This window comes from Nelumbo lutea, chromosome 1 (assembly GCF_056320005.1).
Source record: "Nelumbo lutea isolate HS-2025 chromosome 1, American lotus-T2T, whole genome shotgun sequence".
Lineage (NCBI taxonomy): Eukaryota > Viridiplantae > Streptophyta > Magnoliopsida > Proteales > Nelumbonaceae > Nelumbo > Nelumbo lutea.
In genome coordinates, this window is record NC_142684.1 from 136511328 (window position 1) to 136583098 (window position 71771).

At 37.6% G+C, this 71771-nt stretch overlaps 4 protein-coding genes and 2 long non-coding RNA genes across 9 annotated transcripts; 2 read left to right on the forward strand and 4 right to left on the reverse strand.

Annotated features, from left to right (window-relative positions):
* The first annotated feature begins 14651 nt into the window (after positions 1–14651).
* LOC148877803 (Tetraspanin family protein) lies at positions 14652–20506 on the forward strand. 2 transcript variants are annotated; one of them, XM_088944263.1, is made up of 6 exons: positions 14652–15443; positions 15940–16039; positions 18182–18262; positions 18367–18471; positions 19920–20096; positions 20228–20506. In XM_088944263.1, the coding sequence occupies exons 1-6, from the start codon at positions 15280–15282 to the stop codon at positions 20237–20239; spliced, it is 639 nt and encodes a 212-aa protein (XP_088800389.1). In that variant the 5' UTR covers positions 14652–15279; the 3' UTR covers positions 20240–20506. The 2 variants fall into 2 exon arrangements, with proteins under 2 accessions (XP_088800389.1, XP_088800383.1); XM_088944257.1 differs by lacking the exon at positions 20228–20506 and having other exon boundaries at positions 14746–15443; positions 19920–20223.
* A 2003-nt stretch (positions 20507–22509) lies between these two features.
* On the reverse strand, positions 22510–26040 carry LOC148877804 (sphingolipid delta(4)-desaturase DES1-like). Its single transcript, XM_088944251.1, has 2 exons — positions 25647–26040; positions 22510–23543 (listed from the first exon to the last, which is right to left on the reverse strand). Exons 1-2 carry the CDS (start codon positions 25797–25799, stop codon positions 22704–22706), a joined length of 993 nt encoding a protein of 330 aa, XP_088800377.1. The 5' UTR covers positions 25800–26040; the 3' UTR covers positions 22510–22703.
* Positions 26041–28990: 2950 nt separating this feature from the next.
* Positions 28991–31846, reverse strand: LOC148877805 (putative UDP-arabinopyranose mutase 1). The gene is made up of 5 exons (XM_088970498.1): positions 31834–31846; positions 31537–31731; positions 29949–30222; positions 29689–29857; positions 28991–29479 (listed from the first exon to the last, which is right to left on the reverse strand). The coding sequence occupies exons 1-5, from the start codon at positions 31844–31846 to the stop codon at positions 29183–29185; spliced, it is 948 nt and encodes a 315-aa protein (XP_088826624.1). The 3' UTR covers positions 28991–29182.
* A 2200-nt stretch (positions 31847–34046) lies between these two features.
* On the reverse strand, positions 34047–36696 carry LOC148877806 (uncharacterized). Its single transcript, XR_016099118.1, has 4 exons — positions 36317–36696; positions 36045–36166; positions 34530–34620; positions 34047–34431 (listed from the first exon to the last, which is right to left on the reverse strand). It is a non-coding gene; the product is annotated as an uncharacterized LOC148877806 (long non-coding RNA).
* Positions 36697–38944: 2248 nt separating this feature from the next.
* LOC148877807 (E3 ubiquitin-protein ligase AIRP2-like) lies at positions 38945–44604 on the reverse strand. 3 transcript variants are annotated; one of them, XM_088944290.1, is made up of 6 exons: positions 44204–44420; positions 41655–41763; positions 41281–41431; positions 41091–41157; positions 40763–40997; positions 38945–39465 (listed from the first exon to the last, which is right to left on the reverse strand). In XM_088944290.1, the coding sequence occupies exons 2-6, from the start codon at positions 41711–41713 to the stop codon at positions 39255–39257; spliced, it is 723 nt and encodes a 240-aa protein (XP_088800416.1). In that variant the 5' UTR covers positions 41714–41763; positions 44204–44420; the 3' UTR covers positions 38945–39254. The 3 variants fall into 3 exon arrangements, with proteins under 3 accessions (XP_088800416.1, XP_088800411.1, XP_088800404.1); XM_088944285.1 differs by lacking the exon at positions 41655–41763 and having other exon boundaries at positions 44204–44604; XM_088944278.1 differs by lacking the exon at positions 41655–41763 and having other exon boundaries at positions 41281–41437; positions 44204–44437.
* Positions 44605–47747: 3143 nt separating this feature from the next.
* On the forward strand, positions 47748–49099 carry LOC148877808 (uncharacterized). Its single transcript, XR_016105190.1, has 2 exons — positions 47748–48609; positions 48814–49099. It is a non-coding gene; the product is annotated as an uncharacterized LOC148877808 (long non-coding RNA).
* Positions 49100–71771: the final 22672 nt, after the last annotated feature.

Here is a 71771-nt window from a genome sequence, read left to right on the forward strand (position 1 = left end):
CTCGGCGCCAAGAGGGGCAAGCAGTTTGGGGTCACCGAGGTTGAACTTAGGTTTTCTATTTTGGATAGTTTTGTCTTGCGCCCGTATTCTCAGCTAGTCTGTCACACCATGTCGTTCTGCATTGGGGTTAATGTACCTGAGGGAGGTGACCAGCAGTGTGTTGTGGATGTTGAGAACCCCATCATTCGTGTTGTGCACCTGATTTTGTGACCTAGTGTGGTCACTTATCTCAGCTCGGTCGTGCTGGAGAAGCACAAGTTATGACATATCGTCCTGATCATATCCTTCGTTATTTTTGGATATGATGACATGGGTTCGTAGTTTCTAAAGTCAGGGGGTGAAGAGGTTTTATGGTAGCGTCATCACGGCCTAGCATTCCCTAGTATCACTCGTTTTCCGCTGGTCGACTTTAGGCATGTAGAAGTTCATGGTTCCCTTCTCTTGGGCCATTTATGTGCTCTTCTTGGAGGGTTGCAAACGTTCATGGTGACTAAGCCTCGCCCCCGACATGTAATGGCCACCACCAGGTTATGTGGTTGAGCAAGCTGGAGAGGCCCTTTTGGAAATTAGTGGTCCCCGGGTAGCCTAGGTGGCTGTGGAAGAGTAGGGGCCTTTGGGCATTGACTGCAAGGGCAAGTGGCCTGTTGTTGAGGAGGGTGAGAGTAGTCACCCTGTTGTATATAAGAAGCGTAGAGCGGCAAAGATCGCTCGTTCTTTTTGGCCCATGGTACCATGGCCCATCAATGATCTGGTGACCATATCTAATGTCATAGTGCCCCAAGCAGAAGAAGAAAAGGTTGTTGCTGACAAGGGTGTTTCACAGGAACTTTCTGGGGATGTTGTTCAGGATCTCCCAGATCCTTCGCCTAAAGTGGGGGAGAAGACTGTCGCGAAGTTGGTACAATCAGCAGTTCTAGTTGCTCCTACTACCATTGTCACAATTCCTGTTACCAATGGACAAGTGAAGAAAATCAATCCTTACATTCGGAGAAAGGAGTTGTAGGTTTTAGAATTTGTGAGCGTGCTTGGTTTTTTATTCAATATGTGTTTCGATTAGTATTTTCTTATCTTCCTGGACTAAATGTGCGGTTGCAGTCTTTTGTGTTGAAATAGGTGAAAGTTGGGAAAGATTGCCCTGAGTTTGTTTCCACTCAAGTGCCACCTAAGAGCATTGTTAATAAAGAGGTCTGTGTAAGTAGGTTGTATGTTCAATCCTTTGATATGTTGTTGTTTTTTTTTTTAATTTGTTCATGATGCCTTGTTCATTTTGCCACAGGGAGTGTGCGATGTCGATTTGGCTAGTGTGCTTGTGATGCCTATGATTAGGCATTTAATGGAGGATTTGAAATCTCCTCAGCCTCCTGTCGAAGGGTGAGAGTCACCCAAGGAGCAATCGCCCAACGTGGGTGATACAGTTGTTGCTCATAACGGGGATGTCGTATCTGTTGATCGTGAGCAAGAGCAAGAGCCTTTTGTTGTAGAGCTTGAGTAGCCCCCCATGGATTTGTTGGGCGAGTCTGAGCATGAGCAGGAGACCACACCTACTGATCATGGAGCATTTGATGTTCACGAAGATGTTCTAGCAGTACAACTCTCATCGTCCGAAGATGCTGTGGAGCCTCCTGACCATCCAGAGGTTGTGTTTGAGTCAGTTCAAGTGGAGGTTACTGAGTTAGTTGCATAGCCAGGGGATTTATCTCTCGCTGATGAACTTGAAATATTGCGCCAAGAGTTGAAGGATCAGTATGAGAGGGAGGAGCTTGTGCTTGTTGGCTTCTCGGTGTCTGATCCAGTCATGGTTCAAAGGGTCCATAAGCGAGAGCAGATTGTCGTATCACATACTATGGATAACACGACATCCCTAATCATTCAGAAGGGGTGGTTGCCTACTGCTGAGTTCCTGCCTGTGGTCATGAGTGCTTCTTTGAATATTGTGGTGGGTTAGATGAACTCCATCATGTCCCAGTCTATAGACAAGCTCTCATAGCCTTTGTTTGAGTAGTGGTTGATGACATGTGCATCATTTGTTGTAATTCAACATGGGCCGAATTGAGGAGAGGGTGGCTCATATGGTGCATGTCTTCTGGAAGGCAGGTCATAAAGAGTCCATCCCGCTAACTATGCAAGCCTCTAGTGACCTCCGCAATTGCCTGAAGGTTGTTCAGGCATGTATCACCAAGACCAAAGAGAAACTAAAGGCTATAATTGATGAAACTGCTCGACAATAGGTATTATTGCAGCTTCGGGAGGAGGGGCAAGAGATTATAGACATCCAAACACAATGACAAAGTTTGGAGAAAATAACTTTAATGAGGAAGGAGTGGTTCGACAAGTAGAATGTTTCTACATTTATATTGTAAAAAAAAAAAAAAAAACTGATGAAAAGAATGATATTCATAATTTCTGTGAGCATCCTTTGTTATTCGATTAATGTATTTTGGTTACTTTTCCCTTTATTTTGATTCTATGATAGTTGTTGCCCTCTTGGGCTATATGCGATGGGTTTCTACTTACATGGGAACTATTGTGGTGAATGTATTATTAGTAGGCCCATGGTAGGCTTATTAATTGGTGTTATTATCTTCTTAGGTTGTGGCCTGAGCCCCCATTGGCCTACTTTGGGCAATTATTTGTGCCTAATCGTTACTCTGGGTTTGTGCCTTGACTGTGAGGCCATAACTTATGGAGCACCAGAGTGCCTAATTGGTGTTGATAATAATCTGGTGTTGCTTGAAGCATTAGAAAGCCTTATCGTATTTAATTCTTCAAGTCATTGCAATTTCATCATTGTGATGAGGTGTTTGTGTTGATTATGATATATGATGCTATAGCAGGCTATGATTAGTTAGAGGGATGATGTTTTGTGTGTGAGTGGCGGGTTGTCATCTTGTTACCGCCTCGATTATTGTTGTTTAGTTGTTCTTGGAGTTATCTAAGCTTGTGATTAGGAATTTCTGTGTTTCCACCTGCGTTGTTGGCAACCGGTGCCAGGGTTGTTCCGGGGTATGTAAATTGCTCATTACAATTACGGGTGTGCTTGTTGTGGTTAGGCTATGTCTTCGCATTTGGAAATACCAAGTTCTATGCTATATATCATCATTCCTAGTGTAGCCATGGAGTGTGTCATCGCATATGGGGTTGCCAGAGTCCTCGGGCTGCTACAACCTTCCTAGGTTTGCTAGGCTATGTCATCGCACTTGGGAATATCAACATTTTCTTGGGATTTATAGGGTATGTTTTCACATTTGGGGTTCTGGGATATGTCATCACACTTAGACTTTCCAAGGCCTTCTTGGGTGTTGCCAGGGTATGTAATCGCACTTGGGGTTGCCAAGGCTTTCTTGGGGTTGCCAGGGTATGTAGTTGTACTTAGGGTTGCCAAGGCCTTCCAAGGGTTGCTAGGGTATGTAATCGCACTTGGAGTTGCCAAGGCCTTCTTGGGGTTGCTAGGGTATGTAATCACACTTGGGGTTGCCAAGGCCTTCCTCGGGCTGCTCAGTCCTTCTCAAGGTTGTCAGGGCATATGACATCGTTCTTGGGGTTGTCAGGGCATATGGCATCGCTCCTGGGGTAGCTAAGGCCTTCCCAGGGTTGCCAGGGCATATGACATGGTTAGTAAATCAAGATAAACCAAACAGTAATCACACAATTGCAAAGGGAACATTGTATAATTCAATTATTTGAAATCAGTCACATGTACAAGAGGAACATAATATAATTCATCAATCTCATATACAAAAGGAATATAATATAATAAGACAAAAAAATTACATGTCATTCATTATATAATTTTAACTAGTAACCATTCACTATTTCATCTTGTTCATTTGTGTTTATATCTTTTAGTATATAATACCCAGTCAGGTGAGCTTCCTGGATCACATATGGTCCAACCCAGTTAGCGGCAAACTTTCTAGTTGATTTACCTTGTCTTACATAGAGTGTTGTCTTAAGTACCTTGTCGCATTCTTTGAACTTTCAAGGCTTTACTAATGTATTGAAGTTGGAAGCCATAGTTGTTTGTATTTAATTTGCTGGTGAAGTCATTTTTCTCAGGCTTCCTCTATGCATTCTAATTTATCGCTAAGCATCTGGTTCATCTCGTCTGTCTAAAAACGCTTTTCCATTGTGTAAGCTGCTCTAGCGGACACTGTTTGTATTTCTATCGGTTGGACTACTTCCTAGCCATAAACTAGAGAGTATGGAGTTGCCCGTGTGCTTTTCCTAATTGTTTTGTGATTAGCCCAAAGTGTTTCAAGCAACTTATTGGCCCAGTCTTTTTGGTTCTCAACTACCATATTGCTTACCATCTTCAACAAGGTTTTGTTAGTTGCCTCTACCTACCCATTCCCCTATGGGTAATAGGTTGTTGATGTTCCCATCCATGCCTCATATTGTCCTGATAAGTCTCGGACTTCCTAGTTCTTGATAGATAATCCATTGTCCGTGAGTATCCTCATCGGGACTCCAAATCGATGGACTATGTGTTTCCTTAAGAAATTCACAATGTTCTCTACATAAATTCTTCTCAAAGGTATGGTCTCCACCCATTTTGTAAAGTAATCTATGGGCACAATGATGAAGCAATAACCTCTGGAGGGCGGGTGTATCTTGCCTTTCAAGTCTACCCCACCAGGTGTTGAAAGGCTAGAGTGTGATGACAGGGTGGAGGTCATTGGTTGGTCGATGTATCCGCTCACCATGTACATAGCATTTGTGGCACCTACATACATGCTTTTAAGTATCTTCTAGCATTGTTGGCTAGTAGAAACCTAAGTGCAAGATATTGTTATGCAGGGCCATTTGTCCTTGGTGTGGGGTTTGTTCAGAGCTATGGACTGCATCTAGTGCTTCTTTTTTTTCCTCACTGACTAGACAGTGCAAAGGTTTCCCTGTGTAGGATTTTTTGTACAACACTCTGTCTTGTAGGTAAAACCTTTTGGGTTTGGTTAGAAGTTTTCTTCACAAGATTGGGTTGACTGGTGTGATACTGTTCTGGATGTAATCTATATACATATCTCGCCAATCCACATCACCCACTGTGAGACATTCATTTTTATCTGCCTCTAGTATACATCTCTCACAGTCGTTTTGTATCTTGGCCAAATCTGCTTTCATCTCTGGCTAGTAGTATCCCAACCTTTGCAGCCTCTTATAAAGTGTTGTCATCACATCTCCACAATAGGTTTTGTGAGCTTCGTTCAGGAATCAGGACCATTACTGCTTCCTTGGGCCCTAGGCACCTTACCCTTACTCCATCTGCCATTTTGTAGTATAACATCCCATTCACCAGTTGGAACCTCCGAAGGATCTTGCCATCTTGCATCGCCACCGCCGGGTTACTCAATTTCTATATTATATTGTACCTCCAATCTTCTTTAACATCACCCTTTGTCTCAACCCAGTGCCCCAATCTTTCTATTGATGGCTCACACTGCATCTATATTGTTATGTTGATTGGGCTCTCACTCGGTTGTATTTTAAATCCTAAGGTGGCTAGTGCATCAACATACCTATTTTTTGGCTCTATTCTAGTGCTCATAGGTTATCTCCAGGTCTTTGGTCAACCTCTGGATCAATGTTCTATAAGGTAGAATTGTCAACTCTTCTACTGTTGTGTTGCCCTCCATTTGTCCAATCACTAATTTGGAATCCTCTATTACCTTTACCTTCTTTGCCCCGGAGTCCTTTGCTACCATTGGACCTAACACTAATGCTTCATACTCTACGATGTTGTGCGATCAGGGGAATTATAGTTTAAATGAATAGGTTGATGTTTCTCCAATAGGCAAAGTTAATGTGACTCTGGCTCCTGTGGAGGAATTTGTACTACTGTCATCAAATGTTAAGGTCCATTTTACATCTTCTACTATTGCGATAATGGAAAGTTCTCTGGGTACCTCTTTAAAGATGGGGAAATTATCATTAGTGGGGAAGGCATCTAGGATATCTACGATTACTTGGCATTTAATTGCTTTTGGTTGGGTGTACTTGATGTTGTATTCACTCAACTGCATCATCCATTTCACAAGTCTCCCAGAAAGTGGGGGTTTGTCGATGAAGTATTTAATTGGATCACTTATTGCGATTAGCTTCACCTTCTGGCCTAGGATGTAGTTTTTGAACTTTTGTGTAGCGATGACTAATGCTAGACACTGTTGTTCCATGTGTGAATAATTCTTTTCCGTTAGCTTCATAGTTCTAAATTTGAATTTAAATTTCAAATTTCAAATTTCAAAAAAAAAAGAAAAAAAAAAGAAAATTAAAAATTTTAAAATTCAATTTTGAGTTTAAATTGCAGAATTTAAATTTTAAAATCTAAATTTGAAATTAAAATTCAATTTTTCAAATTTCAAAAAAAAGGAAGAAGAAAAAGGGTGGTTAAAACAAAATATGATAAAATGAATTCAATAACTGGAGTTTGTGGAATGGGAAACTACTTCCAACCTGAGCCACAGATAGATTGGAACCATGTGTCTCAACAACTGGACAAGATTAATGGGATGGCCCAAAGACTTGATCAAGTCCTTGCATTTTGTCAACAAAGTGGCCCATACCCAACCCCGTCATCCTATCCAACATGTTCCATCTGTGCAAGTCCGGCCCATCATGTTAGCTAGTGCCCTGTGGCGGGCCCATGTCAACCAGTCATGCTAGACCAAGTACATGCGGCCAACGGATTTTTCCAATCCAATGCTAACCCATTCTTTTGCCCATATAACCCTAGGTGGGAAAATCAGCCCAACTTCACTTATAGGGCCCAAGCCCAAGAAACCACCTTGCTAGATATGCACTCTCAATGGTCTAAAGCCTAGAGTCACTAGGAGTACAATGATTACCCTGGGACTAAACCGGCTCAGTCATGTCAAACCTACACACAGTCCCAGCAGTACCACCCGTCTAACCCCATGGCCCAGCAATTTCAGAGACCATAAGTGTAGAGTCAATTCCAGCAGATGTACCCTAGGCCGGTCCAACCTTATCAGGCTTACCTACAACTTCCTCAGACCCATACAGTTGATGACCAATTCATGCAGTTTCAGCATCTGATTCTAAATTAGTAGCAGTCCATCGATAGATTAGAGAGTCAAATAGGACAACTAGCCGAAGCCAAGGTGATGAGAGAAGTAGGGCAACTACCAAATCAACCGGTTGCGAATCTTAGAAATCAGCCACCGCGTTTTCCTACATAGCAAATTCAACCACCTCCTAAGAACTATCAGTTTGAAAATACCAAAGCTATTACAACCTTAAGGAGTGGGAGGATTTTAGAGGACTCATATGAGAAAAAGAAAGTTGAAAACATTAGTGGAGAAGAAAAGGAGCAAGAAAACCATAAGTTGGGGGGGGGGGAGAAAAAGGAAAGGAAATTTTAAAAGAAGAGCCTATAGTGAACCAACCTGTAGTTCCTTTTCCAACCACACTCACAGTCGGGCTGCTGCAAAAGACGAAAGAGACTTGCAATGAGGAGATCAGGGAGTTATTCAAGCAAGTACATATTAACATCCCTATCCTTGATGCGATCCAACATGTCCTGGCCTATGCCAAGTTCTTGAAAGAGCTATGCACTCAAAAGAGGGAGCCACGATTGGCCCCACAAAAGGTGATGCTCTCGACAGATGTTAGTACAGATCTCCTAAACAAACTTCCCTAGAAAATTAAAGACCCTGGTGCTCCTCTCATAAGCTGTGTCATCTACAAAATCACTTTCAATCGAGCCCTATTGGATCTTGGGGCTAGTGTAAATCTGCTTCCTTATATTATTTATGACAGGTTCAGGATCGACGAGTTAAAACCTACCCCGATAATTCTACAACTCGCTGATCGATCAGCCAAGACTCCTCGAGTTATTATTGAGGACGCCATTGTCAGGATAGAGGATTGTTACTTCCCAGTGGATTTTATCGTCCTAGACATGACCCTAATCGAGGAACTGTAAATCAGGAGAAATGGACATTTCATTTGGGGAGTAGAAAGTCTAAAATTTATTTAGTACCACTAAGTATCCAAACCTAGGGGAAGATGAGCTCATGGTAGATATAGTGGATAATCTTTTAGATGCCTTGTCTACCCCTTGGTTAGCCCAATCTGAGCCCTGCCTATGTGAAGAAAAAAGCGAGTCTGGGAGTGTAGATGAGAGAAGTGCGTGAATGTGTCTGGCTGAAGATGTTAAACTTAGCGCTGGTTGAGAGGCAACCCAACGTAGTTTCCAATTGTCTGTAGGATTAGAGTTTTTGTTTCTTTTCTTGATTCGAGACCAACTGGCAGACTTTGAACCCCTTAGGGAAAGCCTGTTCATGGTTTCCTTTAGCCTAAGTCCTTTTTGCATCATTCTAGTCATGCCATTGGGGACAATGGCCCTTAAGTTGGGGGATGAGGAAAGAGAGAGAGAGAGAGAGAGAGAGAGAGAGAGAAAATTTGAAAAAAAAAATGAAAAACTAAGCCTTTAAAAACACAGAACTAAAAATTTTACTAAGATTTTTTTTTCATCAAAAGAGATTCCCAAATAGAAAAAGTTGAGGAAATTGATAAAAGAATATTGAATTTTGTAGAAATTGGTAGCAAGTGGTAGGAGTCAAAATTAATCTTATTTGAATATTATCGAAACCATTTAGAAATTGGAAAATACTCCCAAGTTTGCCCTTGACAGGATAAAAGAGAAAGATTGAGAAATTAGACAAAAAATTTTTCAAAATTGTTAGAGACTATGGACTACCCTGAATAGTGTTTCTACAAAAGAGAGAGAGAGAGAGAGAGAGAGAGAGAGAGAGAATAAAAGGTCAATGGACACCCTAGACTTAGTAATCGGGTCTCTTCACCTAAGTTAAGTGTCGAGATTCGAGTCAAACGGAAAAGGGAATGCCAAAGACACTCACTTAACACTTAGTAACCGGGTCTCTTCACCTAAGGCAAGTGTTGAGATTCGCGTCAAACGATGGAAGGTAGCAATAAAAATAAATGTGTATATCAAGTTCAGGGGTAGAAATCCATTGTTAGAAATGATAAGAAGAATACCCATTTGATTTTAAAAATCAATCTCACCTTATCGAGACGGTCTGCAAATGGAAGGGTATATAAGATTTTTAAGCCAAGTTTCTGTAATGTTCAAAGCAAGACAGTTTTACCCCTTAAGCCTAATACCGGTCTATACAAAGTTTGAAAATTCTAGAATTAGGATGCTTGGCTAATTTTGTCAGGGATGACCTTGCAATGGGAATAACTGCATTGCTAAGGGACTAACAATGGATAAGTTGGGGTGTGATAACTCTGTATTTTGATGCCTTAAGGGCATCATTTTAGGAGTATTTTAGGCCTTAGAATAATCAAAATGTGCCCTTTTCCCAGTTAAATTCAACACTGTGACCTCTGAGGGTTTCTGCGCAAATCTTGTAGAAAACTAGGAAAGTTTCATGGTTGAAATGCAGTTTTTGGGAAGCTGGTGTGAAGTCTAGATAAGAGAGGGGGTGTTTTTGTGAAAAACTTAACACAGGAGGGTGCCTCCTATCTGCTAAGCCCAGAATGGCGCCCCTCCTATTGTATTAGCATTCTCCCATCTCCTTAGCAAACCCTAGGGCGCCTTCTAACTCATTCTTTTCATCCTTAACAAACCCTAGCCGCCCCTAACTGCTAAATCTCCACCATTCATTCTAGGGCACTCTCCTTTTAGCTTTCTAACCCTAGGGTGCCACCTAACTTCTAATCCTCACCATTCAACCCCTAGCCACTAGATCTCAGCCTTCTATTCCATTCTCTATCTCAGCCATCCACTCTAGGGCGCCACCCACTCCTTTTAATCTCCACATTTCAATCCCAGGCGCCTAAATTTCCACCATCCAATTTTTGGCACCCAAATCTCAACCCTACATAATATTGGGTGCCCTTCCCTTCTCTTCTTAGCCTTAGGATCACCTTAGAACCATCCTAACCCTTCATTCTAAACCCTAGGGCACTCATATTTTTGCTAAAACCCAGCTCCCACCCCCCTCTTTCTCTCTAATCCCAGTTTTAATCACATTTCTCTATAAAAAGGACCCAAGGGCTCTTGAGAAGGGGTTTGATTCTGCCCCCAGTTAAGATGGAAGGTTGATCTTGAGAAGTTCAAGGGTAGAGGAAGAGGCGAACGCCCTGGCAAGAGGAGGGGTTCCTGCTTGCAATTCGCCAAAGCCACTACTGCCACTTTTGGATTCGGATCCCAACCAATTTCTTTAGCTTTAATTTTAATTTATGTTCTTTCATTTCCAGTTTTGCTTTTTTCCTTTCTATAATTTACTTTTATCTAGATTAATTTTCATTTTCTTTTCTGCAGATCTAGAATTCGGCCACGTAAGATGGAAGGCCTAGCTCGAGAAGTTCGAGAGTCAAAGGAGAGATCCGAAGACTACTACCTCTGATCGAATTATAGACTTTTTAATTAGTTTCTTTTATTTATTTATTTCTGTTATTTCTTTATTTTTCTGCACTTTTCACTTTTAGCAGTGTTCGAATTTTACTTTTAATGAATTCCAATTTAATTAATTAAAGTTTTGTGTTTTTGCAACTTCCCTTTGTGTTCTTTTATTCGAATTAAAGTTTGTAACGATTTGTCCCTCGTTTCCCTGTGGATACGACCTATTCTCACCATTTACTATGTTTATAATTGTTATGAGAGATGGAGAAATTTATAAATATTAAAACTGGTGTTCCGAAGTGGTTAACAACATGCTTCTGGACACACCACTCGGTGAGCTCTGTGTAATAGATTGCTTCGTGGAGATGGGTCTCCGTTCTGTCGAAGGGGACACGAGTGGATGGGATTCTGACAATGCAACCTCTATGCTTGGCCTTTATGCATTGGTGATATGTGGATGAGACCAGTGCCAAGTTGTGTATCAACAATCACCCCAACAAGGCATGATATGCTATTTTACCATAAATCACTTGGAATTCCTAGTTGATGTAGAATGGTCCAATAGCCACCGACTGCTCAATTGACCCCTCTATGATGAATGCATTACCATTAAAGTCAATAAGTTCCATGGGCAGCCCTTTAACGGTTTCCTTCTATATGTTCATCAGCTTCAAGGTGTGGAGGAAGATCAGGTTTACAGAGCTTCCTTGATCGATCAACGAGCACCGCATCTCATATCCCCCTATTTTGGCCATGATGTACAAGGGCCGGTTGTGGTTGGGGTCTGTGGCTAGCATATCGTTTGGGGTGAAATCCACATGGGACTTGTCCATGCGCTGAGGCTCGAGCATCCTCCTGAACACCTCTGCTAGCGCCTTGATGGTAAGTCACCGTATTGTAGCGCTAGCTCCTTGCTTAATGAGGAACTGTTGTAGATCTAGACTTTGCTCGAACCGCTAGATCAACATGACGGTCGCTTCTTGATGTTCCTACTACATTGATATTGCCTCCTTAGGGATGTTGTGGGGAGGGGGTTGGTTTCTATTTGGTTTGACTTCCTTTAGACAAAATCATCCAGTTCCACTTTCTGCACGAACAACCATCGAAGGGTAAAACAGTCCATCAGATCGTGGTTTGGTGACTGGTGGTAATAGCACCACCTCCCCTATGCCTTTCTTTCTTTGGGTCAACTCCGAGTGGTGGTGGTGGCAAGCTGATTACATGCTCCTCCACCAACTTGTTCATTATCATGATCACTTCACTTTTTCTACAGGTGAAAGGGGGGACGGGTGGAGGTAGTGGGCCATTTCGTCGATTCTACTTGTTGCCATGATAATAAGGTCCCTGGTTAGGCCCCCTAGTGCTCTGAAGCCTTCAGTCGATGGTGTACGCTTCGTTTCTTGTATACGGTGATGCTACTAGGACTGAATGAGGTGTGGTATTTATGACAATGCATGTTGTTCTTTCTACACACTTCCACAGCTGACTAAAGGTCTCAACATCAATATTTTTTATGCCTATTCTGTAGGCTGTGTGCACTCCTTGCATGCATTTCTCAATGAAGCTCTTCTATGTCATGTGATCATCGAAGACTGAATGAGTTAATTTCTAGAACCTCGTGACATAAGCCAAGAGGTCCTCCCTGGCACGCTACTCTATGTTGCATAGGTCTGCCATCATCAAACTCCGCTCCAAGGTGAATCATTTGGAAAGGAACTTTTTCGCCAACTTTGCCCACGAGTTTATACTCCCCGCGGTCAGATTGACGAACCACATGTATGCCAGTCCGGTCAAAGACTTGGAGAACTCTCTCAATCTCCGTCCAAGGCAAATGATCCCACAGCATCTTCAATTTTGTTAACATGTTCTTGCGGGCTTCCCTTTTGCCCGTCGTACTGAGGCCACTACTACGGTGGAACGTAGCCAGAGGGGTATGGTTTGTATAAGATGCGGTTAGAATAGGGTTTTTGGAGTACAAGTGCGGGTTGGGCTTTGTTGTGGCTTTCTTCCATTAATCCCTGGACATATTCTTTCAATTTGATGCAGCTATGGGTGCCTCTGTCACCATGTTGTCTTGTGGGACTACATGGGGTTGTTTGATGGCGGAGAAATGAGTTTTTTGTGTCGGGTCTTGCGTAGGCACGGGGTTGGTTCTAGGAGGATGCTCGTTTATACTGGGGTTCAACTTCACAGGGTGGTTAACAGGAACAAATGCAAAAGGGCCAACAGGGGTAAATGGGGAATGCTCGGTTGCCGATGTCCTTTGGAGAAGCATTTGTAGGGTGTTTCTCATCTCAACCTGCATCTGCTCCAGCTGGTCGAAACAATCCTCAAAGTCATATACTTTATTGGATAAGATTTCAATGTCAGCCTGTTCGGCGAACTCCTAATCAATCTAGTCTCCGACTTCTGGGTTGATGTTTCCGTGTTCATTGGATTGCTCTTTCGGAATAGGGAAAAAATAGAAAGATTGATCCTACGGACGACCATCCTTTGTGATCAAGGGATAACCAGAGATTCTAATGTGAGTGGTGTGGTAAGGCTACGTGCGGTGGTCTCTTTGAAGGACGAAGGAAGGCTGGAAGCAAAGGGTAGGCTAAGGCTTCTATTGATAGAGAGTCGTATGTTCATTATGATTCACGTCTTCTTTTATATGGAGAGATCCCGAGGTCCTAAAAGGAAGGAGTCAAAAGAGTTTGATTCCCACTTGGAAATGAAATCTTTGATTCGGTGTCATTTGCCAGGGGGACACTACTAAGGTTTCGCTAGGTGCCTCATGAGATCTCTCCAGGACGAGGTTCCTTTTGTTTGAGGATTCTCATAATACATGTATGCTACTTCCTTTTATAGGTATCCTAAACTGACATGGCGTGGATGATGTCGGTGCTAGTTTTACGTATCTCTCTTAATCCTACTAGGTGTCTTGTCATGAGTGACATCGGCCAATTGTCGTATTTTTTCATTTGTCACTAATTTGCGATGGCTTTGAGCTTATCACAGGTTTGTGATGGCTTTGAGCTCATTGTAGGCTCGCGATGGCTTTGGGATCATTACAGATCCATGGCGATTTCGAGTTCATCCTCGGTACTATGCCTTTGAGTTCATCGCAGGTCTATGGTGACCTTGAGCTCATCACAAGCTCGTACAGGCTTTGAGCTCATCGCAAGTCTGTACAAGCTTTGAGCTTATTACAAATCTGTGTTGAGTTATGAACTCGTTGTGGGTGTTTTTGTAGCATTGGTTTAGCGCCTTCTGGGCTATTGTAGTTGTGGTTAGGGGTGGCAACAAGCCAGGCTTTTTACGAGCTACTTGAGCTCGGTTTCAACCGAGCTTGAGCCCAATTCAGTGGCTCGATTATTAAATTAAATGAGCCGAGCTCGAGCCTACTAGAGCTCGGCTTGTGAGTCGACTCGAAATATATATATATATATATATTCTAAAACTCACCATGTCAGTAAGCTTTTATTTTCCAAAACTCACCTTCCGTTAGTGCACCGTCAATGTTTCTTAATAGAGGTGTCCACGTCAGCATAAATAACAATTTTTATGACCAAATCACCCTTGAATGGTGAGTTAGAGGAAAATGGTCTTTTTCATTTTTCAATTTTCTTTTTCTTTTTACATTTTTAGTGTTTTGTTATAATTTCTAATGTTTTTTATAATTTGTTTTTTTTACATTTTCTATTTTCTATCATCTATAAAGTTTCCTATATTTTTTGTTATTTATTTGCAATTTGTGTTTTTCTATAATTTTTTGTGTTTTTTCTAAAATTTTTATTTTATGATTTTGCTTTTCAATTTCTATATCTATAATCTGAAAATAATTTTTATTTTGTGTGCAATTTCTATAATTTTTTTATATTTTTACAATTTTTGTGTTTTTATGTATTTTATATTTGAAAATATTTTTTGAACTTTTTCATTTTTTACATGTCTAAATCCTAAAATATATGTATATATTTTATATTTTTATGAAGGTTAAAATGGTAATATATTAATAGTCGTTAGTCTTTTTAATGTCAAATTAGTGACATGATGAATTTTAGACATTTTAAAAAATTATGGCGAGTTTAAGAGAAACGCAAAAAACTCATGACGACTTTTTCACAATTACCCATATTCAAAATGTCAAAAATCTACACTTTATACACTAAAGCCTATCCATGAATTAGCATCAATTCCGATCCGGCACCCACCCTAACTATACTTTGGGCCTAAATATTCTTACGCTGTATATACAGCGTTTTGTACAGTGATGGTGTGTACAAAATGATGTGGTTTCAAATGAATACTAAAAATCTGAAGATTGTCAAAAGCTATTTTGGTAGATAAAAATCTTTTTTTTTTTAAATCTTAATGGCACAATTACGGAAATATTCCCAATGCAACGGGCTTTGCATACTGACTAAATCCGGTTACTTGTATGAATCATGCCAGCTAGGCGGCCATGACAGCCAGTGATAGAAAATAAATTCTAAATTCTATTCCATTTTTTTTGAGTATATTTTTTTTGGTTTGAATATTTTGGCGTCTAAAGAATCTGTAATTTAAAGAATAAAATCTTCGATGATTTATTCTTAGCTACTTGTTAAAAATCTTTCCAAGTTTCTTCTGCTTTTCTTGCTGTTCTGTAATCATTCAATCATCTAGAAAAACTAAAAAACGATCTATTTCTTTTGAATCCTTTTTTTGCTTAAACACCAAATTCTCAACCACAGATTTTATCAGTTTCTGAATCCATTAAAAGGCAGAGGTTTTGATGGTGGAGTAGTGATTCCCTGTCTCTCCTTTCTCTGGGTTTCTTGTTTTTTCTTTTTCTTTCTTCTTCTTCTTCTTCAAAAAAAAACTAGGGCTTCTGCAGGTGTGATTGAGACTTGAGAGGTTTAGCATCGATGGGGAGTATCATAAGGAGTTGCCTCCAATCTCTCCTCAAAATCGCAAACTCCGTTATTGGGATGGTTGGAATAGCAATGATCTTGTACTCTCTGTGGATGATTAGGGTTTGGCATAAGCACATGGGTGGGCTTTCTCTTGGGGACTCCAATTCTCCTCCATGGTAAAGCATCTTTCCATTAAGCAATCTTCTTTCTGCCTTTCTCGCCGTGTCTGGATTTTATCTTTGTAACTGGAATGCTGCTTGATTTAAGGAAAGTGAATTTATTAATTCATTCCTTTTAGGACTTAGGAATTGGTTGCTTTTGGATGCTTATATGCAATTTCTGCTTTCTGTTTCTTTAATGAGTTGCATTTTATCCCAGCGACCATCTTTCTCAGATTTTAAAGGGAATAGATAAATTATTCTTCAGTTGCTGGTTGATTAAAAGGAAAGTAGGCCATTCTAGTTTCTTTGTCCCAAAATAGTAGAAGTATGCTATACCGTCGTTCAGGCTGTGCATGTAGTCTTAGCTCCGAGCAGATGTTGATTTATTTGATTTGGTATTCTTCTGCTGAAAATTACTAGCTTTCTTCATTTTCTGCACTTTCTTTTCCTCAAATGCTTTATCTATTTGTAATATTAAGTCAATCTGAAAATTTTCTCTCAAAAACTGCAGGTTTATCTATGCTTTTCTTGGCATTGGAATCACCTTGTGCGTGCTCACATGTTCTGGTCATATTGCTGCAGAGACCGCAAATGGCCATTGCCTTTGTTGTGTATCCTTTTTCTTTTTCTTTTATTTTGAATTAGTTGTTTTATCCATTAAATGCTGAAAATACTAGCTTGCTTCTCTGAACTGTGTTTAGTTCCATTATTCTGTTCTGATTAGGAAATTATGCTTCTTTAGTTGTGTTTACTATATAGGTCATTTTGCCTTGTCTAAATTATCACTTCAAGATCTCAACAAGCTCTGGTATTTACCATTTTGTGAATGGTCATTTCCTGAATGAAGATAATGTCTAAAGCTCTAAATCTGATTACCTTACATCTCTATCTTAAAAATCGGAATATTTGGCAGTAATCTTTTTGCCAAAGGTTAGAATCGTATCCAGTTGGGACCTTTGAAAATTTTACCTTATAACAGCAGGGCTTTGTTTGGTTCACTGATCTACAATCTGCTTACTGTTGCATGTGCGCTATGTACATGGTAGAGAGCCTATAGTTATAAGTACAACATTGCATTGAATTAGGGGTTATCATTTCTAGCCCAGCCTGGCCTGGCCCACAATTTGTATTGTATAGTATGTAACTATGTATATAGCATACACACATATATGTATGCATAGGCCCAGAGCCTGGCTTGGTCTAGCCCATGATCACCCACCCCTACATAGAATCATGTTAATTGGTTCTTGAAATATTACAACATGCATGCTGATAATTTTGGAGGTTATATAAAATTTGGTTTCAGGTATTATTGTAGGTTGTCAAATTGATTTTGTGAATTTCCTACCTATATGTTTGAATTACAAGTGTTATAAACTAATTGTTTCTCTAGGTTTTCTAGTGGTACAAACTTGGTTTCAAGGAGTATGGGTTTCTGCAGCATTGCCGAACCTGTTATTTGGCCCTAATACCTAATTAGACAATAATAATTTATTTCCTTGTATGCACAAGTGGTGCGGTTACAACAGGTTTGGACCTGGCACCCACTACTACGTCCAATGTTATTGCCACACATGGACATTTAAAGCTTTTGACTGGAGATATTTTTGGATGAATCCCTGGTTTCATTCAAGAGTTCTCTTTTATATATTGTTTTGCATTTAGTGCTTTTGATATCATTTAATTTCATCATAGGAATCTTTCCTAGTTGCTGCTGCCTTCTTTTCTTTTTTATTTGTTCTTTTCTCTCTTTTTTTTTTCTAATTCTTGAAAACCATTTTTTCTCCCGTGTCACTTATTGAGTTCATGCAACTGGAAGTGGAACTATGTTACTTGAGAGATCAGAGAATTAGTAATGGACTATGAAGTCTATATGGATTTTTTGAGCATAAGAGAATTCCAGGAATCTTGAGGTTTACAAAAGTGTTGATAAGCTTCAATGACTTCCTATTGAAAGCCTGGCATCTGTCTGGACTCTGGAAGAACGAGATGAGATAAATGGAATTCTTCACATAAATTTTGAGGGAGAAAATGGTGTGTATTTTTTTATCAAAAATGGTATGTATTTCATTATAATCTCTCAAAATTTTGTACACATATACATGGAGAAATCCATGAGGAAACTTTTAAAAAAGTAAGGAACAGAATTAGTACAATTAAGAAGTATGTTATAGTTGTGATATTTCAAAATATCCAACATTCTTCTGGAGATTTTCCAGTTCTTATAATCTGCAAATATCCCGGTCCTTGTCCACACAATCAACAGTGGTCCAATCTGATCCACATGAAATAGAAACATTTTGTCTTTCCCACGATTTTTAATTGTTGTCAAACTGGTTCATCATGGTCCTTGTTGAAGGGTTGTGAAACATAGTAGCAAGAAACTAAATTAATCTAATTGTCATGTTCTCATGTTTGATCACTGTCCAAACTAGATGTGAATGTAATGGAATGGGGATAAATTGCCCAATTTTAATATGCAGGGTTAGAATATATTTGATTATTTTGAATTTTGATCTTTCAATAGTTATTATATTATTTTAGTTAGTCCAGTGAGAATTTAACTTTTGAAAGGAAAGGCTACTATTTATGCCTGTTCTGCTGTTTTATATACATTTGTTTCCATGGTAAAGCAATTTACAGACAAGTAATTTGTTTTATGTACTAATAAATTCAAGGAAACATGAATTCTCTCAACTTCATAAAGCTTTATTGTGCTGATTATCAGTTATTGCTGACCTTAATGGGCACAGTATATGGTATTTGTCATTTTGCTTCTCCTACTGGAGGCTGCAGTGACTGCAGATATTTTTCTAAACAATCACTGGGAAGAGGTATGGTTCCTTTACAAATCCCTGTTTTCCTTTCTATACAGTCTCTCTTGTCCATAAGATAAGCCATGTTGATACTTGTTTGGAATGTCTTCCTTCTGCATCAGGATTTTCCAGAAGATCCTACAGGGGAGTTTAATGAATTCAAAGATTTCATAAAATCGAACTTTGACATTTGCAAGTGGATAGGCTTGTTTATTGTGTGCACACAGGTAAATAAATGCATATTTTTCATTTAAGACAGTGAAAGTAATATGGTGTTCAAACAGGAATTGGGGTTTTAAATTCAGAAGGTGTAAAATCAATCTTTTAATTGTGAAGCCATTAAGCATGTGGTAGCGGTGCAAAGGAATTGACTGTGGACCAAGTTTTGCACAGATTTTTTTAATGGGCAAAAAATCTATGGCATACATGTACAGGATTACAGTAATTTATAGATTCTTGGGAAATGCTTCTGAGGTTCTTCCTTTTTTACCATTGTTTGTTTGGCTCAAATATATTTTAGGCTTGCTAACTGAAATTCTCCCTTTCTGATTTCTATTAAACTTGCTCCGACTTTTCTATAACCCCCAGAGACCCCCTTGTCAAACATTTGCTGTTAAAATAAAAATGGCATTTGCAAGATTACAACATGCACCTCTATTCAACTCCACTTCGGTATGGTCACTAATGTTGACTTGGCAAGAAGGTATCTAAAAGGGCAAAAGGGCAGCCCTATGCATGAGGCTCCTGCCAATGCAGGGTCTGGGGAGAGACAGATATGCGCAGCCTTACCCTTGCACATACAGATTGGCTGCTTCCAAGATTTGAACCCCAGATGTATCACTAAGTCAGGGTGAGTTTAAGGAGAATGTTAGAAAAGTGAAGAAGAGTTTAAAATGATAACCCTATATTTTTTAGGTCTTATAATTTCCTATTGATTACGAGGTTACAAACATATCTTTTTTATTCGTCAATGTTTTTTTTTTCATCTCATCATTTACTGCCAGATTTTACATTTCCATGCATCATAAAACCTACATCCCATGTCATCTATGAATACTGGTAGGAATGACCCTTCAATCCTTCATTTGGTCCCACTAGGTAACAAAGAATATCGAATGATTATTGGTCAAAAAAAAAAAAGAATGTCTAATGATTTCAATGAGGTAGAACAGTGTTTTTTTTTCATCTCATCATTTACTGCCAGATTTTACATTTCCATGCATCATAAAACCTACATCCCATGTCATCTATGAATACTGGTAGGAATGACCCTTCAATCCTTCATTTGGTCCCACTAGGTAACAAAGAATATCGAATGATTATTGGTCAAAAAAAAAAAGAATGTCTAATGATTTCAATGAGGTAGAACAGTGTAGCATGGACACAGACCAGCGGACATGGGAATCAGAATCCGATGCACATCCTGGTGTCTGACTCTGACAAAAATCATGGACTTGGGGACACTTGCAAAGTAAATACTATTAAAACAGTCCATATATTTTGAATTTTAACATTGTAGAAAAAGGTCTAAAAATTTATCTTTGTGATCATGTACCATCCTATAAGTAAAATGGCATTCATCATGTACATTTTCTGTTTACTCCATCCTATGAGTAAAATGGCATTCACATCATCTATGTTACACTGGGTGATAGCATCCACTCTCTGTGTACAGGGGTTGTCAATCTTATTGTCCATGGTTCTTAGGGCTCTCGGGCCAGATCAAGGAAGCTACTGTGATAGTGATGATGATTATGCCCCAGCCAGGCTTCCACTCTTGAAGAATCCTGTTCATCCACCTCCATATGTGATTGGAAATCCTCAGTATGCTCCCAAGAATGATGTTTGGAATGTAAGGACTTGTGAGAAATAAAGATGTCTTTGGTCTCAGCCAAAATGTTTTTTTGGTTAATCTTGGGTATCCCAAAGCTTTCTTTATCCAAGTATTTCATTTTCTCGTCTCATACATGTGTTCTTTGTCAGACAAACAAGTAAGAGTGGCTTCACGAATGGTTTAGACTTTTGAACGGAAGGCTGTCAAAGTGCAAAAAGACAGGTTCTGTAGCGGAACCTTCATGGTCTGGAGCATGTGAAATTGAAGGAGATTTGTTTCATGAATTACCAAGGTTCTGAAGACAGTCGATCTCTGTACATTTTCAGCTTTACTGTTTTGAACAATCATAGCTTCAAAGGTGTATATGTGACAATTTGTATTTCTGCGTATGACAATGACAGCAATCCTTTAGATCGTAGAACACCTCACCTAACTTGCCAATTGCTAGAAGGATTCTGAGCATCCATAAGTGTGGTAATTAATCTGAAGCTAATATTGTGATCTGTGCATTCACGAACCAACTCCTGCATGGGGCGTGGTCAAAAGGCCCTTTTGAAGCAGGATGCCAAGATTCGGAGTATCATATCTGTAGTTTAGTTTCTTCTGGAAAAACCGAATACCCTCCAGTATTCTATGTACTTGTTGGGCAGTGCTTGTATTTGGCAGTCATGGAATTAACAGTGAAGCTGCTAATTGGTGGCCGGCCCTGTCAAGAACCATGAAACTGTTGTGTTTGAAACATGCTCTGCCCAATCTCGTACCCAAATTAATCTCCTATGAAGTTGTAGTACCCACTTCATCAAACTTTCAAAAATTTTCAAAAAAAAAAAGAAAAAAAGAGAGGCGTGCCAGTGGCCTTCGGCCTTGTCCATTTTGGTGAATGGTTAACCTTTAAAAGCGATTGTGCCCTAATTTTAAAAGGAGCAAAATCTATTTATTTGAATCATAGATGATCCGTGTGTAGACTGTAACACAAGTACACAACTATGCAGGAACAGCGTCTTGATGGGGACCGATGCTAGTGTGACCGGCCGTGCTTGTCAATGACCTCTAAATCACGAAAGGACAAATACATGTTCAATGAATTTGAACAAGCATACAACCCAAGGTGCAAAATTTCGGCCCTATCGGCTGAGAACTGAGATAGATATATATATATATAGAGAGAGAGCTATTTCTCCAGGGAGTGTTTCGGGGTCTAATCCGGTTTAGGGATAGATAAGCCTTAAACCTATCTCTCTAAACTAAAATGAAAGAAAAAAAAGGGAGAGACAATTGATACAGTTCAATACGTTCACTACAATCTGGTGCAAGGTTCAAAATATTGATATGCACGATATGCCTCTATTGGTGAATTAATACTGCTTTTTTTAGTTTTTGCAACTGATTCAGGGGGGTTGGTTTAGAACTCTTCCACCCCCTAAACTGAACAGAACCCCAATACACTCACTGTAGAAGCATATTGGAGGGGTCCCGGAATGATTAGTATCGATACTTTGAACCTTGGGTCTAATAAGAATTTCGCATCTTCCACTTGTTTGTGGTTACACCCAAATGAAAATCTTGGACAAAGAGATGTGGCCTCGTACGGTACCGAAAATTCATAAGATGCCGTTAGTAATGGCATGGACAATGGAGCATTAAGCATGAGCGCTCCACAGCTTGTCAAATTTCTGTCAACAAAAATTGAACAGCTGATGTAGCATTGCCACTCGTGAGCGTTTTTGGCCTGGGTCCTCAGTGTCCCAAGGTGCAGCAGCCTTTTGAGTGTATTACCCCGTAAAAACACGAAAATAGGAACAGGTGTTTGTTAATGGGGTCTAAGGGAAAATTTTCGATCAGTATACTGTACTTTTTTTTGTTCAAGTGACAATTTGGTCCCTAAATTTTAAAATGTGATAATCCAGTATCCGAACTTTTAAACTGTGATAATCTAGTACCCGAACTTTTAAAATGTGACAATCCAGTGTCTGTCGTTAACCATTTCATTAATTAATCGTTAAGTGACATTTGAAAAGTCAGACATTCCCTAAGAATGCCATCAAATTCTCAACCATCCAAATGTTGCAAAAAAACAGAATAGTCCCAAATCCTAAAATCTTCTGTATAAAAACAATTGGTGACTGTTTAAAAAGATCTAGAATTTGAGATTATTCATTTTATTGTTGATGTTTGGATGGTTGATAAAGAGAATTATATGACATTCTTAAGACATTTTTGACTTTTCAAATGTCACTTAACATCTGATTAGCAAAATGGTTAATGGCGACTATTAGATTGTCACATTTTGAAAGATTAAGTGCTGAATTATCGCATTTTAAAATTCGAGAACCAAATTATCACTGGAACCAAAGTACAGTGTAATCATCAGGAATTTTCCCAAAAGAAGGCAGAAAACGAAGATAAAGTAAGATGCCTGACCTCACTTCAATGGCATATAAAAGTTCACTTAATGGATGAAATATTCCTCAATCTAAAGGGTAAAAAAAAGAAACAAATTACAGACCCCTAAATAATAGTACAAGGGTACAAGCCAAAAAGAATTTTGGTAAGAACAACCCCCACAAGACAAGGGGATAAATTAAAAAAATAAATAAATAAGTAAAAGATCAACAACGGCAGCAACTAGTTACCTTTCTTGACTGCAAAATCTTTTTTGGACGCCTTTCGCTTCATCCTGCTAAATGGTCCCACAGTCCGGTCCATGATGTACATGTAAATTACCTGGCTCCAAGATCTGTATGAGTTGAGACCTTGATAGTATTCTGGTGCAATCTCCTTCACCTTGTGGAGCTTACTCCCAGGAATCCTTGGGAAATCGTGGTGTTCATTGTGGTACCCAACGCTCCAAGTAAGCAGGTTCAGAGGCCCATAATAAGAGTAAGTCTCCTGATCAGGCTTGAAGACATAGTGCTCTGAAATGAAGTGCCCTGCCATTGGGTGCATCCCCCCTCCAACAAATGTAGAGAGGATCATGTAACCAAGAGACTTCCAACCCCAGAAGTAGACCATAACAGCATCAAGAGCAAGCTGGATGACCAAGTTGGTGAACTCCCACATACCAGGAGGTTTTGCATTGAGAAAGATGGGGCGCAACGCATAAAAAAAGAGCTGGAGGATGACCCATAAGGACTTGGTGAAGATGTTTGTAACAAGATGGGCTTCAGCTTGGCTGGGAATGTCCATGTCAATGCCATCCACACCCTGAAAGCGGTGGTGTTCCAAATGGTACTTTTGGAAGGTAATCGACATGGGAACGCCTACAGGGAGGTTAGCAAAGATTCCTAGCCAGCGATTGTAGACCGGAGTGGAGAATGCGAGGTTGTGACTGAGCTCATGAATGGCTAAGAAGAGATTGTGATTGAGAAAAGAGCCAAAAAAGTAGGCAACTATTAGAATTTTTAACCAGCCAGCATTGCAGAGGGAAGTTGCAGTCCATAGCTGAAGCAAAACAACCACAGTAATCTGCAACACCAGAGTATCAAGTGTAAGAATCAATAAGCTAAACAGATGAAAGATGTAGCTGATGAAACAACATAAATCCCCACAATCAATACTTCTTCAGCTGCAATCAAATTACAGCATTCAAAACACTCTTTGTTTTCTGGATTCAGAATACTTTAGCCTGCAAAAGTAGCATTTCATTGGAGAGATGAAACAAATGCACTTCAATCGTACCTTCATTTGTTTAGATAAATTTGTCTATAACCTGTCTATCCATAGGCTAGATTCATAGTTTTCAAGGCACCAAGGTGAGGCTAGGCGACAGGGGGGCACCTTGTCACCTAGGCGATGTTTTTTTTTTTTTTTTTTTTTTCAAGTAAAAATATGTATCCTAGGGTAGTTCCCTAGGTTCCATAATCATATTTCCTTAATAACTATCCATAATTTTCATAAGAAAAGTATAAACTTCATGTTAAAGTATAGAAAATCAACATATTCCAACATATTCATGAGAAGAAAAGGAAGAAAGAAAAGAAAATTCAAAAAATATAAGGGCTAAACCCCTATTTCTGTTATAGGAAAATAAGAAAAGAAAAGGTGGAAGAAGAAGAAGAAGAAGAAGAAGAAGAAATTAGTATATAAACACACAAAATTAGTAAAGAAAAAGAAGAAAATGTGTTGACTAGACAATGTTTTATGTTCTTCCTTACTTATTGGTTCAGGTTTTGAAGTCTTTGAAGGTTCAATACAGCATTTAGCAATGTTGGTGTTGATTAAACCCTAACAAATAAGAAAATAATAAAAAGAAATTAGTATATAAACACACAAAATGAATATTTTAGTTTAAAATATCTATTTTATAATTATAACAAAAAAAGATTAAGAATATAAAAGTTTTTTATAACACGCTATAAAAAACTGCTTGGCGATTAGGCGAGGCAAGCCTCCAAGGGCGCCTTGTCGCCTAGGCATTGCCTTGACAACTATGGCCAGATTCATGATAATGGCCATTAATATCATTGAGGAAAAAGTTGATAAGGTTTTAATTTTTTTTTTGATAAATATTGATAATGTTATAAATTAAAACATGAAAACAGGGCTGGATGCAAAAACTAGCAGCATAAAAGATGAGGGCAAGGAAGTGTGTAAATCTTGTATATAACACCATATTTTTCAACTAGATAAGATCTCCAAATATGGAGAGATTCGCCTTTTCTATCACCAGAAACAACACAAGAAGATCTACTTCCCAGAGACTAGAACAACAAATAAAGAGAAAATAAATTTCAAAAGCCAATCAACAGAATTAAGTTGGGTTGCTAGATCAATAGACAATGGATCTCACAGTTCAATCTTTAAATCATTTATCAAAATTGCTCTCTCACGCCTCAGTGTGACAGTACCTACAAGCTTCCCCGTAGAATTTTTAAAATGTAGAAAAAATTTCGACCAAATGGAGATCGAACAAACAAAATAATCAAACTTCTGGAGGGAACCAGGGATCCGAACAGAAATATGGATAAGACTTGATGCATACAATAAATCAACCAAACATAGAAACCACTTAAATCATTAGATCCGAATGGAAGAGGAAGGACCCCACAATACAACATATGACAAATCATGCCAGTTCATACTGCAAATCGATTCCAATTGATATGTTCAGAACTAACTCTAGCTCCATTTTCTCCCAACTTAGAGCAACGAAAAAAAAAAACAGTAAATGCATGAAATTTGAAGTAGGTCTAGACCAAAAAACATGATTTGCAGATAAAACCAAAGTGAATGACTGTAAAACTCAACATTAAAATATCAATTCACATATGGGGTTTCAGAAAAGATCAGATAATATAGGTAAAATAACACAGAAGCTGAATCTGAGATTCTCGAGAACCATATTCTAAAACAGAAGTACCAAAACCGGAGGAAGAAAAGGACCCAGGAAATAATATGAACAGAGTGACAAAGACCATCAACGAGAGAAAAAAGATCAAACTTTTAACACACAGAGAAGATTTAAGACCCAACAAGAATCGCTAGTATAAGAATGCTCATAATTAACCAAACAGAAAACGAGTTCACATTATCGGGAAAACAACCAAAATAGAAAGGAAATGGAGATACCTTGAGAAAGGCCCAAGGATCGGGTCCGAAGAGCTCTTTGATCTGTGGGTATTGAGACAGAATCTGCCGTCTTCTCGAAGCGTGAGGCTCGTCTGTGTATGACCAGAAGAAATCCGTGGCCATTACTCCTTCATCTCCCGCTTCCCCACCCATGTCTCTCTCTTTCTCCACAGACCGTCTACTTCCTCTGCTCGCAAGTCGCAACCCTTTTTCGAGTACTTTCTTCCTGCCAAGGTCCAACTCCAATATAACTGAAAATTGATAGGTTAAAGCAAGAAGGAAGATTTCTTTTTAGTTTTCACCCCCAGAAAATAATATTCACTGATCCTAGGTCCAGCAAATGTATATACAGGAGGATATTAGCTGGGATCCTTGAAAGACTTGTGTTTGGATTGGGATATACAACCTGGTCTACAAACTTCAGTCTCATGGAGGCTCACGTGCTTCTGTTATTTTCTTTTTATAATAATCAGAAGATGCTGACAAGCTGATGAGAGGTCTGTAATCTCAGAGGGGCGCTTCGCAGAAATTATAATAAAGAAAGATTAAATAAAAACAGGTTTGTTCTGGTAAAATTATTTATTCAAACAATGGCAAGGTTAAAACTTCAGAATTGGGAAATTATCCTTGTTTCAAATATCTTGGGTTTAACCGTTTCCAATGAATAACCAGTTGAAGAAAGCAGTAAATGAATCGGACTATGATACAAAAAAAGCAAACTAATATATTAGAAGTGGTAACCAATCAATGGCAATCATTAAAATTCAAATTAATAGCGGGTTCTAATTGGTCAAAATTCTTCCGGTATAAAACATTAAACTTAGAACCCTTTCGGCATCATAGAAATTGCCATTTTTTAAACCCGGACCATCCGGGAAATAAAGCCTTGGAGGCTGTTTGGGAAGTCTTCTGCGTTGATTGAGCTGCCTTGGAGAAGCCTATTTGAGATAGCTTTACCAAAATGTCAATTTTAGGGGTAAATTAGGTTAAATTGGAAAGCTAAAATAGGTTAAGCCTTTGTATTGGAGAACACCCTCCATGTCCACTTTTTTATACGTGAACAATGATATCAGACCGGATGAGCCGGACCATGCCAAACAAATGAACCAGATAAAAATATAAAACAATCAATCAAAGCCAGCCCGAAAATTAAGATTATATTTGGTTTAATAGAAAACTAGCGAGGGGCACACGGGCGAGAAATACAGAATAATTGGGAGAGTAAAAAATGAAAAATAAATAATATATGTGATTATAAAATTAACTAATTTATTCTATTAAAAAAATAATGTTCATGCACAATTAACATGGTCCTATAGGAAGTAAGTAGCTTCCATTCACCATCACGCATCAATATATCTGACTTTGGATAAGACCTAATCCCTTGAATAGATATTGCTAAGACACATGATAGCAATACAACTCACTCACCCCACGCAAAGTATATTGATTATGCAAGGTTCTAATGGCCCTATTACCTAGGTAGGGTGAGCAACCAAAAACGAAAAACCGACGAAATAAAAAATTTGATCAATCAAACCGGTTGATTCAGTATTTTTAAAAAATCAAAGATATCAATTCGGTTTTGATTAATCAATATAGAAAATCAATAATTAATCGAATTGACTAGTATACATATATTTTATATTTTCTATGTATTATAAATTAATAAATATATATTATATAAATATATATTTATAATATATAATATATTATTTATTATTTAAAATATAGTATTATATATTATATATTTCTAATTTTTTATAATATATTTATATATTCTTTTATAGTATATATTGTAAATCTTAAAAAAATCAAAAAGCCGATGAACCAAACCAATCATTTGGTTAATCGATCAATTTCAATTACGGTTTCAAAATCAGATACACCGAACCGTGAACACCCCTACTGTTAGCTTCTTCAAAGGTTGCATATTTTATAAAACATCTTATAAAAATAAATATTCATGACTTGATTTCATTTACGATATTCCATGTGCCAAAAGTTAGATAAAGCTTAGATGGTGATGATGATGATGATATAAAATATAATTGTCTGTTAATTATAGATTAATCTATAAATTAAAATCAATAAATGATTTAATAACCACTTATAATTTGGCATTTTCCTGCAATTTTTTTTTGTATTTTCTTTAATTTTCTATGTTTTTAACAATTTTTATTTGATGTTGTTATTTAATTTTTTTTATTTTTTATCATTTTCCATTTTTTCTACAATTTCTGATTTTTTACAAGGAACATATTTTTTGCCATTTAATGTGTTTTTATGCATTTTTATCTTTATTTTGAAAAAATGTTTTTTAATCTTTTTATAATTGAAATATATAATTGTATATTTTTATATAATTAAAATATAAAAAAGTAAAAAAAAAAAGTCATAATTGAATTAAAAGGTCAAATGGGGCATGGGTTGGGGTGGGTCAGGTTCAAAGTGGGTTGTGACCCTAACGTGGCAAATGGGTTAGTGGGTCAACATGAGTGGGTTGGCACTCAACCCACACCCAACCCAACCATTTGCCACCCCTATTCTTAGGGCAGTTAACACATCCAGCAAAACAAACATTCTAATTTTGTATTCGAGTATCAGATGTTCAAAGAAAATGGTACAAACTTTCTCTTTGTGAAATTTTTTTTTTTCGGAGTAGAACCTACATCAGAGAAATAAATAAAAAACCAGATTCCAGCAGTAGGCACAGCTTTGTGAACACAATCATCAATAAGCACCCGATAAATATTCTAACAATTGTCTTAAAAATTTGTTTTGAATATTTTCATACGACAATTGTCCTAAAAATTTGCTTTTTAAAGAGGTTTTATGCAACACGAATGTCTTTGTTTCCACTTGTTTTTGAAATTGCCATATCAGCAATAAAAGGCAAATTCTTGAACCAACTGTGTTGGTTTTGTTTAACAAAAACAAAATTTGAATACAGATTATACTAAACCAGAAATTCAACAACACGTTTTTGTCTTCAATTTTAAAAACAAAAACACATGTAACCAGTAACTTGTTTTCTGTAATTTTGTTTTAAAAATCAATTTGTTTTCAAACCAGGTTTTGATATTTGTTTTTGGAACTTACAATTCACATGGGAGAATACCCCCTACAATTTATAGATTTTAGAAGTCTCATTTCTTTGTTCAACTTCCCAAGTTAATCTCTCCAACAAGTGGATCACAATGATAGAGGTTTCTGCATCGTTACCAGTTTACCAGAGCAATGACCACCCTACAGAAAACAGGAAACTACTATGCTGGAGAGAGGAGGACAAGGCCCTAGTTATTGTCTTATTTATCAACCAAACAAGTGGTGCAAAAACTTAATTTCAATACCAAAACCAATATTTTATTGTTCTAAACTCAAAAATAAATTACATGTATCCATCTGCAAAAAAAATACATATGCTCCAAGCTCTCATCTAAAAAAGCTTAGAGAAATATAGGAAAATACAACAGTGAGGCAACTACCAAGATAAAGAGTAGTAACCGTTAACCAAGATTCTCTATGCAGTGCCATTAGGTAGCTTGGCAAGCTTCAATCCATGTGACCATGGCATCTGCTGCTAGCTTGGCAAAGTAGGAATCTACTTCCCCAAGCTTGGCCTTGACCTGCTTGGAGAGTTCAACGTAACACATCTGAACAGTGGTGCATTCCTTTGGAAGGGTTACTGACTGGAAGAAAGGGATCAGCTCTTCTTGCCAATAAATACCCTTGTCTTCCTTCTTAAGGTTCACGAATGGATTGCTTGCTTTGCTGTGCCAGATGTAGGGCAGACCAGTTTTGATACCCCATCCCAACTGGTCACATATCACCTACAAAATCACAAACCAGAGGGACAAAATTTCAACAATTTTCTATGCCAAAAGTTTTCTTTGTATTTATGCCACATTTTGAGGCAACATGAGAAATTCATAACTAAATTAGGCAGGAAAACAGACGATTCATACAAGAACAAAGATCTAGCTTCATAGTATCACAATAAAACTCATAACAAAAAGAAGGAACCGAGAGATGGATTTACCTTAGTGCACCAGCCAGCCCACATATCGTCATAGCGCCCAATTGGTTGACCATCACCCATGAGTCCAAAGTACATTGCAGGACCAATCATTTCCCGGTTGAATGCCAGATTCATACCACACATAGGGAACAGGGTGCCCTTAGGCACGGTAAGAACCGCATCGACATACCTGATAAAGATATGAAACTGGTTAACAAACACCAATCATGGAAAGAGGGTACATATCAGGATTTTCTGCCACGCAAAAGACCACACCACACCTTGTGTTTCGCTCAAGAGGCTTGACAAGCTGGGTGGGAGCATCATAATCTGGAATGTTGAGCCAAAGGCCATGAGAAACAGCAGTTGGTACACCCTCATGTAGACTGAAAGGGTATAAACGGACAAAGTCTGTGCCTTCTTGGTAAGGATCATACAGAGTGTTGAAGAAAAAAGGAGTAGATGGGGAGAGAAGATTTTTTATGTGCTGCTCCAGTGCATTGATCTGTTTGCCAGATGGATCCTTAGCAACCTGTGTATATCCAAGCACAAACTCTGAAACACTTAGATAATAAAAAAAGAAGAGAAAAAAAATAGAGAAAATCCAAGCATAAAGATCCGGTAATTGATCCCAAGCATCTAAAACATCCAAATTGTGCAATTTAAAGTGGAATTCCCATAAAGCATCAATCTTTGTGCACTTTTAGGTGGCTTTTTTTTTGTACTAAACACTTTTAGGTGGCTTTTTTTTAGTACTAAACACTTTTAGGTGGCTTAAACTATAGGAATTGGTGCTTCATAATGATCCTCTCCACAAGTAGAGGACCCTCTTTTAAATACTCACAGCTGTAATTACATTATGAATCCAATAATGAATTTAAAACTGCATAACTAATGCTCTACAGCATCTGGAGAGGGGGGAAACTGTTCTTTCTAAATGTGAAATCTCAAAACAGAAAAACAAATTAGTCTAGACCAAAATGCAATTCAAATTGCTGTAGCCAAACCACTCAAAACACTCAAATCGACGTCTTATCTTAAGACAACTACTATAGCCAAATGAATATAACACTTCACAAGGATGATGGAAAAGGCAGGAAATCTCTAATGAAAGAGTACAGATCTTGGAGAATAACAAATAAGCAAAACCCAGAGAAGTTAAATGAAATCCCACTCCACAAAAATCCATTGTCAGAAGTTCCCAAATATTCAAAAAAGATATATGCATGCATACATGAACAGATTATAAAAACCAATCTTGAATGACAGTACAGATAATTCGCTTCAAAGCAGTTAGCACTATGCAGTAACCTGATCTTTTCTATTTAACTCCAGAGAAGGTTGCCAATTATTTATTTAGCTATTAGGGCAAGAGTCGAGGAAAGAAAGAAACTACAATTCACACAATAAATTGAAAAGAAAATATTTTCGTAAAATATTCATAATAAAAAGTTCAATCTTTCTAGTCACGACATCGCATCAACAAGGTTGATTTTGGAAAGTGGATGAAAGGAACCTCATACCTAGTAATACAACAGAAAAATTAAGAGTTCAGCCCATAATCAAGCTATGACTAAAAGTGAGGACGAAGCGGAGAACAAAGTAAACACAAAATTAAGGAGATACAAGATGCAAAGAACAGGACCAGATCTAATATGAATAACTCCAGACAACCCTACAAAACCCAACCAAGAAATATGCACCAATTCACAATAAACAAAACTGTGACAGCCAAAAAGTCATCAAAGCAAATCAAATCAAAATCTGGTCTTCACACTACAAGCAAGAGCATGTGAACTAAATCACATGAAAAAACCTACCCTTCCCAGAATTGACCAGAAAGAAAATCTTCAAACGCCTAAAAGAAACCTCGAGCAGTGATCAGAAACGCGAAAGAGAAAGGTTTCTCCACCTCGACGTTCTTCCCCGCGGCGTCTCCATCTCTGGATTTAACAAAAACATCAATGATGCTTGGAGGTTCGGAAACTTTGGATACTCGTGGGATCGATTCAAAATCTGCTTCCTCTGGTGGTTTGCGAGTTAAGGTGAACGCCCAAGCTCCTCCTAAGATCAATGTGACCTCTGTTGGTCTAACTTCAATGGAATGCTTGAAGACTGAGGCTGATACACCGTCCTCGTCACCAAGGACATTTATTAATTAGTTACCTGATTGGAGCATGCTTTTTGCAGCCACCACGACAAGCTCCTCCTAAGAAGCAGTTGACGCTTCTTGATTGGAAGCCAACAACCCTTTCAGATTAGTAAAGAAGAAGAAGATGGATAAAGTTCCTGTTTTTGCCACAGGGAAGAGAAAAGAAGATGAAGAAATAAAAAGAAACGATTGGAAGCCAAGACCATCTGAGACATCTCAGATAGTCTTGGCGAGATTGGAAGCCAAGACTACCAGAGAGATCGAGACCCTGGAGGCTCTGACAGTACTGCAAAGAATGGGGGACTAGCCCGGCGAGATTCATTGTAGGGAGGTCGAGTCGGATGAGACGATTCTCCCTCTCGTTCCAGCACGAGACGCCAACAAACTTGCAAAGGAAACCGACCGAGTTATTGGAAAAAATCCAAGAACTGAGCTTTCCTTGAGGATCACTGAGCGAGTTCTTGACGCCAGTAAGGCACTTCACATCGTCCTCTATAGACATAGAGGCGAAAATCATGGCGGAGAGGAGGATAAGAAACAGCTGGGATCGATCTCTCGATCTCACCATGGCGGCAACGAGTAGTCGAAGAACAGAAGTATGAGTTGCAAATTGACTTCAGTTCTGAAATCAGGAGAGAGAGAACGCGGGTGTGGACTGAGGAGAGAAATGGAAAAATAGAGTGACACAGAGAGAGAGATGAGAGGGAGAGCGGGAAGACAGGGGAAAAAGTGACACGCGTTATGCATGCAAAATGAAGGAGAGAGAAGTGATCATAGCATTTGTCTCTCATGCATTGTTCATACGTGCAATTCATTGACCTAATGCTAATTCTATTTGGCGAAAGGGGAGACCACCCCTTTCGCTTTAATATATATACTAGCAGAAAGGGTCCGTGCTCAAATGGGATGGCAAAGAAGCAATTTTAAGTAATTCTTTATTGAATAAGTGGGAGATTAAAACTGAAAGAAGTTAATAGGCGTTGCAGGGGCTTGGAGAAATTAAATTATACAATTATTGTATAGAAAAAAAATTGAGAAGGTATTTTTTTAGTGAAAGCATCTTAGAAAAAAATTACTTAAAATAAATTAAAACTTATATTTAATAATAGTGGTGAGAACCTCATATTGAAATGGTTACACTAATATGCTTTTAATTTTTTTTTGATAAATTATTTTTGAAATTAAGGAAAAGAGAATAGGTTAAAAAAAATAAACCTGTATTTCTGGATAAAAGAAAGTCTGTATTTCTGAAAATTAAGGCAAAATTAAATTAAGATAAATCTTTTTTTTTTCTGAAAATTAAGGTAAAGAGAGAATAAGTTATAAAAGGGATAAACAGACTGCACTGCTCTTCAGAAATTTAAATTTATAGCCCCCTCCTAATGTACTAGTAACCCCTATAAACCGCATCCTATGGATTTGGCATCGACCCATGGAATGTAATGGCAAAATACACCCAATTAAATGTGATACTATAATTTATGAAATATGAATTAATGAAAAGTATGGAGCCTTCAATGTAATTGGTCGATAACTAGATTTACGGTGCAATTAACATGCATTAGTAAATGCACCCTTAATTTTAATTTTTCTTGTCATATTTATTGGCATCTCAATTGTTCACTGTTTTACCCTTGGAAATGCTCTGCTTCTTTTTCCATTAATCAAACATTTGAAGCTCCTCAGTTGCCTAAACATCACCCATCATTATTTAATAAATTTCATGATCTTACCTTCTTGAGGTAAATTTGCTTCTGCACATTTACCTTTTAATTATTTATTTTCTACCAATTTTTTCACAATATAGCATATTTAAATATGCATTGAATATATAATTTCCATGCATAGAAATGCAAGTGTACATGACGCCAAGGTCTTAAACTGGACCTTAATTCCTCATGGAAGTAGAACAAATTCATGGATGTTTTTGGATGGAACATTATGCTACTTCTGGCCAATAAACTTTTCCTTGGGCTTCCAAAAGCATCCATGAATTTGTTCCATACCCCTTATTTAGTAGACAGGGATAATAGCCAAGTCAAGTTCATAGGCAATTCTTTAAAATATGCTGCCTATTGCATGTATACAAAAAAGACACGAGGCATGTATAGGGGGGAAAAGTGCAAATAACTATTGCAATGCACGTAAGTATTTTTAAGATAAAAATTTAAAATGACAAAATAGTTGGAGACGGATACTCTTAATGTACAATCAATGGCACGAAACATTTTAATCTCAAGTATATATCTAATAAGAAATGCATAAGCATAAGAGAAAATAGAAACAGAAGCCTGCCATGTCTGTATCAAATGTTTCAAATAACTGTACGAGAAGAGACTATCCAAGATGAGAAGGAACCCCATGAAAGACACAATCCAGATATGAGACAACATGGGAACAGATGGAGTCGTCTCAAACTCTCAATGTACACAACCCTCTTCTGAGCCAACCAATGCAAAGTTTTAACTAACAGGAGAGCAGTTACCATTGCAAGAAACATACAGAGAAATCTTGTCGGAATATTGTGATCACAAAAAGGATTTCCATGACTGTTCATTCAATCTCTCAACTTCTGCTTCTCTGAGGGACCCAAGGAACAAGAGATTAATTAACTGCCACAAAATGCACATAACGATCAGACCCATATTTAAAAGAAGCACCAAACTGATCTTGGATGTGAACAGATACACCATAGCTGGGTAAAATTGACCTCTACTGCTGAAGGCATGATAAATTATAGAAAGTGTGCCCACTAAACTAAGCCCGGCATAAGTTTGCAGACTCGTCATCGCTTCTATGAGCTGTTTCAGCACATCATTCAGAAGAACACAAATCAGACCCATATCCAAATTGAAAGTAAGTTCCAATAATTTATGGGACAACAAAAAACCATATGGCATGTACATATTTGTATAAAGCAGAAAATCATCATCTATAATGAAATTGGCACAGATTCTAATATTATTTCAAAAGATTCATCAAATGAATTTCACTTGGATATCGTTGTGTTATAGGCAATACAGGCAAAGGGGTTGATGATTTTGGCATTAGCCAGATAAAAGCAGAAGATGGTTGGAGAATACCACTCCTAGGTGAATAAGATAAATCACTGGACTGGAGGTCTGTTACTGGTGGATTTGTTTGAAAGTCATCCTTTTTGCAGGATGGGATGGTTATTTGTATGGTTCACCTCTGCAGTGAGTTAAGTGCGTTTGCTTCTGTCACCTGCCTATGATTTGGTGTGTTTTCCATCTTTCAGGTGCGGACAGGGCTGTGGAACTACTTTGTTCCTTCTGAGGGAGTTTTGCCCGCCCTTTATGCTTACCTTACCCTTTACCTTTCATTGGTAATATAAATTTTATCTCTCGTTACCTATAAAAAAAATAATTCCAACAATATTCCACCTTATATATGAATCCGCGCCTCTGGGGGTTAGAATGCCAAGGAAAAAATAGATGAAATGATCCTCAATATACAGCTAGTCAACTTCTAAATGTCAACTTAATCTTCTCTTCTCCTAAATGTTATAAGAACAGGCACAAAAAATAAGATAAAAAAAAAATAGAAGTACATAGAACAGACTCTATCTTCTAAACCTACGGAATCTAAAAACTATATTCAATAGGGGAAAGGCTAAAGAAAAACATTAAGCTCCTTTTTATCTGATTCTCGACGCCAGAGAGAACCAGTTTCAGAGACAGCAAAAATAGGAAAGTCGAACTACAAAACATCCAAGTATTGAAACTGCCAATAATATATTCAATCGGAGCAAGTTTAAAAAATAGATAAGCTCCACAAAAAAAATTGACCCTAATAGAGTGTAACTCCCAAATTGCTAATACGCAGTTCAAAAAATGCACTGCTGAAACAAATATAATAGATTTGGGAAAATTGATTCTACGTAAAAAGAAAAAGAGAGAAGTTAAATACTACGATAGGTCAAATTTCACGAGAAATACTGCAAACTTGGGGGTGGAAGGTTTCTTAAAGGAGTCCCTGAAGAAAACATCGTTTCAGAAAACCCTAATTGAGACTGCAAAACTCAATTTGCACTGGAAGAAGGAGCCCTAATGACAAGACCACTTCTTATCCGAAGAAAAATCAATAATTTTGATATCAAACCCAACAGAAAAAACCCTAATTTCTGCTTTACTACAGATTAACGATTTTAAAATAACAAGTCGAATTAATTCAAGAATCAAGAATACTTACTAGATATTCGTACCTGGAAGTCTGGAACAGTCGAGAAGAACTCGAATTGGAGTAGAATTTCGTCGACCGAGTCGACGCGGAAAACATGCAAACGTGAAAAACCGTTGTTGGCGCAGTTCACCGTTCCTCCACGACCTGCAATGAGAACAAGAACAACTCAGGAATTCCATTCTTGGAAAAGCTTTGATCTGAACGGTAACCCTAGAAAAGAGCAGCTATAAATTTCGCAAAACCCAACAATGTGACACTTTCTACGCGAAGTGGAGGCATCAAAACGAAAGAGACCTTCCTTCGATGAGGAGACAGGCCCTCCTTCGTTCTCCCTAAGCAACGACAGGGAAAATCGAAAGGCCAAGGAGATCTCTCGAAGAGGGAGACTCTCCCTTCGAACTTGGGAAGAAGCATCTCGAACTTCGAGAGACTCTCCCTTCGTCAATTTCTTCGATTATTGGAAAACGAATTTTGCAACTGCAACTATCACTGAGCAACCGAGTAGGGAAAGATCAAAGAGAGAGAACTGAGAGAGAGGAATCGGAGAAGAGAGAATTAAGAGAGGAGAGTGGCTAGCTCGAGAGAGGTGATCAAGCATCTCCATCGGGCTCATCGGGCTCTGCCCAAAGCCAATCTGCCTTTGCCCATCGGTCCAACAGGTCATCGGATTGTCCAACGGGTAATCGGTCTCTACTCTATTTATACGCATCGGACACGTGTCGAGTATAAAACTCTTTAAAACTGTAAACGTATTGAATATTTAGGGGTCACCGTATATCCATCAAATATAGATATAAGAAATATAAAATAAAAAAAATTAAAAACTTAAAAGAGCTCAATGTAGGGGGTGATGAATTTAGGGCTCTTTACAAGTCGGGTTATGTTTTTTCAATCGATCGGGTTACTTAAAATTGAAATCGAAATCGATCTTGTGTTAAACAAAATTGACATAATTGGTTTGAATCGATTTTGATTCTACTTAGTGGTGGCTTAGTTATTGTTCAAGTGTTTATTTCTGATTCTACATTCCTAAAAAAAACCAACATTTTCTTAATATTTTCTGGTCCATCCATGGATCAAGTTGTGGAAGAAGAAGAGATAACTTAATTAAGTAGGTTATAACTAGGACAGAGACAACTTAGTTAAGTAGGAAATAAGTAGATTATAACACTAAATAAAAGCTAATTACTAAATCGATTTGGTTCAGGTCAATTTTAGTTTTTATACATGAAAAACAAAATCGAACGAAATCATCAATTTATGATTTTTTATAACTCAAAATGATCGATACTAAAGAAAACCCGACCGACTCAAATTGAATTGGTCTAGATTGATCGATTTGGTCAAATTGAATCTTCTTATGAATAGCCGGTGAAACTTTTTAACTCAATGGACTTTCATTTGTGACAAAATCCCACCATTATCTTTCAGATTCTATATTTTTAGGGGATGTACAATTGGCTCTCCTATCTTCATCCCAATGGACTTTCATTTGTGACAAAATCCCACCATTATCTTTCAGATTCTATATTTTTAGGGGATGTACAATTGGCTCTCCTATCTTTATCCCAAATTCACATCAGCTCCTCACAAGGGGACTCCCCACAATGATCCACCGCACATCCCAACCTTGTATTGAGAATATCTTCCCATAATGTCTCATCATCTTCTATACTTAATCCCAACCTTGTATTGAGAATATCTTCCCGCTGATTTAACTCCATCCCACCCCGTTCCCATTCTTAATCGTGATTATCGTGTATTCGCGTGCATGTTTAAACATTTTTAAAATTCCAAACTGTCCTTATGAAACACTCTTCTAAAATATATGTAGACCCTCTTCTAAAATATATCAATTTATTTATGCGACCCTATTGCAGAAAATTGATAAATACAACAAAAATAATAAAAAATAAAGTAAAAGTAGGAAATTGAATAAACTACAAAAAAACAATAATTGTAGAAAAGAGGACAAACAAAATAAATTTGAAAATTTTGCAGACAAAGAAAAAGTAAAATATAGGGAGCATACTGAAAATTGCAAAAAAATAAAACACAAAATAAATTGAAAAAAATACAATAAAGATGCATGAAATTGCAAATAAAGAAAAGAGGAAATTACAAAAAAAAAAAAAAAAAAAAAAACTACAAAAGAATACAAAATTTTGAATGAGTATTTTCACGATTTTGTCGTTTAATATCAAATGTATTACCAAAAATCCTACTATTCCCGGATTTACCGGTAATTGGACATGTTCATCAATTTATGGGCAGGCCAAGCCAAATACATTCAACTTCAAGCCATTGGGCTTCGATCTTGAGCCTGAAAGAAAATACCAAAAAACATGTCCAAGCTCCACAAAGATCAGGTCAATCTGCCCCATTGAACAAGTCTACCAGTAACAATGCTCCGTTTGGTAAAATTTCGGATTCGAAGAATCACTATTTGAAGAATGGGTTATGTTTGGGTCAGGAACTCTTTTTTTATTGATAAAATTAACGTTCTGATCCAAACAGATACCATTTTGAAGCTAAGAAATAATCAATTCTTGGAATGAGCTTTGAGACCAGAAAAAGGAATCCGTTTCAACGATTTTCAATTGTTGGAATCATCATCATCAAGCCTTCAACCATAAAGGGCTACAGGAATCCTGTTTCACCATTCCATTCAGTTCAGTGCAATTTTCAATTCTTAGAATCACAATTTATTCATCAGAACAAATTCTTTGAATGCATGCTAAATAGTAAATACAGCTGTACGTGTTTAATATTTACTTTTGGTTTGGTGTACTAACCCATGTTACACAACAGAAATAAGCTAGTTATACTTTCTATAGGCTGGACGAGTTCTTAAGCAAACCAAACTCGGTGAATAATATAGTTATAGACCTGGCAAAAATGCCACATATTAACAAGTAAACAGCACGGAAATGAGAATCCTCTGCTTTTATGGACAAAAGTCTGTACAGGCATATACAGAGCCCTCTAGTTACAATTTACAGAGCCTCCCCATGGAGCTACCTGCCTTAAATCACCCTGCCCTCTCTACAATAAATTAGGCGGGTTCTTTCAATCAGACAATGGGAAGAAGCACTTCTAGACTTATAGTTTCCTACCTAAATCAGCCAAAGCAAATTTTTGCTCCTTACTGACCAAAATGAAGGTGAGGCGCAGATAAGTAGGACAACAAAATAGATGTTGGGTACAAACATCAAACCCTATTGGTGGATCCTTATTTTACATGGCAGTCATAGGTGTCAAAAACAGTATCAGGGACGATCAAGGGCAGCTTTTCTATGTACATGAAGAGCCTCCTCAGGTTCTCCCTGGTAAGGGTTGCCATGTCTACTACGTCCCTGCTGTCAGTAAAGACCCAAAGATCACCTGAGTTCACTCTCTTAAGACTGTCCCGGCAGAAGGGGCATGACTGCGATCTTGAATGCCTGCACAATTTGTCACCTGAAGTTTACTTTCACACCTCAACGTATTTAAAATAATAAAGCAAAACAAATTAGCGAAGCAATATTGGTTTCTATGATTACAAGCTAACATTAGTGCGAACACCCATGATTTTCAGAAGTTTTCCACCCAAAGAAGAAATCCTATTTTAAGCACTCCCACGCACATAGCACCAGCAGAAAGACTTCCATCCAAATACAAGGAAACCTTCTAAGGCCAGGCAATAGACAGGAAATTAGCAGGCGGGAACTTGTCTTCAGAGAAGGCTGAATTGGATGGATTTACTGTGGAAAAATGCTCGAGTATCACAAAATTGAAAAATATTGATCCAAGTGCCAGAAATGATGGGATTAATGGTGGACTATAATCACAAGGTACTGACACACCTAAAGAAACACAACTTATTTTTTCAAATAAAGTAATTATTTTACATTTTAGCAAGTAACTGTTTATTGGCATTTTAGCACCCAAAAACATAAAAAATCATGCAAACCGTCATCATAATGGCTATCATGGTTGATAATGGTCAGTATTTGTTGTCATTGTATGTGGTATAACACAACACAGAATCACTTAGCTGTTATCTTTAAACAGCGGCTGTTACCTCATCAATCTCTTTCTGATGTGTTACCTGATGTTGTGACGATTAGCATGGAAATCCATGCTTACCCTTTGGATTGTTCATACTCCATTGCTACACTACAAATTCCTAAGTCAAAAACCACTCTAATCAAATAGCTCCTTTCGGTTCATTGAATAATCATCCGGTGAAAAAAAAGCAAGTTATAGCACGCAAGCTTCATTTATAAACCCAGAGATAAGTTTAACCAACCAATAATTTCAGTGTCTGGACTAGGTGTGTTGGTAAAAAAGATTGTACAAACTTATATTTTTATTCCATGCTTTTTTGGGTGAAGATGTTCCATGCTGAAATAACATATGTGAATGTGACATTGCATATAAAACTACATATGCAAAATCATGAAGAAGAAAAATAAACCCATAAATTATTTGTATAAATATGTGCATATTGGCCATATGTGCATGTACATGTCCCCTTGTAAAAGAGCAGTACAAATGAGAAATTATGAAAACACTGCAATATGTTATCCGTGAGAAAAAGAAAAGATGTGAGACATGATGGGATTTCAAATAATAGAGCAAAATGTCTACTCTAACTAGTTTGTTGAATAACAAACTTCAAGGTTGATGTACCCTGTAGGATCAGGGAAATTGCTAGTAAGTTCATGGATGATAGAGTAAGAGAGTAGACATGAGTACCATTCACGGAAGCACTTCATGCACATAGCATGATTGCAGTTGGGCAAAACAATCTTACTGTTCATCTCCATGCAAATTCCACATTCTTCTTCCCTTTCAACATCTATCTCTGAAAACTGCCTGCAATCTTCATCATCTCTTCTTCTGTACCTCTCCATACACACTGCCTTCTGCCTTTTATCTTCCATATCAGTAATACCTTGTTGAAGTTGCAGTAACGAGGGGAAAATTACAGCTGGCACAATAGGACATCCGGTAAGAAAACAACGCAACATGCTACATCAGTTAAAGATTAACTGCTATATTTAGCCTATATCTGTAATATTACCATAGAACTCTCTAATACTTGCTTTTCTTTCATGGACAGACATGGTTGTTGTTCCATCCACATAGACCTGTAGCATGAAATTGGATAACCAAACTTGTAATAGAAAAGCAAGTAAAGTTTCCTAGAAATTCAACCAAGCAAAGAAGCTATTCACAACAAAAGTAAAGGGTGAAAGGAAATGGATGTTGACCTTATAAATCAAGATCCTTAGCAGTCCAAGAGCACCGGCAAGGTGGCAGTCTGTCCACTGCACTAGAAAAAGAAATAGATGTGCAGCAGGGCTGTATGACATTCTCATCTGAAGGCAAGCACCATCATATTCCCTTGGAAAATCTGACGCCCTATAACTTTCCTTAACAAATTAGTAAATGGACTAGAAGATGCTAACAAGCTTGTTTGAAACAGAAGAATACATGAATAATGAACAATGAAAAAGAAAGAGTTAGCCTTTATAAGAAGAAAGAAGAAGATAAAAATGCATTTTAAAGGGAACTGATTAAAAAGACCTGAAGCCTTAAAAGTAAACAACACCAATAGCTTCTTTGAATAATTGATAAATGATACCGTTTTTGAAAGTAGCAAAACACTAAATTTAAAAGAGATAATATCTTTTTTTCCCACATATTCTTGGACTGCAAGCATGAGAACGTGTTGAAGTCTGCAAGCAGCCACTCTGTGCACAAAAAAAAAAAAAAAAAAAAGAAAAAGAAAAAGAAAAAGAAAAAAAAAAGAATGCTAAAGGTCAGGTCTGTATCCAGTACCAGATATCTGGGACCAACATTGAATAATAACCCTTTTATCTTTTTCCTCATAACTACATTTCCCCTGCAGTCTCTTTTATGGGAAGCAAATCTGTTGCTTTGAAAAATTTCCTATTTGCAAATCAAAGCCTACCTTGAAGCCTCCTGTTATTATCACTACTTAATAATTCTCAAACTTGAAATGGCTACTTATGTTGTGTACTTACAGAATCTTCAAGAGCTTAATCTTGTCTACTCCACTAAAATGATGAAATTTACACAATTTGCATTGTTCAACAAGCATCCCACATCACATAAGTCTCTCTGAAGTCAAGTGGATAAGTTCCCACTACAACATAGGTTTTTTTCTAGTAACATATTATACATAAAAAGCAGGAAAGCACAAGAGATCATCTACATTGGTTCATGCACAAAATATAGAAAAGCATCTCTCCCTACTAGAAAAAAGTTCCATATTCCTAAGTTGGCAAGACCATCAGCCATGGTACTCATTCCCCTGGTAATCCATCTAGCGCAAGCCCTAGCTTTCCAAAATTTCCCAAACTTCCAAGTGTTGAACAAAGTTCTTTTAAGACAGGAAAGTATATTGGAGGATGCACAACATGGTTCTTTAAGCAAAATGGAGACCCACTGCTTTCATCAAGCAATTTCAAGCATCATCTTAAACAGCAAATGCAAGGCAAGCATTCTTAATTCTCTAAGCATACAAATATCACACTATGATGTTGCAGCTACGTCATAACCAGAATCAGCCCACAGTCCACTGGCACTAGCATATGAATCCAAGCAAGCAAAACAAGTGTCAATGAATCATGTCCAAATGTGTGAAATAAAAAATCAGATTGCTTTCAAACACTTGTCCCATTCCCTGTCAACAACATTCTCCTTATTCATCTCTTCTTTGTGAGGTAAGTAAACTAGAAACTCAAGCCTATAATTTATGGTTCCACCATTCCATAAAACATACCCTCACATGTAAGCTAAGACACTTGAACTATTGAACCTGCAGAGATGCTCAAAATCATTATCTATTGGCATAGCCTTTTATATGTTTCACGTTGTCTCTTCTATTTATTAACATTCTATATGCTTCATGATTCAGTGCACATCAACAGCACCAGTAAGATGTGGTCTGTTGCAAGTTGAAGGATTTAGAAGAGCTAAAAAATGATTTAAACACTAAAAAAATTATTTGAGCACCCATAATTTATCAATGGATATGGCACTGAACAGAGAAGAACGACAGAACAGGATTCAAATAACTGACCCCGTAAAGTTGGGACAAGGCTTTTGTTGAGTTGGTAGGAAGCCTGATACAAGTTCTAGTAATGTTTTTCCATGGATTCCATGTCGAAATTTGTACTATGAGCAACAGTTTTCTCGGCTTCAGTCAAAAGATCTTTTGATCAGTACTCGGTCAAAAGATTTTTCAAACAGTTAAAAGTGTTGATACTGAAGAAGACTCAGAATGTCCAGTTATTAACAAAGAAAAAGCTGAGATAAGTATATTACTAGGATAAGAATGTCTTTTATGGGTCAAAAGACTTCAAAGAGAAACGGAAGCAAGGGGCATTGCAACCATCAAGGCCTACAAGAGGCAAAAGAGTCACAGCTTCCTATGAAGAAAACAAGAGAAGAAAACTTCTGGATGAAAGCAATCTCATATTGGCATCGTACAGAAAGATATTGAGAATCGATCATAAGATAACGGAAATTAAACCTGAAAGCATTAATTTGAATAGAAAACATAGAAATTTTATGAACATTGCAAGTCCCAACGAATTGCGGTAGAGAGATCTTTGAAAATCTAAGGAGGGAGGGCCAAAAACACAGGAGACTAGAAGAAGAAACTTGCTTATCATACCGACATTAACAAACCAAAAAAAACAAAATCACGGATAGGATGTAGAAAAAGAAGAAAATAAGCACGCATTCAAGAGCTATAACAACTAGGAGTTGGAGAAAGAAATAACTTGAGAGAGCAAAATGAAAATACTCCAACCAAAAATTATTTCTCAATAGGGCAAAGACCAAAAAGGAATTAAGGAACACAGAAGCTTATTAACATTAAAAGTTATGGCTTTTACACAAAGCATCAATTCCAAGCAGCAGTTGGATGGGAAAAAAAACGAAGCCTTTCGGAAAAGGGACTTGAAAGACATGAAATTTCAAGAAAAAAAGGGGGGCAGGGGAGGCAAAAATCATCGTCTTCGAACCACAACGATAACCGATATTTTCAGCAGAAATTTGGAAAAGTAAAATCAAACAGATAAAACATATACAAAGCGAATTCAACACAGAAACAACATTTCTGAAAGAAATTAAAATATAAAAAAGTACTAGAACACTTACAGTGTATTGGCATGCTGAATGTCCGCTTCAAGAACTTTCAGGGAATCCTTAAAGGATTTTCGCATGGAACCAAAGTACATCTCCCTCCCAAATTCTAGGGAATCAAGCACAGACCATCTAACGCTCCCTCCGCCAAAACCCTGAATTTCTCCCCCACCCTCTCTCTTTCTCTCTCTTCCCCCTCTCTCTTCAGAGTCTCACTGGTTTTTCTTCTACCTTCTACGCTTCTTCTTTTTGAAAGAAAAGAGAAGAAGAGAAGACTGGACATCAATGGGTCGCCACGTGGAAAAAAGGGTGTCACGACGGCGTCAAAAGAATAGCGTCGAAGTGGATGGACGTCGACCGGAAGATATTTACGCTTGACACTCTTATCCACTACTGCTCAGCTTTCGGTAGCTTTCCCTCCACGCTGGGATGATGGAGGATCCATTGGCCAAATAATCACCCTCCATGTCCGGTCCAAATAACGGAAATGCCCTTCCTATTTCCATTTTGGAAGACGCATTGAGAACTGATTACAGTGTACCGTCCAAACCTTTCCGGGCTCTCCAACATCCGGACCAAATGATCAAACAATCCGATAACCTCTTTTCGGTCAGAGATTCTAAGCTTAGAATTTGTAGAATATTGCAGTCATAATGTAAGTTTAATTTTTGGGTAGGGTCCGAATTTATGGACCAACTACGTTATATACAACATATATAAATGATGGTAGTAATGAGTGGGACCGTTCAAGATAATCTCTTTGGTTTTGTTGTTGTGTATTTAACTAAGGAGGTGTTTGGTACAGTGGCATAGTTTGTTTTTATTTTTTGAGTTGTTGAATGTAAATTTGTGTAAGAGAGAGCTTTTACTTAAAATGTTTTTAAATTGATCAATATAAATTGTTATTTTTATTCAAAACGTTGAATTTGATGTTCTTTACAAATATACATTATTTTAGTTGGAATCACACTCATATATGATATAGCAGTACTTATTTCTCACAAATTTATGTTGATCAAGAACAGTAATGCAATGCCACTGTACCCAAACACATCCTAAATTCCTGGTATGCTTTGGAGTTTTGTAGTGGTCTATAGGGCTCATTTGTTTGCACCAAATGGGCATTCTTTCCAAGGTGCCAACCAACGGTCGGTAAGATCCCCTATTGGTTGTAGCGGAGACTTGGGATTAAATCCCGCTTGCATCTAGGTTGGGGGGGTTATGGGTTGGAGATAGACTATTCCGTTGCGTAGCCTTTCAAAAGAAATAAAAAAAAAAAAAAGACATTCATTGAAATAATATCTGAGCTGACTCTTGATTTTTAGAGGTTTTGATTGTTTTGTCCACCCTAATAAACTTTAGTTCTAACATACAGTTCGGGTAGAGTATGTGTCAGCTCAAAATTGATGCTAATACATGGGCAGGTATTGGTGTTATAAGTGAAGGTATTTAAAATTTTGAATTATTGTTGGTCTGTAGTAGAATTTAAAATTCTGAGATGGAGTACAATATAATTTTTACTAATATTTAAGATTCCTCTTAATAATAGCTCAGATGTCTATCTACCTGTTAGTGAGTTAAGAGGTGTTTTATGACTTTTTGTTTCAAAACATGTCCTTTAATCTATATCTTTTACTCTTACCTAAAACCTTGACTTTCTTTCACAATGATGCCTTTCTTTTGCTTCTTTTTATTTGATGGAACTAGTATTACTGCTGAATTATTTTTCTTTCCAATTTTTCCTTTTTTTTTCTCATTATTGATACAAAAAAGCCAATAAGTTCATAGGGGTATGGTTCAAATAATTGATAATCACAATAGACAAAAATGGCACATCACAAGTTTTCAAACCTCAACTCTCTCTCTCTCTCTTTGATATTATCAATCCAATATTTCAAGAATCAAAATGTTAAGAGGGGTTATAATGTCTAAACCTATAGAACCTCCATAAATCCTTGTATTTGTATTTTGCATTTCGAACCCCAAAAGCAATATGTATTCTGTGATATTGTATGATACATATCAATACTTTCAACCAGCATAGGAGTAAATCTGAAAACAATATATCTTCAAATATAACTGCATTCAGATACTCATCAACCAGTTTGACTACATTTAGAGGATAGAAGCAAAAAACCAAACTTTAGCTTTTTAGAGTCTAGAATCACACTTTAGATACGTTTTTCTTGCTTTCTTAGACATTAGAGTTCAATTTTACCAAATGCTACCTACGGATGATTGTAACTCATTAACCTCTTCATGTCTCAAATTTAATTTTCATTCTTAGTGCTTTATTTGTGATTGATATAAAATGTATATGTTTTGGAGAAATTAACCAAATTTGTTAAGGGCAGAAGTAGGGTGATCACTGTAGGGGTTTGGCACTTAATTGGGGGTAGACTAATAAATTAGTCATGTAATAAGATACTAAGAGTACATAAAGTTACTAGTGACTATATAGTCTAGGGTTTAGGTATAAAAAGTCACGATGAATTTATTGAGCAGGTTTATGAAAGCCCGACCCATAAGACTCGATTAGGAGTAACATGTTAAGTGTAATTTCAATGCAATATGTCATATTGAACTACATAATTATATGTAAACATAGAGAATCAGTTCATCTCTTTGGTTGGATCAGGTTTAACTTTTCAAGTCGTATTGGGGAGGGCTAAGCTGAATATTTGGTTAAACTTGAGGGGGTGTATAGATGGCTTGTAAACTTGTCAAACTTGTATGCTATTTTACTTTCTCACCTCCCCCAAAGAATCTTGGTTGGGATTAATGTAAATCAAGTATTCAGTTTAAAAAATTTTCACTCTATCGATCCATTTAAAATTTAACAAATGCTCAACCTAGTATAGCCCAAGTTGCACCCTACATGGGTGACATATATATATATATGGAGCTGATTAAAAATCATTTGTAACGGGTGCTCTATATTTTTTACATCGCCACTTCCACTTGTAAACACATTCACGCCACGTTGCTACTATATATAATTGGTAAGCTGCAAACTAGTTCCTTGTACTAATTCCAATTTCCAATACACGGCTCTTCCCAAGGCTAACTGCCAAAAATACATTGTTAGCAGAAGAAGAGCTCTTTTAACCATTTGACCTTCTTGACATTAGAGCTTCGTTTTGGGGGGATTCGCTAAGTTGGATCTCCCTTTTTCAACTCTTCTCTCTGTAAATAGAACTTTTTTTTTTTCTTCTTTTGCTTCATATACCCATATATAGCGCTCTCCCTGAGCCTGTTTGGGTGGGCTTCAGCAGCATTGATTCTGCTGTGTTGACTGAGTTGCTTTGAAGCTATCTAAAATAGCGTTAAATGGAAATCAATTTCTCAGCTCATGTATAGTGTATTTTTAACTTTCCAGGATTTTTAGTCAAACATGCTTTCTGTGTGGGTCGCCAAAAGCTGCTGTAAAAGCCCTCCCAAATGGGTACTAAATATAACTTGTGCAAATGTAGCACTCCTTTTTTTTCCACCCCACGTCTGATCTCATAAGTAGCTTTAATTCTTTGGTTTTTTAAACCCCAAAATTTAGAGTTTGTTTGGTTTGAGGGAATAGGACCCTAGAATCAGAATCGGAATTGTTTATTCCAATTCCAGATGTTTGGTCGATCAGAATGGGAAGCCATTCCCAACCCCCTCCCCCGGAATGTGATTCTCATTCCGCTATTAATTTTCATTATTTTTTTTCTTTTTAGACAAAAAAACCCCACCAATTCAACTTGCGATTGAGTTGCGGTGAGAAGGAAGAATCCCATGCCGTTGCTGTTATTGCTGTCAACCTCATCTCCGGTGAGGAGGTCAACCTCTTCTCTCTTTCCTATCTTCTTCTTCTCACATTCCCTCCATCTGTTTTGTCCTTGCCGATGCAATGGTCGTTGTAGCTGCAGATTGGACCGAAATCCCTCTCTTTTGATCTCTCTTCCCCCATTTTCCTTTCTCATCCTCCCATTTTCCCTATTTTTTCCTGATTTCCTTTATCATTCATATCAATCTTTTGGTGAGCAAAGCACAGCATTTACGAATACTTATTCATCGTCTTCCCTGACGAGATGACAATCTAGTAGCGACACGAATCCAATTTTCCTACATATATTTAGTGATTTTTCGTCGCTTCTGGGTTTAATGTCGTTTACCATTGGTTTCGTCAGTTTTCCAAGGACTCCCCTGTTATTGTTCTTTGTCACATGTTAAGAAAAAACATCTATAACAAAAATCACTTGAGAGAATCCATCCTTCTTCTAGATTTCAAGCAGAGTCCATGCTAGTGAGGTTGTCTTCTCCTGTGATTTGTCCCCATCCACATTTCTGATTGCCATTGTGGCTCAGCAAACAATTTAAGGTGAAAAATCAACTGAAACTTGTCCTTGCTACATCGATCTAGTCCAGGCCAAATCCCAACTCAGGTAAATACGACTTTTACTACGTTTTACTTTGATTTTTTCTGAATTTTCTAAATTTGCTGAATTTGCTGCTTTTTTCTGAAATTTGAGTATTTTCATGCTTTTTTCTTAATTTGCTGCAAAATTATTGTAATTTTTGCATTTTTTCTGCAAATTTTTTGCATTTTTGGTATTTTCATGCATTTTCTGCTCTTTTATTTTTATTAGGGGCAAAATTGGAAATCATAGCTGATTCCGACTTCAGCTTCTTGATAAACCAAACAGCATCAATCGGAATCCGATTCTGATTCCTGTTTGAACCAAACAGGTAGGGGGAATAAGCCATTCCAATTCCAATTCCAATCCCAAGGGATTCCTATTCTGATTCCGATCACAAACCAAACGGACCCTTATTTCTGGTGGAGAAGTGGTCACTGTAAATTTTATTAAAATATTATGAAATAAAAAAAAAACTATGAGGGAGACATAAAAATCTTACCCCTCTAGAAAACTTATACATTAGGTTTCCGGCTTATAAATATATACAGAATCAAGAAAAACTGATCCAGAAACGAGGAAAATTTTCCCATAACTATCATCCAAAAAATTCCTATGAATATAAGAGGGAAATGTCCACCAAAATCTACAAGTTAAAAAAAAACATGAAGTCGATGTTAACCCAGAAACCTGACCAGCATAATTCCATCCAGAAGAGCCAAAGCTTCAGCATACAGATTGTTATTTTTACCGCAAAAATTGAAAAAACAAATAAAATCCCCATTCTCACACCGAACTACACCTTCTTCGTCACATAAACCAGGGTTCCCGTGAAGAGATGGGATCTGATCCTCACATGCATATTCACCGTGCATTGTAAATTTATCTAATGAATAATAATTAATAAATACAGAATATGTTTCCAATGCATAATAGGACGCGCTGTGAGGCGCCAAATGTGAGTAGCAGATTCGGTCTCATGAGAAACTCTACCCACATTTAATTTGACATAACGATCGATTGCAAGGGGTTGAACGAAAACCAACCTGTACCTTACCGTCCGAATTGGAATCGTAGGGAGGTAAAGGTAGGTGAGGGAAAGTGTTTGGCAAATAGACAACTGCTTAGGGTAACGGAATCTCTCTTACTCAAACAATGATTCTTTGAATAATTGTTGAGGAGCAAGAATATTTCCCCTCCCAATCACGCCTATTTCGTTCCTTTTAAATTTTCCAAACAATAAAGAGGGGGATATTGAGAGGATCTGAATTTAGCGAGAGAGAACCATAAGTCCATAAGTAGCTTTATTTCTTAATCGTGTACAAATTCCCACAAAATTACCATTTTATTTCTATTATTAAATGACTATTTGGTGCTCTCTCTCTCTCTCAGTCTCCATATATGCTTTGGTCAATTAGGACATCACTTGAAAATTCAAGAATGTGTAAGGACATTTCTGAAATATTATTAGACACAGGATATACAAGCAAAGTATTAAATATTAATTCACATGAGGAGGATTCCTCGTTTGAGGAAATTATCTTAATCTACCGTGTCAGTCCACGTGGCAAAAGAACTCCCACCATCCTATCGTCCAACTTTCTACGCCCACTAGATAAAACAGCATCCTTCTCATATTTTTATGTGCTACAAGCCTACAACAACTTATTACAACAATACTCAAGGATTCTTCAGATAAAGCAGACCGGGGAGGGCTCAAGTGGTGCGACTGATTGGCTTGAAAACATAAAACAACAAGAAAGATAATTATATAGCTCATCTGGGTGTCTAATGACTCTAGTCATTTAAAAGTTTTCAAAGAAAGGGAATCCAAATAGAAAACTTAGGCTGTATTTGGTTTGCCAGAAAATAATAGAAAAAGGGAGACCGGAGGTAGTTGTATATTAATTTGTATTCCTAAACCCTAACCGAATCTTGATATCCACTTCCCTGTGTCTTTATTTTTCAAGAGTAAGACCTGTTACCAAACAACTTTGATAACTTTCAATTTGGTCCACAGCTTCTTTTGATAACTGATTCTTTCACCAAACAACCAAAATCCATCTCTTTGCTTTCTGATGAGGGATACAATCGTCAATTGAGAGCCTTATATAATTTGTATTAATTAAAAGGTAAAGGATATGGATCCCGGTTCGGGTCGTTGTTGTTTTCTTTGTAGATGGAGTTCGGCGCCTTAACCACCGGTCCACCGTTTGTACCGAGTGTTCGTACTCATAAAGGATACAATACAAGAAGTCAACAATAGTAACTATTGGCAAGTACTAGTCGGCATGTCGGATCTGCTTGGGCCGGGTACCATCTGGTGCAGTCGAATTTTGGGAAGATGCCCTCAATTTGTGTATTCATTTACAAATGATGCACTTCTACCTCCCAAAGGCTAAAATGTCCTGTGGGCTGTGATATTGTTTCAGTCACCCAACCAACATGCATCAAATATTCGTTTTAGGTTTGGTGGGTCAGTGGCATTTGATAGGCGGCCCCACCTTGGCAATTGCTTACGCCAATGTCAAAGTTAAATCATGATCCACATCTTAAATTCCTCAAGTTTTGGTCGTTTCAGCCGTGGGTCCTTAAATGAAATCTTTTGAAATTCTAGAATTTTGAGTGATTTTATGTTATTTTACATTAATATATGGATTGCAGATAGACACTCTGTAATTTGGGTAGTTTCATTTTAGGGCGTAGATTCAAATGTGCCATATAAATTTGATTTTAGCTACGTTCAATTAAACATTAGGAGTAAAATTATGAAAAAACCCATGATACGTTTTTTATTATTCATCTCTCTTCTACCCTTGGAGGCTTAGTTTGAAAGGAGTATAAATGTAAATACATACGAAATAGTATAAAACTTTATATATTTGCATTTGTACTCCTCCCAAACTGAGCATCAAATGCAAATCACCACCAACAAAGTAAATGTTTAAAAGTTAGACTACCTCCAATGAATAGGCTAACTTGAGCTTATTTTATTGTCACTAATTTGCTCCAAGGTTTAAAGGAAAAAGAAAATGAATAATGAAAAAGAGAATTAGAATATGGGCAATTTGTAATTTCATCTCTTATTGTGATGTTATTTAACAAAGTTAGACTTAAAATGTACATTTCTACAAGTTCATGTACTAAAATGGCATATTTTGAAAGTTCAAAGACTACCCTCAAAATACAAGCTTTCTCAATTTCTATTATTTATTATTAACATTATATTCAAATTTTTTACAAATTAAATACTTGAAACCTTGACAGGAAAACATCAAATGAAATAAACCTACCCATAAAAGCATATTTGATTTTGGTGGTTGTACCTAAAGTTTCATCTAGATGGAACCTTTTTCATAATTGACCCAAGGCTATGTTTGGTTTAATGAAAAAGGTGAAAAAAGAAAAGGAAAGGCAGGGAAATACATATAAAGTTTGTAAAGGTTTTCTTGCATTTCCTTTTTTTTTTCTTATTTTTCCTTCAAACCAAACACAGTCTAAAGGATTTATGAAATTTCTTCTTTAATATTTATAGAATCTTTTTATAGTTGACCAAGAAGAATGCCATGGATTCTCCGTTCGGAAATATTCCACAGAAAATGGGTCCAAAACCAAATAATGTTTCTTCAAAAAAAAAAAAAAAATCTACCCAAACAGGTGTATATCAGATTTCAATATTCTCAAAAAAAAAATAAAAATAAAAAAAAACAACCAGTTCTATTTTATAGGGGTGCAGTTTGGATAAGTCAACCTGAGTCCAAACTGACCTAGCCCGCATTTTGTATGAACTGGGCTTAGATTTTCAGCCTTTGCGCTGGGCCTGGGTTTAAGATTATGGGTTTTCCATTTTTCAGGATGGACTCGGACTTAACCCTTAGGTAGCCGAAACCCAGCCTGACCTTAGTCCAATTTGAGCTCGATTTGACTACACACATGTATATATACATATGTTGATACATATATACATATAACCTTAACTACACACATGCATATATACATATGTTATACATAAATACATACATAACCGGTCAACATATGTATATATGTTGAACCTGAAAATTCACTCATTGAATGAGTAAACAATTGAATTGGATTTAGTTGGATGATACCAATGAAATCGAGTGCTATCTTCCATTTTCTATTGAATTAACCGATCAACTTGCTATCGGACATTTATTTTGTATTTGGTAATTTTCACAAAAAATTTTGACATGCATACATACGCACATTAATACATACATAATATTATAAACATTTTTTTTTATGCTTTGGTACTACATTACAGGGGAATTGCGATTGGGCAGAGCAGGGTGAACGTGAGGCCCACTGACCCATAACATGGAGAGAATGCAAATCCATGTGTTTAATCCCTGCCTCCTGCTTGGAGGGTATCAAGTGACCATCTGGACAATAAGATCATATCAGCGCTACACAGGTATCCCACATGTACATCTCAGCATGTATTGAAAATATCTCTCGTACTTGTTATAAGATGTTTCTTGTACACGATTGGGATATCATGTGAGGCTCTGTGGGGTGCTGATGTGAACTACTCAACAATTGGGTCATCGGCAAAATCAGGTGCCAACTTGGGTGGGTTAAGATTAAGCTTTTTATAAATTCGAGCCCAATGCATCGTAAATTTTTCAAATTGGATATCTGATTATCCACCTAAATTCCATTTGGAAGGAGTATAAATACAAATATGTAGAGCACAAAACCTTATATTTTGTATAGATTTGTACTGTACATATTTGTATTTGTACTCCTTCCAATTGGCTCAGTTTGGAAGGAGTACAAATACAAATATATACAGTGCAAAATACATACAAAATACAACGTTTTGCACTCTACAAATTTGTATTTGTACTCTTTCCAAACTGAGCGTTAAGAATCTGATGACGCGTAATTTGCTCGTTCTCTCATGTCCAGTAATTGGGCTCAGACAAGGTTCTGATCTGGTAGTGCCAAGCTGCACAGCCGAACTGGTATCTGTATGTCCGAGTTGGAAAGAACTGTAAAGAAAGAAGGATTATAATGCCTGGGTAGGTTTTACCTAGAAGAACACTCCGATGTTTAAGTCAGAATGGGGATTTCGTGAGAATGTATGAGAGAGCTTGAGTGCTTCAGTGCGCATACCTCTTTTTGGTGGATTTGGAATCATTTTATAGCTATTTGAGGTTTAGGTGCCATTAGACAACACCTTTGAGCCTTTGGTGAAGCTGTTTCTGTAGTTTAAGACATGCTAGTGTATCAATTGCTAGATTTGCACAGCGGTTATAATTTGTCTGTGGGTCTTATGATGCACGGTTTGGCGAGCTGTTCCTACAGTTGTAGCAACGGTGCCTGCGGTGGCATGGTGTAAGGAGCAATTAAGGCGAACTCGCCCCCATCTCAGCCGCCCACCTGAGTGTCACTTGTTGACTTATCAAACTATCCTACTGATTTGAACACTGTTGTCAGCACAACGTCCACGTGCCATAAATTGAGTGGGGTGACCAAAATGCCCCTCATCAGAATCAAAGAGCAATATTCGGCTTGAGGATTCAAATATCACCCTTTTCTTGATATCACAATTGATACTTTGTTCTTTTTACCATGATTTCACCAAAATTTATTGCTGTAGGCAGATCATTAGATTGATGCTTCCTTATTTAAAAGTTGGATAATATGTTGAAGAAAGAAGGGTATTAAAGTAATTCCAGAGGAGAGTGTCGTATTGATGCATGGGGGAGAATGGGAAAAGATCTCGGTGAACCAAAGGGGGGTGGGGTTGGTTTTCACGGGAAAGCAGTGCTATCCAACTCAGTCGACGTCCGCAACAATTTTCTCCACCTCATAATTCAAATGAACAGTTGACAGGTTGAAGATAACATGGTTGCTTTGTCTCTTTCTCCTCTTCTTTTGATTAATCCACTAATGCCCTTGATCATTTCTTTATGTATTAGAGTGACACTTTTCACTTTTCAGATTGAGGGTCATCTGTGGAGGGTCTTGGGTCGGACTCGGAGGATACTTAGATTTGGGCCCCCATAACTTTCTGCCTTTTTCATTTTTTTTTTCTCTGGATGATTGTATGAATTCAGATTCAGTACTCACAAGACCATATTTATATTGTACTTACAATCACTTGTAGTTATGTATTGGAATATCTTCCCATAAATTAAAATATACAAATACAAAAATATTCTCAATACACGGTTAAAGTCAACTATACAATTTCTTGTTAAAAAAAGTACAATCTATTTATATAGGGTTGTAATTAGGTTGGATTCGCATTAAAATCAGTTAATCTAAATCCTGTCCAATTATTGAAATTCCAAATCCTAATTTACCTCCGCTCTATTGTTATTAAAATAAAAAAATTAAAAAAATATATTTTTTAATTTATATATAATGTATATAAATATAAAACATTATATATAATATCTATCTATATATGCATTATTACATTACATATAATCACAGCTTGGATTTTATTGGATTGATTGTCAAATCGGGTATCAAATTTTTGGCAATATGTTGATAGCTCAAATTGCTTCCTAACCACATTAGGATTTTGTGACCTTTTTTTTCCTTAAATTTAAAAATAAAAATAAAACTCAACCATGGAGCTATCACCTACAACCAATTCAGTTAGCTACCTTTTTTTATTAGGAAATTGAATTTGATCACTCCCTTATAGAATATGAGTATCTTTTAAACACCAGCCAGTGCTTTGCAAAGGCCTCCAGTTGCTGTAAATGGGTTGGGATTAGAGGTGTTAATGACCAGATTTTGGTTGGATTTGTCAGAATCAAAATCAATTTGGATGGATTGGACAGACCATTAAGATATATTGAATTGGACCAGTCCAAATTTAATGGTCTAAAGTATTTATTGGATTGGATTGGATATGATCCATTTGTAATGGATTTATTTTGGACAGGATCAGATTGGACCTTTATCTGGTCCTTTGACATAAGATAAGAATATGGGTGTCAATTGACTAGCAGACTACGTATGGATTGGACCCAATTAAAAATTAAATCCAATTTGAACAGTTTGGACGGTCCAAACGTTGAATTGGACCAGTCCAGAAAGGTCTAAAGTATTCATCGGATTGGATTGGACTTGGTCCATCTATAATGGACTCATATTGGGCCAGATTGGATTGGACCAATATCTGATCCATTGACGACCCTAGTTGGGATAGGATCTTAAAAGATGGTGTTGTTGACTAGTGTTGATATATAAAGTAGATACCTAGCGTCTATTTGGCATCGATGCCGTTGCTCCAGAAAACATGACACATCAGCACCATGTCGGAAAAAACGGTGCTCCAAGAAACATCAATATATTTGGAACTGTTTTTCTAGAAAGAAATGGTGCTCTAAGCTAATGCCTTGGAAATTGAGAAAGCGTAGTTTGGAGCAACATCGAATTTGACGTTTTCTCAGATTGTAGCTCATTACTGCCAATAAGAACATAATGTGACAGTGACGTGGACTTCCTATAATGGGTACCAGTGCTGAAAACAGATATGGAGGATTGGTACCAAACAGAAAGTGTTGCTATTGCTCCTGTAAACGTCTACCTGGCAGCAAGTTTCCAAACGGAAAAAAAGACGCAATTCTCTTAGAAAATTATGTTTCCAACCCATACATCAGAAAACCTTATTGTATCTGTAGTATCAATGCCAAACATATACCTAATGCACATGCTTTATAGGATAGGAAACGACTCATTTGATTTTTAGTCCACGTATATATTAGTGTTCAGAAAATCGCTAGAGAGAAAAAAGCTGCTAACTAACAATGCATCTACTCCCATCATGTATCATACGTCTGATGACTGTTCACTTTGTATATAATGGCTTTAGGATCCGACTAAGCACAAAGCCATCCACTCCCGTCCGACTGTCCTATATCCAGTTTTACAAAAATGGTTGTTACTATTTTACTTGATTTACATATCAATTTATCACTTAGGGGCATTCTTCTTTCAGATTTTGAGAGAGGGGAAAGTTGGTCAATGGGATTTTGGTTCTCATTGATCAAGAATCCCATGTTTTTTTTTTCCAGATTTATGTGGGAATTAGGGAAAGTTTATTTTCCTGGGTATTGCTTATCCGAGTAATTGATACCCATCTTCTAGGTGGGTAAATTATTTTCTCACCTAGGGGAAAAGTTGCCAACACTTGAATGTGACAAAAATACAATTTTTAATTATAGATTTCTATGACTCAAATGACCATTACCTTGTTTACACGAGAAATAAAAGAACATGGATAAATACACTTACTCATGTAAATGTTTTTTAGAAAAAACTTACACAAGTAACCGCATTTACCCAAATAAATAATTACTGAAAAACAAACAAAGCCTTATTGTAATACATTTATGGTTTCACTGGAAGTTGTGTCCAAAAACTCTAATATTTTAGTGTGGTTCCAGCTGCCATTGAGTCCAACAAAGTATTTACTTTTATAGTACACAATTCACAATTTGAATGGGTTTTGTTTACACCAATTCAAACTGAATGGCAGCTGGAACCAATTGTTTACACAATTCACATTTGCACCTATGGTTCTTCTATAAAATTCAATTGTTTGCCATCCTAAATTGCCCACAAAATGTAATGCCTTTAGAGCTGTAATTGTTTGTCTCCCCTATGCTGAATGGTAGTTTTTGGGTTGGGCATTGAAACATTGCTTTATTCATTCTTACCCTCATTCGAATACATAGTCCTTGGATTTCGTTTGTTTGGACGAAAAAAAAAGAAGAAAATTTCTATTCTATTTTCTTCCTTGATTCCTTCAGGATGAAAGTTGTCTTATTTCTATTGAAAAATATAGTGGTTCATGAGTGACTGGATTGACAGAATTGATTGCTATATGGATGGATGTGAATCCAAATTTTATCTTGTTTATGGGTAATATATATACATTTTCTCATGTTAAAGACTTGAACCATATGTGCAGTTTTTTTCCAAAACAAATTGTTCAACACTCTGAATGCCTCTTTCTTTCATTCCAGGCTTAATAATAATCATGTTTAGCCGTCAATGGCAGTAGATCTAGGTTAAAAGAAGAAACTATAAAGGATGACACAAGAAAGATTGCTAATTATTTTAATAAAATTTAGTTTGTAAAAAGAAAATAAAAATGGTATATAACCTCTATATCATCATATAATAAAATTTAGATTTTAGACCGTAAAAGAAAATAACTACCCTATATTGTGAAATATTGGAAAAAGTTGCTACTTTTCTTATATGCTTCAGAAATTTAAGGTTCTAGTTTAGAAGTTCATCTTGGTTTTCATTACTTTGTCACAACAGTTCTGCTTATCCATCCAGGATGTACCCAGAGTCAAATTTAATCCATTATTTCACAAAATTGGTTCTCACATATATTGACATGAACAAAACTATATATAGTTGCAACGGGCTGTAAAGACGTGAGCTTGAAATTAAACTTTTCATAATAACCAATGAAGAAAAAAAGAATACAATGGCGCAACATAAATCTCAAAAAGATTTCATCACATTGCACCCATTCCTCCAATCTCAATGATAGTACCTAACGAGGTCTATCTGTGTACCTAACGCGTATGATCGATTATCCAATCTGGTTTGAGTATCTACTGAACTGATTTCTAAGTTGTAAAATAGAGCTTGGTTTGAAGAGCAAAACCTGGATTGACTGATTTGAAGAACTCGTTAATGACAACAGTGAAGAAATAGATCAATCCCGAATTAGAGCATGGGTGGATCTGCAAAAAATAAAAATCATATTGTAGTCAGTTAAAAGAAAAAAGAAAAAGGAAGAAGGAGACGAAGAGGAAGCAGGGAAGAAGAAGAAGATCCTGCATCAGAGAAGATCCCAGACCCCGGATCAAAGAATGTGAGGTTGATTTGGAAGAAGGAGGAGGGGAAGAACCGAAGAAGAATGGGTCGGTGGTGATCTTACCTCATCGGAGGGCAGTTCGACGACGAGGAGTATCCTGGATTGACTGATTTGGAAGGAGGAGGATTAGGGTCGAAAACGATGGGGGTATTTTTGTCAAAAAGATAATAGAGAAAAGCATAAACCCGAAGTGGGGTCGGGAATTGCCCATATGGGCCCCATTCCGTTTAACCAAACATCCATAATGGGAATCCTATTCCCTCGAATCAAATGGATCCTTACATTCTATTCACATACTAATAGACTGATGTATCCTACCTATCTCTAATCACACACTTTCATCCTTATCTTAAGAACTGTTTGATTCACGGTTAGGATTGAAATCGGAATCAGAATTAGAATTAAAATTGAAATCCCTTGAATTTAGATTTGGAATCATCTATTCCCAATGCTTGCTTGGTTCAGACGGGAATCGAAGTCGGATTCCCATCGTTGGTTGTTTAGTTAATTTGGAGTTGAAATCGGATTCAACTGTTTTTTTTTTCAATTTTTTAGTTTATCAATATTTTATGTGATCATTATTGTAATAATATTATATTAATATTTTATTACGACTTTGTGATTATTATGTTATTAGTAGTATTTATTAATCAATATCATAGTATTTATTATTGATTTATTAATACCCTGATAACCATTAAGAAAAAAACTATACGATAACAAAAAACCGAATGTATCAAGTGAATCTTCTGGAATTCAATTTTAAAACCATAAGCAATGTATGAAATAACTAACGACAGGGTGGATTTTAAAAATAGAAAAAGATGTGAAAAAATTAAAAGAATGAGGGAGCTCAAGTATGAAAGTTGAACAAAGCAGCCCTCAAATCATTACTCAATTGTGCAGATTATTTTAGAGTTATGAGAAATAAAAGTAAGCGTCTACTTTTTATTGAGGCATAACCATCAAGAGTAAATGTGCAAGAGAATTAGAAAGCCAATGACCGACCCTCCACAAATTTTCCAAACCCAAGCACGTACAATCCAGCCCCAAGTGCAAAAGCAACCAAATTATTTCTATGTTGCGACAATGTCGACAATGGTTCCGACAATGTCGACTGGTCTGCTGAATTTCCAAAGGATCTGTTGGAGGAGATTGTATTTAGATTGGTTCGTGTTTCCAATCATATTAACTTTGCATCTGTTTACACGTCCTGGCGATCTGTTGCAGTTGAGAATCGTTCGTGTATTCCCCGTCAAGTTCCACTTCTAATGCTTCCCGGTAAATTTTTATACGAAAATCCGCAATTTCTTTAGTCTGTATTCTGGCAAGACTTATGGTATTTATTTCCCAGAAATACACCAAAACTAGTGTTGCAGATCATCGGAAGGTTGGCTGGTTATAGTGGATGACTCTAGGGAAGAGATTTTTCTACTAAATCCCTTTTCCAGAGACAAATTTCAGCTACCATCACTATCGACATTCTCGGACCCTCAAGACAGTGCTTACCCAAAAAGGCCACGAGACTTCCATTTCATAGTGAAAAGGCAATCTTGTCCTGTAACCCAGATACAACATCAAACTATGTGGTGATGGCTATGGTCTGTGTTAGGCAAAAATTGTCTTTCTGGAGACTGGAGACCTGGAGATAAGAGATGAAATATATTATAATGAATTGTTTTATGCTCTCAGTAATCGGGGACCCGTGGTAACCGTTGATATTGACTCTGATCCCATATCACTTGAAGAAATTGCACCTAGAGTAGCAGAACCAAGATTGGCTGACAAATTCTATTTGGTGGAGTAGGTGGGGGATCTGATACTGGTCTTAAGGAACTATGAGTGGCAGGAGGAAGATGACAGTCCGCTCCCGGCCTACAAAACAGTGGAATTCCAAGCATACAAATTGGATAGGATGAACCGAAGGTAGCTGAAGATAACGAGCATAGGCGATCAAATGCTATTTCTGGGTGACAATTGCTCAATGTCATTGTCTAGTCGTTACTTTCCTGAATGCAGCAAGGTGATTCCATCTACTTCAATGACGACCATTTTGCAGGATACTTCCATAGTTCGTTCGGTTGTCACGACACGGGTGTACTCAACCTGGCAGATTGGGTTACGCCTCAAGCCTCAACCTTGGTAGTAAGGGAGCCCGAAGGCGATACTATTGGAAATTAATTAATATATGTATGTTTTATATTTGAAAGAATTTAGATTTTGGTTAGAGGATATGACTACTAATTTGTTTGTTTGGTTTTTTATTGATTACCAGAACTTGGATTGCATAATGAACCAAACACACAAATAAGTCTATCCCTATCAACATGGGCAATTCTAGAATATATGATATTGGCAATTAGTGTTTTTTGGGTAGCATTAACACTTGTAAAATATAATGCATTTTCCCTTTCGCATGCAAAAAATGAAATAAACAATGAGTTTAGGTCCTCTATAAAACCAATCTCAACCTGATACATCTCTTGAGGTATTTTGATTAGTACACATTCCACCACCAACAGGCCTGAAGGGTTCCCAACAAATAAGAAAACAAGAGGTAAAAGGTGTCATGTGAGGCAAAGTCTGAGATAAAGGAACCCAAATCCATAGGCAACAGAGTACAGATCTCACTTGTTCACGACTAAAAGCAATCAATATATGATAGTAACAGGTGTAAAACTTTCAGTTCACGACTATAAAACCCAGTTATTCTCACTTGTTCAAATCTTTTAACATGTGCAATGGAACACCTATGACACATTGATTGTTTAGTGCAACAAGTGCAAGAAAAAAAATATAGTAGCTCCTAACTCTAGGTCACAATGACTTTCTTATCCAATATCCGACTTCTTTTTTGATAGGTAGTTTAAGTGCTTTATTTCTTTTTGTAAAGAATATGGCATAATGTGATGCTCATTTTTGGACATAAAACAATTTACATTATCATAGAATTTAAAATAAATAAAGCAGAAACCTTCATGTTCAAATCAATTTTCTCTAGGAGGGGTTTAGAAAGATATCAATCAATATTATTACATCAAACATAAAACAATCATCACAAAAGTAGATATAATGGGATGTTTTAAGCATGTTTTTTTTTTTTTTTTGTTTTTGTTTTAATAAGTACCTTTTAAGCATGATTTATTACAAGAAAATAAGTATCAAAACCTAGAAAGAAACAACATAGAATTCCTAGGCCACACGGGAAAGAGAATCAATTGCAAGGTGCCCAACTTTGTGAATGTGAATTAGATTATAGGGTTTAAGTTCTAAGAAAGTTGGAATATTCTGATGCCCAGGTTATAATCCAAATATCAAGGAAAAGGTAAAAAAGAGCATGGAACCAGAACTTACCTCTACTATTTCACTGTTGGTCATTGTCACCCCAAATGCAAAAAGTAATTAATAACCTTTGTTTTTTCAAAAAAAAAAAGCTACAGCTACAACCGTAGACAGGTTTACCCATCACTCGAGGAAAGGCCTTTGTGTGTGGTGTCGTCCATCCTGTTGCAAACATGGGATGGGAGAAACCATCAATAGCTCCTTTATTGTCTATCCTGAATGAATTATTGTTTTGTCTTCTAGTGGATAAGACATTAAGTAGGTTTTCAGCTCCTTAATGGATAAATGGTATGTTGCATTAACCGCTAATTCCCTAGATATTTTATTATATTTACATGGCTCTTTTATATATCCACTAAAAGACAAGACAATAAGTAGGCTCTCAGCTCCTCAGACTTCTTGTAGAGCTCATGGAATTGGCTAATGGAATCTAATTTTCCATTCCTTTATTTTTCACCAATTTCTAAGCACAACATTGAATTAGATAATTTAGAGGTAATAAGATTAGTAAAGGCCAATTTGCCTAAAATGTAAAATAAAGTGATAAAGATGTAAATTTAGATCATTTGAGAGATTAAATGGTGGTGTATGGCTTAATTGAATCAATTGGTTGGTTTGGAATTAGTGATAAAATAATTTCACATTTCCTCGGTTTGGAATTAATTGAATAAAAATAATATGTGGATTTGCGACCACTTGACAGTGTCTTACAGGAACCCAACATGGGTTGGTTTCATCTTGCCACATGTCAAACACAACTGAATACATGATTGAAAGCCTTTCTTCTATATGAAATTATGAACAACAAGACCTGCATCTTCCAATTTGGAAATTCAATCTTATTCATATTTTAGTTTGGCTTTGGAGCTTAGATTTTGATAATCTCCGCTTGAATTCCAAGCTAGTATCTATGTTTGATCAAGGAAAAGTTAAAGATATACTGTTTAAGGGACAAGATTCCCATATGACTCAAGAGTCAAGGACCATGATGAAAATGGCAGAAGCTGTAAAAGACTGCTCCATATCTTCTTATTTTGTTTTATGCCTCTCATCTTCGTAACAAAGTTATTTCAGTATTCTTAAATCATATACGAATACTCTAGCTAATCGATATCTTCCTACACTCACTTCTAGGTCATAGTCATCCTACATTAGTTTGGTATCAGAACAGTCAGTCTTATACATTATTTGGCATTAGAACAAGTGATTGCACATCAATTTGTATCGGAGCAGTCAACCTCAAATAAATTTTCTCTACCAAAAAATAAATAAATAAAAACCCTACATAAATTTCATGTCAAATCAAGCTGTCCTACATCAATTAGTATAATAACAGGTTATTTTATATGCTCAGCTCAACTTATTTTCAGCCCTTTCTTAAGGTTCATACCCATCATGCTTCACCAAAATTAATTCTTGCCGATAACTAAAGTCTTTGTCTGGTTAATCTTTCGTAGAAAGATCAACATATCTGTTATCCCATTGGCTATTTAGCATATTCTTGTGGATTGCTACAAATAGTATATAACCTTTTTGTCGATGCTAACAAATTTTTGTTCCCTAAAGCTATTTGTAATTTCAAATCCGATGCATTATGCCAAAAATTACAGTATTTTTCATGCAATCATCAAGTTCTCTCATCAATAAATGTTCAGCTTTTCCTGAGTTATTTTGTAAGCTGCATAAAAAAATGTGGTGAACACGCCCACCATTTGAAATAGAAAATTAACTGGTGTATTCGTTTTTAATAGGGTATTGCTGAATTTTCATTGGGTATTGTCTTTTGTTCTTCTTTTATCGGTCATTAACAAAACAAAAATCTTGGCTTTTTGAGCTACTGTATGGGCAGATTGAGTTCTCTGCTTCTGATTCCTACAGTTGATCCTAAGAAGTGTGACACTTCACCAGCAATTCTTAGTGTAATTAATTATAATATTATAATGAAATGAATACTATTTTGATAATTTTTGGTTTGCAACCCTAATAAATTTACCAACCCATTTCCATTGATCAATTTGATAAGGTATTACTGCAAGAAATTAAGACAATCTGTTGTAATTGATCAAATGGCTCTAACAAGTATTATGTATTTATCAAGTGTGGAGGCTGCTGGCTATCTATTTGTTCTTTCAAATAATGCAACATAGGCTTAGACACAGTTCTAATTTGGTTCTAAAACTGGATGGTGTTTGTCTTTTTGATCATGAGATAATGTGTTGTTTTACTGTTTTAAGATAGATCTTTGTAGAACTGTGAGCGTCGATAAAATTTATTTTATATATAAACCAGCAGTAGTTAGTTGTACATTTTTCTTTGCATTGTAAACCATTAATCTGGAATATTCAGTTAACCCAGTTGGATCTCCATCTGTGACTGTCATCCTTTCACACAATGCTCTCCAACAACAAGACATGGGCAGTCCTTTTTTACCTCTGTTTTCCTTTCAAGCTCATAACTGGTTTATGAGATCTTTTGCTCTAAAGGCCTCTTTGTTTTCTATGAGAAGTGAAAACTTAAAATCTCTGCTACAAATTTATTGAAACACCTTGATATTTTGCGTCTTTTTCCATGTTCTGAAAGCAGAGTAGGTTGTTTTACTTACCTGGAGCTGGAATGTTACAAAGAATAGAGTCGTATTGTGAGAATATGAGCAATCTTAGGCCAGTCTTCTTCTCCCTCTTGCAATCGACTTTTTATTTCTTCAGGGCACTGCCAAATAGTCAAAGATTGGAGGCTGCTGGGCAGTTTCTCCTCAAAACAGACTTGGTATTTTTAGACCAATAGATAGTCAATTCTCGGAGAGAGGTGAGCTTGTTCAGTCCTTTGGAAAAGAAGGATTAGAGACCGGATTTATAGATCTTCAATTTGGGAAGAGAAGCAGGTGTCATTTTATTGGTCCACTCGATGATCAATTCCTGGAATGATGTGAGCTTGTTGAGTCCCTTGGGCACGTATGCTAAACTTTCACAGTCTCTAATTTCCAATCTCCGAAGAGAGGCCAGAGTTTGTTACTCTGGTAATGGTTGAAGCATATTGCAATTGTTGATTTCCAAATTCTGAAGAATAGCAAGATCTTGTAATCCCTCTGGCAATGACAAGAGGCTTTGAAAATGTTATGGACGCAGCATTCATCGGGAGGACGTATCAGCGCCGCCGGCAGCAGCAGTGATCCAATATCCCCAGCCCATCCAGTTCGGCAGATTGAATTAGCACACCTTATCTTATCTTATCTTGTTAAGTTTCCTCATTAGATTAGGACTATCTTATCTTGTCTTGATAAGTTACCTTATTAGATTAGAATTATGAGAGATTTATCTTTATTAGATTAGGAATAAGAGAGAGAGAGAGAGAGAGTTATCTCATCAAGATAGAGCTGGAGGTCTCCACATCCAGCTAGGCGAGGACTATTGTAATCTCCTATTTAAGGAGCCCTAATATGGAATGAAGGCATCAATTATTCAGTCCAAAAAAGAAGGAGAGTTGGTGATCTCTTGAACAAATCACCACCTAGGCAGCAAGATAGGTACATCACGAAAGGGAAGGGACAAGGGAAAACAGGAAGGTTTTCCCGTGACAAGATCCTACTCCCGGGCCCTTAACAGAAAACACCAAATTTCAAGTGTTTCAACTGTTTTTGCCAAGGACAACAACATTGCTGGGGGTAGGAATGTTGAATTTGGAAGATTACGAATCTCCAACTTGGACAATGAAAGGAAATTGTGCAGCCAACTCAATATTCTCCCATCACAATTTGCTAACGATAGACTAGAAGCTGATGGAAGCATTGGCAGAGAACTCAACACAGAACATGCCCTAATGTCTACTTCTTTCACAGAAAGAAGTAGATGGGGCAAATTCACTAAATTGGGACAACTTCCAATGAAAAGCTGTTTAAGGAAAGGAAATTCACCTTCCCCTGGTCCCCACCATTCCTTCAAACTTTCCATATTCCGAAGGAATAGAGACTCCAACATTTGAAATCCCATGTTATTGTTGTTGTTGCTATTACCTCTGTACCCATAAAATTCCTTACCTATATATTCCAATTCTTTCATATCAGATATATACAGGTAATTCAGTGAAGGTAGATTCCCAAAAGCAGGCAAGAATGTGCAATTTTTGCAACCAAAGAGATGTGAATGGGCCAACATATCATAGCACTGGAATTCCTTCATCATCCAGTTAGGAAAACATAATCCACCATAATGACTTTAAGTGAGACCCTTCAATTTTGTAGAAGGTTGTAGGCTCTCAAGTACACCTTCTGCACTTGCTTTGTTTCCTGCAACATTTCCATCACAACATCTGCTCCAATTTAACCCTAACGTAGTGATTTGATACTTATTCATCAGGTTAGCTCCTTTGGCTTCCTCAAAATTAGCTACATTCTCTAACCCCAAAATATACAAGATTTCTCTAACATGACACAGGTCTTTCAACCCAACTCTCCTATTGTGCTTCTGTTGTTTTCATTCTTTCTCACAGTGAAGTAATGCAATGTTTTCAGAAAATGTAACCTTCCAATACCTCATTGAGTGAATTTATCCCACATATTGCACCTTCCTGTCCAGCTATCATCATCCATCTCTATGTGTTGGAGGATAATTAGGTTTCCCATGTTTTCAGGAAATTCATCTAGCTCACAACCTTTAATCATCAATATTTGCAAATTGTAGATGTTGCACAATGACTCAGGTAACACTTCAAGGCCAGTCCAGTTAAGGTTAAGCAAACTTAAATGTTTCAAATTACCAATTGAATTTGGAAAACTATTGAAACTATTAATTCCACTCAAATCCAACGCACGTAGGCATACAAATTGTTCAATTAAGCGACGAAAACCATGTAAGATATCTTACTCCTTAAGAAACCAACTTCTTTCAAACAACAGAAGTGTCGATAAACCCTTGTATTTGTATAATTCCATTTCCATTGACTCTAGTTGGAAACTAACCATTGATATACGATGAACATTTTCAGAGATGATGTTATCTGACTTGCCTTTCTCCAATCTACAATACTGGTCTTTTGAAACTAACTCTGCTAAATCATGCATGAGATCATGCATTACGAATCTGCTTTCATCAATATCTGAGTACTTTTGGAAAAAGGACCTATTCAACAATTCATCAAAGTATTTGCTGCCAAGGTCTTCTATAATGTCAACTTGTCTGGATGGAATAAAACCTTCTGCTATCCAATATAGGACCAGAGTTTTCTTATCAAATCTATAGTCTTTAGGAAACAAAGAGCAATATGCAAAACACAGTTTTAAATGTGCTGGAAGTTAGTGATAATCAGGCGCAAAGCTGACAAAGTCTCATCTCCTTCTACCTCCCACATTTCACTTTTCAAAATTAAATCCCATTTCTTCACTTCTGACTCATCGCATAGAAGTCCACCCAGTGTATTTATTGCTAGGGGCAACCCTTTGCATTTCTCAACTATTCTCTTTTCAATTTCTTCTAGTCTCGGATCTGTGCCAAAATCCTCATCATCAAAGGCCTTTTTCTTGAACAACTCCCAACAATCTTTGTTTGGTAAAAGTTTCAAATCGAGAGTTTTTATAGCACCTGTAATGGAGGAAATGTTTTTAAATCGTGTGGTCACTATAATTCTACTTCCTTTGTCTGCAACACTAAATGAGACCTTAAGGGCATTCCAGGTTTTATGATCAACACTCCATATGTCATCAAGCACAAGTAATAATCTCTTTCCCCTTAGTACATCTCAAAGTTCACATTGAACAGGTCTAAGTTTCTGATATTGCATTCTTTCCTAGTTACAGACTGGAATTTTACTACTTAACCTTAAGGCTATGCTTGGTTTGAAGGAAAAGGTAGGGAAAGGAAGGGAAAGACAGGGAAACCAATACAAGGTTTGTAAAGGTTTCTCTACCTTTCCCTTCCTTTCCCTACATTTTCCTTCAAACCAAACATAGCCAAGCATTAAAATCTTCAGACACACGAACCCATGCCCTCATTTCAAAATGTTTTACAACACTTCGATGACTGCAGATAAGTTAAGCATGCATTGTCTTGCCAATACCTCCAATACCCACGATAGAAATAACAGAATTTTTCTTGTTGTCATATTGATCAGATAACAATATTTTCATCCTCTCTTTTTTATCTTTCCCCCTGCCAAAAACAACAGATTCATCAACACAGGAAATACTCTCCTGACGTTTGTCTAATGAGGAAACAGCTTGTAGTCTTCTTTCCTTCTCGTCTAATTCCCATTTTATCTGAATTGATCAAATTGAGATAATTGGGTTTGATCTCCTCTTCAATCTCAACCAGCTCTTTTGTCAGATCAGTTTTGACACTTGGGATCTCATATTTATGCAATATTTGTTGCTTGTTGAAAGAAAAGTTGATATATTCGTGTACCTTTCTCCCCGCACCGGTCCTTGAAATGCTTCGATTGTTCTCATCTTCCAGACTCTGTCGGTGAGATTCATAAATGAACTCGTCCATTGTATAAGTGGCTCTATAAACCACATCCCTGATCTCTCTAAGGAAAATCTTCAAGCATGTATCCTTCATTTGCATCTCCTATGCAACACAAGCCATTTGATAAATCAGTTGGAGTATTTTGGAGAGGTCTCTCAATTCATCTTCTCCTGTTGCCATACCTTCTTTGATGTTGGACGACGGATGAAGAGGAAAGTGTGAAATCTTAACTTATAAATGAAGATTTATCATGCCAGTTGATTGATTGGTTCTGAGTTATTCAACACCCCCCAACTTATAAAAGTTAACATTTTTATTAATTCCACTAATAATTAACAATTATATAGGAATGTGACAACGTGTGACGGTTCAGCCACCATCAGCGCCATCAGCACGCCATCCAAGTGTTTTGGGTTGGGTCCTTGTACTCTTTTTGTAAGGGGGGTATGCCAATGGCAATTATGTAAATAGTAGTATGCATGTACAGTATTTTGATGTATTATTCTGTCACTCCCCCAAAAGCTTAACATACTCTTTGAGGGGAGGTAGGTATTCGAGTGAGCTCATAAGCGTGTAAAGGTTAAGCACGAGATCCCCTCGACACTGTACTGTGTGCTTGTGCTTACCACTGATTAATGCAATACAAGTGGCTTTTGTCTAATTTGTGTGCACTCCTGTTTCCTTTTGTGTGTTGTTGCTTGCATTTGTAGGCTTTCTCGACCCTAATCGAGCGCCGCACGGGGCCCCGTCGATTAGCCCCGTGACAGTTGGTATCAGAGCCACGTTGACACTATCGGTTGTCAAGCCCAACGAGTCCCTGTTGTGCCCCACAACAACACCAGCCCGATGAAGAATCGTGACTCGCAAGAGGAGATCCAAGAAAGGATCTCACGGGTTTATTATGAGGACAAGCCTAGAGATAGCTCTCCCAAAGACAAAGGCGTCAGCTCAAAGCATAGCAAGCGTGACAAGTCAGTTGACAAGCTTGCGACCATGGACAAGCGCATCATGCACTGTGAAGTAGTGGTTAGAGAAACTCGTGACCGCGTGGACGAGCTTCAACTCAACCTTGAGACCGTAGCTTCGGTCGTGGAAAGATTGGAGGACCAGTTCGGTGATAGCTCCAACAAGCCAGGCAACCCGCTAGAAGACCTAGTGAAGTGCCTACAGATCCAGCTTAAAGACTTGAAGGGCGAAGTGACCCTTCTGAAGAGGCTGATGGCCAATATAGCCAGCACACCTGTTGCTCCAGCCCCTCCAAAGATCAAATTCCGCGAGCCTACCTCATATGCAGGGACCCGCGATGCCCGGGAGCTTGACAACTTCCTGTGGCAAATGGAACAATATTTCACCGCCGCCGAAAGTTCGACGGCAGCCAAGGTGCGTACTGTTGTTATGTATCTTACTGATGTTGCTATGTTATGGTGGCGCAGGAGATGTGCCGATACGGAGCGAGGATTATGCTTCATTAATACTTGGTCCGTGTTCGAGAGCGAGATAAAGCGCCAGTTCTATCCAGAGAACGTGGAGTACCAAGCCCGTCGGAAGCTCAAAAACCTAAAACACACGGGCTCATTGCATGAGTACGTGAAGGAGTTCTCCGCACTATCGCTTGAGATCACGAACATGTCAGATAAAGACCTGCTCTTCAACTTCATGGATGACCTACAACAATGGGCCAAGCTTGAACTCCAGAGACGAGGTGTGAAGGACCTCGCCACAGCCATGGCCGTTGCTGAATAACTGGTAGACAACAGACGACCAAGCAAAGACGGCACCAAACCCAACTCATATCAAGGCGTAGGGAAGGTTGGAGGTGATAGGAAACCTTACTACGCGCCCAAGGGAGACTCTGGGCCAAGTAAACCCAACACTATGAAGTTCTACAGGAGACCCGAAGGAGACCCTGGATACAGGGGTGGCCAATTTGTGAAGAGAACACCTCCGACACCATGCTTCATCTGTGAGGGAAAACATTGGACTAAGGATTGTCCCAGCCGGGGGAAGCTCAATGCCTTGCTTGCAAAGCTTAGTGATGATGAGCATAGCGAGGAGGAGAAGGAACTAGGGGAGACAAGAATAGGTGCTCTACGAAGACTCAATGCAATGAAGAAGAAGATGAGCCCACAAGGAGCATCGAAGTTCAAGCCAAAGGGACTGATGTATGTAGACATTCGCTTGAATGGTAAGCCCACAAGAGCCATGGTGGATACAGGTGCTACCCACAACTTTATCTCTATGGAGGAGGCATCCCGAGTAGAACTTGCACCTACTAAGGAAGTTGGATGGTTGAAGGCTGTGAACTCTAATGCCAAACCCATACAAGGTGTAGCTCATGGGGTGGTCTTGCAACTTGGTGACTGGGAAGGGACGATAGACCTCTCAGTCGTGCCCATGGATGATTTTCAAGTTGTTCTCGGCATGGACTTCTTAGCTCAAGTAAAGGCGGTGCCCATGCCTTTCCTCAACAAAGTGTGCATATTTGAAGATCAGGCTCATTGCATGGTTCCAGTTGTGCCAGAGACCACGTCCACCCCCAAGATGCTCTCAGCATTGCAACTCAAGGATGGAGTGCGGAAAGGACATGCCACTTACCTAGCAACATTGGTGGACTCCGTCCTGCCTGACCCACCAATCGGGCATATCCCACCAGCGGTTGCTATGGCACTAGAAGAATTTCAGGATGTCATGCCTCCCACATTGCCGAAGAAGCTTCCCCCAAGGAGAGAAGTTGATCACAAGATTGAGTTGGAGCCTGGAACCAAACCACCGGCACGCCCGCCATACAGAATGTCTCCTCCTGAGCTGGTCGAGCTACGAAAGCAGTTGAATGAGTTGTTGGATGCTGAATTGATTCGGCCTTCTAAGGCCCCTTTTGGAGCACCAGTCCTGTTTCAAAAGAAGCATGATGGATCTCTTCGGCTCTGTATTGACTATCAAGATCTCAACAAGCTCACCATCAAGAACAAATATCCCATACCTTTGGTGGCCGACCTCTTTGACCAGCTCAGCAGGGCCAAGTACTTCACCAAGCTAGACCTGAGGTCGGGGTACTATCAAGTGTGCTTTGCTGAAGGAGATGAACACAAAATAGCTTGTGTTACACGATATGGGTCCTTCGAATTTTGGGTCATGCCCTTTGGGCTCACCAATGCTCCAACCACCTTTTGTACATTGATGAACAGAATATTTCATCCCTACCTAGACCAATTTGTGGTTGTGTATATTGATGGCATTGTAATTTACAGTAGAAACTTGGAGGAACATGTTGACCACCTCCGTACTGTTTTCTAGGTCTTGTGGGACAACAATCTATTTGTTAAGAAGGAGAAATGTTCTTTTGCCACAGAAGAGGTGGCCTTCCTCGGACATATAATCTGAGCAGGCACAATCAGCATGGATCCAGCCAAAGTCAAGGCCATTCAAGATTGGGCACTGCCCACCAGGGTCACCGAACTTCGCTCCTTCCTTGGCCTCGTGAACTACTATCGAAGATTCATCTC

Bases quoted from the DNA above. Each gene is read 5' to 3' on its own strand.
- LOC148877803 (XM_088944257.1), top strand. From the start codon at position 15,280: ATGGGGAGTATCATAAGGAGTTGCCTCCAATCTCTCCTCAAAATCGCA. The intron at 15,444-15,939 runs GTAAAGCATCTT...CAAAAACTGCAG, and splicing joins GACTCCAATTCTCCTCCATG to GTTTATCTATGCTTTTCTTG. The intron at 18,472-19,919 runs GTAAATAAATGC...CTCTGTGTACAG, and splicing joins TGTTTATTGTGTGCACACAG to GGGTTGTCAATCTTATTGTC.
- LOC148877804 (XM_088944251.1), bottom strand. From the start codon at position 25,799: ATGGGTGGGGAAGCGGGAGATGAAGGAGTAATGGCCACGGATTTCTTC. The intron at 23,544-25,646 runs GTATCTCCATTT...CTGGTGTTGCAG, and splicing joins ATCCTTGGGCCTTTCTCAAG to ATTACTGTGGTTGTTTTGCT.
- LOC148877805 (XM_088970498.1), bottom strand. The intron at 29,858-29,948 runs GTGTGGTGTGGT...TATCTTTATCAG, and splicing joins CCTCTTGAGCGAAACACAAG to GTATGTCGATGCGGTTCTTA. The intron at 29,480-29,688 runs GTAAATCCATCT...GTGATTTTGTAG, and splicing joins GGGCTGGCTGGTGCACTAAG to GTGATATGTGACCAGTTGGG.
- LOC148877807 (XM_088944278.1), bottom strand. From the start codon at position 44,283: ATGTACTTTGGTTCCATGCGAAAATCCTTTAAGGATTCCCTGAAAGTT. The intron at 41,438-44,203 runs GTAAGTGTTCTA...TGTTAAGGAAAG, and splicing joins ATTCAGCATGCCAATACACT to TTATAGGGCGTCAGATTTTC. The intron at 41,158-41,280 runs GTCAACATCCAT...TTCATGCTACAG, and splicing joins TAAGGATCTTGATTTATAAG to GTCTATGTGGATGGAACAAC.